This window comes from Triturus cristatus, chromosome 11 (genome assembly GCF_964204655.1).
Source record: "Triturus cristatus chromosome 11, aTriCri1.1, whole genome shotgun sequence".
Lineage (NCBI taxonomy): Eukaryota > Metazoa > Chordata > Amphibia > Caudata > Salamandridae > Triturus > Triturus cristatus.
The window spans coordinates 348,628,693-348,700,781 of NC_140594.1; the positions used below are offsets into that span (position 1 = coordinate 348,628,693).

Below are 72,089 nucleotides of genomic sequence, written 5' to 3' on the forward strand. Positions count from 1 at the left end.
ATTGTCAGCATTCAGAATTTGTTTAGCCATGTAGTCTCTCATCACCTTACGTTTTAGTGCGTGGAATTTTTTTAGGGCTGCCTTATATGCCTCTTTAGCAGTGGGTTCATATTCCTTTCTCCAGACTCGCTCGAGTCTCTTACATCGGCTCTTTTCGCTACGGAGCTCCGTATTGAACCAAGGTGCTGATGGTTTGTTCCTAAACACCTTGCATGACCTGATCGGAGCCGATTTGTCTAAGGCTGCAATGATCCATGTATTAACGCGGGAGGTATCCAAATTAGGATTCCCAGACAATGTGGGGGAGGTATTATGCAGTTCATCTTTCATGGATTGAAGCGTAACTTTCTTCCAATTTCTCCTGTTCTCTGTCACAGGTCTGCTGTGATACTCTCACGCTTCCGACTTAACCTAAACAAGACCTCATATGGTCAGACCATATTACGGGTAACAACTCTTCCACCTTAAGAAGGGGGTCATTAGTGAAGAGAAGGTCTAAGATATGGCCGGCTGCGTGGGTGGGGGATAGTATTTTTTGCGCCAAATTCAAACTCTTTAGGGAGTCTTCTAATTGGTTAGCTAGAGGGCAGCTTGCATTGTCCATATGGACGTTAAAATCACCAAGAACGGTGAAATTAGAGTAACGTATGGACAGGTTAGCAATGCAATCGAATAGAGCTGGCCAGTGGGTGGCCAATGTGCTGGGGGGGTCTGTAAACCAGTAGTCCCGCCATCGAGGATCTGTTGGAGAATTTTATGTGAAAGGCCATGGCCTCAATAGGTCCCAGGCCTTCAATTTTCATATGAGTCATTTCCCAGTCTTCCCTTAGAATTATTGCAAGCCCTCCTCCTAACCTATTGTCCGCCCTGTTTACGTTGATCAATCTATAGCCCATAGGGACCGCTAAGCAGATATCAGGGTTAGAACATTCTTTCAGCCATGTTTCTGTCAAGAACAGTAAGTCCCAATCATGAGTCTCGAATAGTAGCCAAATGTCTGCAGCGTGTTTAGGGAGGGATCTGCAATTAATCAAACCGGCCCTAATCTGTTGACCGTGAATAGGGTTGTGGGGAGAACCATCACGAGGCTGTTCCGCATCCATTTCATTAATCATATCCTCCATCCTGACGCATCTATTTAACTCAAAATTGCAGGACCCACAATGAAACTTAGCATGTCCTCTGCCTCTGAATGATATAGTGTCCGGTGCAAAACACAAGGCGTAACGCAGTGTGGCTGTGATAAAGCAAGCAATTGGTCTCTAGTCCAGGACCTAATCAGTTGGGGGGGGGGGTTCGGGCAGCATGGCTGGCACTGAGCACGGTCCGAGCGCGGACGGGAGCAGACAGGATTGCCTTGGGCGCGCCATCAGCGCGCCAGCGGCGCACCCGCTGCGCGACCGCGCCAGTGCTGCTAAAATAGGCTTCTAGCGCAAACTAGTCCGCCAACCCGACTTCCCACCAAGATGGCCGCCGCGACCCAGAGGAGCCCGATCCACAGGAAAAACGCCTGTTCGGGACTGGGACGGCTTCGGGTGAGTGACAGAAGTATCAGTTAGTTACTAATGGCCTAATACATAACATACAGACAGTCTTAAGACGAATGTGCAAATAGGCAAAGTGTGCGTTTTAAAGTTAAAAACATAGGCAGTGAATGCAGTCACCTCGTACCAAGCGTAGCTGTTCACAAGAGTATAGCGCTTTCCCTGCTCTCGGCTCAAGCCTTAAGAGCGAGTGAACGCTGCGCGACCGCGCCAGTGCTGCTAAAATAGGCTTCTGCGCAAACTAGTCCGCCAACCCGACTTCCCACCAAGATGGCCGCCGCGACCCAGAGGAGCCCGATCCACAGGAAAAACGCCTGTTCGGGACTGGGACGGCTTCGGGTGAGTGACAGAAGTATCAGTTAGTTACTAATGGCCTAAGACATAAAATACAGACAGTCTTAAGACTAATGTGAAACTAGGCAAAGTGTGCGTTTTAAAGTTAAAAACATAGGCAGTGAATGCAGTCACCTCGTACCAAGCGTAGCTGTTCACAAGAGTATAGCGCTTTCCCTGCTCTCGGCTCAAGCCTCACGCGGTACGCGGAAATGTTTCATTCTTGAAGAAAAAATTGGTCCCCACAAAAAAAAAAAGAAAGAAAGAAAATCATATGTTTTCTCACAATTACAACACTTTCAGTCCCTTCATAATAAAAACGATAACATTTGTTCCTCTGTAGCTATACTAATTGTGACGGGTTGCATTCTCACTTGCACCGCCACATTTTTCAACTATAAAGGTATTGAAGGAAGCAAAGAAAAATATCAGCCATGTCCCGTTTTCAACTGTCCCAATTCTCAACGTTTAACAAAGTGGCCACAAGACATGTCACAATGATTTGAAGGGTAAACAGACCAGCAAAATGAAACAGACTTCATAGCGCAAAGACCTACATGTACTGTACTTCGCAGTCAGGCTCTATCTGCTATAATTGTACACACGTTTAATGTGAAGAAATTCTCACTCGAGTGTTGGTGCACGTGCCTCCTTTGTAGTGCTCTAGGCATTCTTTTCTTTTTGCAGTTTTTATATGACGAACTCAGCTTAAGGACAAAGTAGCGCTTTGCAGAAGCACTATTTTTATCACACAAGGTCACATTCATTTTTAGACACAAGAAGATTGTGATCTGTCCCGAATCACAGGAAGTTGAGCCGACGCCGACTCTGCAGCTGGAAGCAAGCCTGGTTCCCCAGTGTCAAAGCAAGCAGCCCTGAAGGGAAGGTCCTCTCTCTTTGATTATCACGTACTATTGTAAAGAACAACAGGAGAGAGAGGGAAAGTGAGTCACTCTGAATCCCCCTTGACAATGTATTCAGAATCAACAAAAGAGCAACTATGAGAACTTGAAAAGTTAGGGTAGCACAGAGGAAAAAAGTGTTTCTTTTAAAAGAACCCTCACTCACCAACCTGGTTGGTGACATGCTTCATCATCGGGTTCCCACCAAGGAGGCCGAGTGCCTCCCTGGTGTGCTACGACGCCTGGTTTACAGCAGAGCTGGTCTTTTTGGGGCAGGTACAGGGATGTGAGTGTTTGGGAGTGAAGTACAGTTTAAAAGGTGACGGGTTCTATCCAAAAATGAATTTTAATGGTGGAGAAACCAGTGACCGTTAAAAGAGAGTGACGGATGTTAGCTGGCTGGTTAGGTTCACCAGGACCATCCGGTTTGATAAAGTGAATATAAACAAATGGTCGACATGTTTCAGCTTATTTTTGCATGTTCGCTAAGCTTTCTTCAGGACCGAAAAAAGTTCCATGGCGGTATGCGCTCGCTAAGGCGCATCCTAACCTATGGAACTAAGTGAATGGTAAAACTCACGGTTCTACCACAGTGCACTTCCTGGGTTTTCCTAGGCCACTAAACTATAGAAAGGAGACTTGCTTGGCGTCATGGGGGATCAGTATGCTGCTAGAATTTCTATGCTCACATACTCCCGCAATGTACCTAAAGCTGTCCTCCTAGGACACTTTTTTCCTCTGTGCTACCCTAACTTTTTAAGTTCTCATAGTTGCTCTTTTGTTGATTCTGAATATCACGTACTATTGACATGACGCCTATAACTGTGCAGAGCACAACATTGGGGTTCACACTTGTTTGCCTTAGAGTCTAAAAACGAATGCCCTGGAATTACACTTAAGTGAGGATAAAGTTTTAGCTCCCTGCCTGCCTCAGGACTGACTGTATACAAGTCTCAAATTGCAAGACTGATTTTTACCTAAAAATCAGACCTAGAGCAGCTGCTAGAAGCAGTTGCGCCTCCTCCGCAAAGACGGAGGAGCGTCGCCCCACTGCTCTCTGAGTAGTGAAACGAGGAAAAAAAAAGATAACAAAGTAATATTATTTTCTTCTTCCTACTGCAGTGGCTCAGTTGTTTCCTGGGGGCGGGGCTGGGCCCTGTGACTCCATAGCACTGCAGGGGGAGGAGGGGTGGCACTCCAAGTGTGCATGACAATTTGACTGGCCCTCTCGGGCCGCCCAACACAGTCATGCGCACTTGCCATATTCTCCAACCAGGCTGCATTACAGCCGGGGTGGAGAACATGCCCAAGGCTTCCATGCTTGGTCTGAGCACCGAACTACAGTGCTCAGACCAGTCACAACGTTGCATTTCAGCATTGTGATTGGTCAGGGGAGCTTGGGGGCCGGGTGCTTCCTGCTGCCGGACTCTAGACAGGAGGAAGCCAAGAAGATGAAGAGGATCGGAGGAGAGTCAGCGACAACACCGGCCGTAGCTAGGTAAGTGTGTTTTTTTTATTTTATCTTTTTCATTTTCCCCACCTAACCCTTCGCCCTCCCGCTGCTCACTACCCGAGTCCGCTAGCAGCCGCTACTGAGAAAGTGAATACGAATCAGACGAGGCCATGAGTAGCATTTAGTGAACCCAAACGGACGCTGGCTTGCTGCTTGTTTGGAAGCTAGCGTGCAGCGCGGGCGGGTTATCTCCAGACAAATGCAGGGCCTCCTAAGCGAACATTGAAGAACCAAGACCTTAGGGGCCTGGCGGCGCAGGGTACGCCTTAATCTCCTGAGTTCACCTGCTTTGTCGAACAGAGACATGAGACACTCCGTTAGGCGTAGAAGATAAGGTTTATTAGCTGCAGCTAAGTACAGTTGTCCCAGAAGTACACTCGGTATGTTCTTAGGAGACTGCCACTTTACTTCGTGGCGCACAATCTTTTATAACATACATATTCACAAAGAACACTCCCAATGCATACAGGGTCAACCAATGAGAAGAATGTGAAAACAAGATATTGAGTAACTCAAATAAGCCCCTCTCCCAACAGTGTTTGTCACCCTTCCCCACAAGTTAATCAGTGGTAGTGTTTATAAGTCGACTTGCAGGTGGCAGTACACATTTGTATGGCCTAGAGGACAGTTGTGAAATGAGAGAATACGAGTAAAGAATAGCGAAGGCCAGAGGATAAGATAAAGTCAGGAAAGAATGGTGCGAGCCAACGGATAGTTGAAACAGGGATCAGTCAGACCAGATGAGGATTAGTGGAGTCGGCCGGACCCTGACACCAGCTATAAACAGAGGCAGGAGGTTATTTGACATGTTGCAGTAGGATGAGGAAAAACAACTCTTCGTTCACCGTGCCGCCTGAGTGAGGGCAGCACAAAATGGCAGAAAGACACAAAATGGTGGCTAAATACGAACGAGATCGGAAACTGAATTACCTCAGAACACACAAGACATGCAAATGCAAAGAACAGTAATTCAGAGCCATGTTTTGCAGGTGTTTCTCTTTGTTTTTGTAACGTAATTTTTAATATATTGTAAAAGAGTTAAAGTAGTTATAACCAGTACAACAGATATAAGCATTCATCCGGCCATTCGGCTTCGGATTAATACATAGATCGGTTAATCCAATTAAGATGGTGTAGGGGCACATGTCCTACTACATGCCTAAATACAGCTACAAATGTACCTTATGTAATAAAAAGCAAAACAAATCATAATTGAGAAAGAAAGTAATTGGGAACTAAGGGCCTGTGGGATGGAATACTTAGGCTCTTAGTGCTGCCTGCTACAGTGTCTAGCACTGTATGGAAAATATTATTAGTAAGGGGATCGGGACACATGGGGTCTCTGCCTGGTCAGTAAATATGCCCCATGGTGAGGGTATCTGGTGACTGGGACCATGGCGGACGGAGGAGGAAATAACTTCCATCCAGTGGAGGAGTGTGGCTCAATGGTTAGAGCGGCAGACCCTGAAGCAGAGTTCTGGCCAGGGACCAGGGTTCGATTCCCGCCTCGGCGGGGCTCGGGCTCAATTTCCTCGGACCTGTCTATTCTCGCCTCGGTGCCTCTTCTAATCATGGGCCCCACGCTGCAACTCTGGGCAATAGCTTGCTTAGCCTCCACACCGGCCCCAACAGCGCTAAGGATGCCTGGCTTCACCCTGGGGGTGCCCAGGAGTGGACACTTCACAGGGAAAGCCAGGAGGGGTTCCACAGTGGTATGAGTATCAGCGCCAGGAAACCGCAAAAGGCGACACCGCAAGGTGGCCGTCTGGTGACAGTGCGCTCTATAAGTACCTTGACATTTACATTTTACATTTACATATGAGATCCTAATCTGTCTTTGCAATCCCCTTCAGACTCCTGAGGGGGAGACATTCTATGGTAGGACAGTTACGCAATTTCAATCCCCATGCCTGTTCATGTTCCAAGGGCCTGAGGTTGCTTAAAGCTTCCCTCCTCACAGTCCACCCACTTCAAAACCTCAGCACACCCCAGCTGAAGGAGCAGGCCATTGTGGTCTTTCCAGGTGATCCCAACTAGGCAACGGGCAAGTATTAATGCAAGGTACAAAAATATATTGGTTTAACTTTGGGCCTAGGGAAAAGGCTCAACAAACAATAGTAAGGTGTTTAAAGGATATGACCGACCATTGCCATCACAATACATCTAACAATCATATCCCAGTATTTGAAAAGGGCAGGGCACTCCCAAACCATGTGATAAAAATCTACTGCTTCACATCTTGGGCACTCTGCCTATGCCTCTGGGAACACCACATTAATTCTCATAGGCGTAAGGTTTTCTCTATGTAAGATATAGTATTGGATGAGCTTGAACCTAATGTCCCTTTATCTGGAGGTGGTGTGTTCCAATATATTGTTCCAATCCCTGTCCGAAACTGGAATCTGCACATCAGTCACCCACCTGTCTTTGAGAGCTCCCATGTTCTCCTTGGCTTACTGAAGAAGTGCTTTATATAAAAAAGTAATGGCTGTGATTGTACCCAATGTGGTGACATATAACCAGCAGGGCATACTGGGTCAGTGGCTCGTCTGCCCCCATATGGTAACACTCCAGCCCTTATAGTCCCATAGATTAAGAAATGGTGGGGGAGGGGAGTTCAAATGCATATAATAGAGTCTGGAATGGTCTGAGTGTGCTGTTCTCAAAGGGATTGCCAAGAATCCAAGAGATCAGCCCGACCTTATCCTACAGTCCCCTACAACCATGCCCAGGGCTCAAGACGGAGACCACTGCCAATGGGAGCTCCTTAGCGTAGGGAAACTTACAAGTGCTCTCTGTAGTACCCTTGACCAGGCATACTTAAGTGTGTTGGTCAGGACTTTAGGTGTGGCACCCTGTGTTTTGTGTCATGGATTAAGGATTATCTGCCACTATATGGCGCATTTGGGGACACCTACATTGTCCTCAAACTTGCTACTCTCCATTTTGTCCCCAGTATCAGTTGTGCTGCAAAATAAAATAGCTCAAAATCAGGGACCACCGGCCACTCTCCCTAATAGGAAGCCGAAGTTTGGACGAGGAAATTATACACAGTTGTTGGTGCCTCAGAGCAGGAACAATAGTAAGTTGTCCTGTTCCTAAAATTTGTGATGAGGCACCCGAACCAGGAGCGTAGAGAACAAATATAGTAATCGGGGCAGCATCAACATTTTGGCCAGCCCAGCACGACCCATAACTTAAAGTGCTAGTGAATGGCAAAAGGCCACAGTATGACGAATAGAAGCTATCGTCGCTCGTATGTTACCTTCTACCTATTGAGTTTCTGTACTGTTGGAAATGGTCCCTTCTTCAGGGTCATCCCCAACATTTTTACCTCCCTCCTCCCTTTTTTGCTGAATTAGTTTTTGTTGACCTAAGGAGTCGTGCACTTTATTCTTCTAACCAATGGTAAAGAACCTGAGTTCTCTCCTTAAAACATGGTAGAATTGGCTAATACTCAATGGCATAGTTAATTACTTATATGTCCCTAGTAAAGTGCATTACATGTGCCCAGGGCCTGTAAATTAATTGCTACTAGTGGGTCTGCAGCACTGATTGTGCCTCCCACCCCCACTCAAGTAGCCCTTTTGAACATGTCTCTGGCCTGCCACTGCAGAGCCTGTGTGCAGTTTTAAACTGCCATTTCAATGTAGCAAAATGAACCTTTCGTCAGGCTCAAAGCTTCATGTCACCCCTAAGGGAGGCCCTGGATGGCCCATAGGGCAGGGTGCACTGTTTTAAAAAAGTTGGGCATGTACTTTTACGTTTTACACATCCTGGTAGCGAAAAGCTCTTAAATTCATTGTTCACTACTGCAAGGCCTATCTCTCCCATAGGATAACATTGGAGTTAACATATTACATTTTCTAAGTGTAATTTCCAAATGGGAAGAGATTACTGGTTGATGTTTGCTGTCTCTGAAATCCTAACAAAAAATCTGAATTTATGGTAAAGTCAGACTTTAAATTGTGACACCGAAAATGCCACTCTCAGAAAGTTGGCACACACATTTCCTCAAAGTTAAGCCTGACTGCTCTGTGCCAAGCTCCCACGGGGTTGAGCACAGGTTAATTTGGGGTTTACTTGGGCCTTACCCCGACTAGGAATGTGGTTTCTACTTGACCAGAGCTTACCCCCAGTCAACCAGAAACCCAATTTCTAACACTGGTGATCAATGGTGAGGATAGAAATTATGTTTGTGCTGCACCATACAGTGATTTGGTGTACACTGCCATCCCACATTTGGGACCAATTCAAGTTTTAATTCTCCCTGATTGGCTTTTTTGCTTTTTGTAAATTTTCTCTCTGACTGTTGTGCCAGAACCCACCTCTACAAGCATGGAGTCTGAGCTGGATAACCTGGAGTCATACACTGTGGCTGAGCTCAAGAAGTTTTGCCAGGAGAGGGACTGCCCGGCAAAAGGAGCACCAGGAAGGCAGAGCTCCAGGAGGCCTTGAGGGCATGGGCAGAGGTCCACCAGTCACCAGCAGATGAGGAGGAGGGAGAGCAGGATGAGGAAGGATCAGAGCAGGACCAACAGGAGGATTTCGGAATGCAGTGTGTTGAGGAGAAGGGTAACCTACTCCCAGGACTGGAGATCCCTCTAGCGTGTCTTCAAGGGGCCTGACCCCAGAAGAATAGGAGGACAGGAGGTAAGAAAGGACGCTCAAGTTAAAGCTGTCCAAATTGAGACTAGACAAAGAGAAGGCTGAGGCTGAGAGAGCCTTGGAGGAGGAGAGACTAGCCATGGAGGAAAGGATAATAAGCTGGACATCAGTGATAAGCAGATGGAGCCCCACAATAATGGTGGCATTATACCTGTAGCACTCTGTGGAGACAAAAGGGTCCATATTCCTCAAGGTCTGGTGCCTGACTTTGTTGTGGGCAACAATAGTGACAAGTGGATTGAGGCTATTGAGATCATCTTGCAGATGCACAAGATCCCTGAAGAAGACTAGGGGGCTAGTCTGTGGAGGCATATCCCTAGGAAGGGGAGGGACACCCTACTGGCCCTAGAGAAGGGAGACAGGATGAGGTATCTCCTTGTGAAGGAAGCCCTTGTCAGGAACTATGGTCTGACCCCAAAGAAGTACAGGCAGAAGTTTAAGGACAGTCAGACACCGGCCCTACAGACCTCGTAAAGTGTATGGATTCCTTTTGAAAGTCACTGGATGGGTGGGGAAGGACAGTGATGTAAAGGATTATCGGGGCTGGTCAATTTGGCCACAAGGGAGCAACTGTTCAGTACTCCAACAGCTAATGGATAGTAAGCTCATTGATCCCACGGAACTTACTAAGGAGGCAGAGCACTGGATCAGCACCAGAATCCAAAAGAAGGTACCTAGGAGTAACCCCAAGAAGGGTGGTTCAGGTTCCCCATAGTATAGTGAGGGGTTGTCAAGGAAGACACAGACATGTTCTAAAGTAAGGGTGGGCAAGAGTTCCCTTGCCCCTTCTGAGGTACAGGGAGGAGGTTCTGGTGGGTGGTGGCCAGGGTGCCCCACTTCCAGCTCCCTGCTTTAATTGTTCCTAGCTAGGACACAAGAAGGGGGGGCTCTGTCTGTCCTAAGAAACCCCCCACTGGTGGGACTTCTACAGGGGTGGCCAATATGACCTTAGTGGTAAGTAGTTCCCAGGGGCAGTTCATAGACCATGCCTTGCTCTTCCTTAGCTGGGAGATAGGCCCAGAGGGTGAGCTGGTGATCCCTGAGGGTGGGGGTCATCACTTACACCAGGTGAAAGTGAATGGGGTACATGACACTGCTTTGAGGGACACAGGGGCTAGCCAGGCCATGGTAGTGGAAAGGCTAGTTTCTCCAGAGCAGTTCACTGGCCAAGTGTGTAGGGTAATTCAGACCCATGGGTAGGACTTCTTCCGCCCTATGACCCTGATAGCCCTGTAATGGGGTGGGGAGGAGACCCAGAAGAGGGTCATAGTTAGTCCCCAGATGCCCAAAGACTGCATTCTGAGGAAAGAGTTGCCCATGGTGACAGCAGAACTGGGACGATGCCCTGACAGTTTGCCCTCTGTTTTCTGGGGATACCACTCCCAAGCAGAGGGTATGGGAGCCCAGATGGAGGGGCAAGCTGATGGAGGACTGACCCCATCTCCTGTTCAGCCTCAGGGTACTCAGCCCTAGGCTGAGTGACCAGTCTCAGGATACCACTTCTGAGCTGGTGGGAGGTAGAGTGGAAAAGGGTGCAAGACACCTGGGGCTCCTGCCCCCGCTCTGATACACCTCAGAGAAGCCTAGATGCCCTAGGCCCTCCCTTTTGACACTGACAGCTGTCAGTGGCCTCTGTTGGCTGCAGTCCTTATGGGCATAGTTGTCATTGGTTGGGGATGGACATCTGATTCAAGAGGTGGAATGTACCACATGCACTTTGTTTGGCCATTGTGTTACTACTCTCTTCCTACTGGGATGCATCTGCGAGCAAGTTGAGGTTAGGGGCAGCACAGATAAGGTCCACTAATCAGGAGAAGGGTTCCCCATGGCTCAGGAAACTATAGACCGGAGGGTCCAGCTGGGTTCAGAGAGGTGTAGAACTCGCAAGCGCCCCGCAGTAGAGGACCATTGCCCACATTCTATTGCAGAAGAAGGAAATCCCATCAAGGTTTTCAATGGTCTACCCTGGCTTTAGGCTGGAGTTGGTTGTGTTAGAACTGGCCCCTTCAGCAGGGCCTTCCCCAAAATGTTTTGCCTTCTTCCTCCCCTTTTTGTGGAATTACTTTTTGTTGGCAGGACTATGTGCACATTACCACTGCTAGTCAATGCTAAAGTACTTGTGCTTTCTCCTTAAAACATGTCAGAATTGGCCTATACCCAAGTGGCATATTTAATTAACTTTAACTTATAAGTCTCTAGTAAAGTAACCTATCTGTGTCCAAGGCCTGTAAATTAAATGTTACTAGTGGGTCAGCAGCACGAATTGCGACCCCCCCCCCACACTCAAGTAGTCCTTTAAACACATCTCAGGCCTCTCACTGCAGGACCTGTGTGCAGTTTTAAAATGCTATTTTGACCTGGCAAAATAAACCTTTTGTTAGGTCCAAACCTTGCATTTTAATACATATTTGTCACCCCTATGGTAGGCCCCAGAAAGCTTAGAGAGCAGGTTGCAGTGTATTTAAAAAGTATATCTACTTTTAAGTTTTACTTGTCCTGGTAGTGAAAAACTTCTAAATTAGTTTTTCACCACTGTAAGACCTATGTCTCCCGTAGGATAACATTGGGATTACCTTATCACATTTTAGAAGTGTAATTTACAAATGTGAAGACATAATTGGTTCATGTTTGGTGTCTCTGGAATCCTAATACAAAATCTTAATATATGGTAAAGTCAAATTTTACTTTACAATTCTGAAAATGCCACTTTCAGAAAGTTGTCATTTTCTTGTCTCAGCCATTTCGTGCCTGTAGCTTCTCCGGTCACATGACTGGGTGTAGCTGGCAGTTAGGTTTTGTGTATTCCTCAAAGATACCCACAAACAATGGAAGCTTAGGTGTGACTGAGTTTGCCATCACTGGCAGGATAGGAGGTAGGAGCTGGGCCAAGCCTCATTTAGGCCTGAATAGGCTGTGTCCTGTCTCCATACAAAGGGCTGCATACCCCCTGGAACCAGGGCAGGGAAGGCAGGGCATCTGTGCACCTCAGAAGGCATGCTTCTGGAAGCTTCTCCCCACTTCAAAGGCCCAACTGTGTATAAAAGGCGAACCTGAGACATTTCCAGTTCAGTACACTTCTGATAAATCCAAACTGCCAAATAGCGGAAAGTATGGGGTATTCAATGTAAATTGGGGGCTATGTCTAGTGGAGGTGTTTCACTTCCTTGCTCACAAAGTGGGTAAACATGCGATTTAGACCAATTTACCACCAGCTCTGACAAGGCATCAAACTCTGTGAGCGCTTCTATCGTACTCTCCAAGTCCGATAGCTCTCCATGAAGATAAAGCGAAAGGATGCCCGCTTACAAGGATATATAAAGTGTTCTAGTATCTATCTGAAGACCCCGGTATCTGTGGCCATGCAGGAACAAGAGGGCCAGGGGTTCAAACATCATGGCAAAAAGTGCTGGGGTTAAAGCGCAGCCCTGTCTGGTGCCTCTTTCAATATGGGAGGTGTTCGAGATAAGGCCTCTCATCTTCACCCGGGTGGTGGGATCAAGTTTGGTGAGGTAACCTCTGCCCAGATCCATGCAAATCATGACAATCTATAAATATTCCCAACTCAGGGAATTAAAGGCTTTCTTGATATCCACAACCATTATTGATGCCCTAGGGCTCGTCAAGGTGGGAGAGTGCAGTATATGTATTAATTGTCTGATATTCAATGTGGTACAATGGGTCAGGACAAATCCGGATTGATCTGGGTGCATGGTATCCTGCAGGTGGGGCTGTGGTCTAGTGATCAATATTTTGCTGAGGATTTGATAATCCACATTCAGGATGGAGAGAGGCTGAAAAGAGGATACCAAACCCCCCACGCTCCCACGGCATCCCACATTGTTGGAGTGAGAATTCCCCCATCCCACACAGCTTTCAAGATATCACTGAACTTAGGATATAATTCAGTTGCAAACCATAATTTCCAGGGATTTTACAGAGAGTCAGGGATTTAATAGTACTGCGTACCTCCTGTACCTCAATCTCCCCCCTCCCAGGGCTGCTGCTATCTCATGCCCAACTCTCGCGATCCTAGCATTCATAACGTATGTAGTATGCAATACATTGAGCCCAGGACCTGCAGCGGCTCTATTTTGTCGGGCATAGTAGTCTCAAAATTCTGCATCAATGTCTGCCTGGGTATATACCCGAGTCCCATCGGCTCTAACAAGAGACAATATTTGCTGGCAGCTGTGGGAGGGGCCAGCAAGCCAAGCTAATAAACGGCTTGACTTGTCCCGTTTGCTGTCTGCTTTTGTAATTTATTGTCAATAGTCAAACCCCCTCAGCCTTTTCAGGACATTCAAAAGTTTCGCCTTCACCTCCAATATCTGATGATGGGCAGCGAGGTCACGGCGGCTCTCCCTCACCAATTGATCAAGTATGAGTTTGTGACTAGTAATTTCAGTCAGTAATTGGGCTCAAATCACCTTTGCTGCTGTCAGGCAATGGCCTCTGACCATCACCTTAAATGCCTTGCTTCCACTCAGAAAGAAGAGGAGGTTCCCTCGTTCTCTGAAAAAAGTTTCGGATAACAAATTCCAATGACTAGCAAAACACAAGATCTTGAAGAATTTCTGTAGACAATCACCAGTTGGGATTGGTGGCCTAAGGGAATACCATCAGAAATTGAGGAGGAACAGGCTATGATATGCGTGTGTTTTGGCGAGGTATTCCATGTGCTGGAATTTCTGACTCAGTGAATCCCTACAAAGAAGTATATCTAGCCACACAAAGAAGTTGTGTGTCCCTTAGTAATTGGAATATTCTCAGCGTTGTGGATTTTGCTCTCTACACATCAACCAGGTCCCACTTTCTGCTACAGTCCCGAACGACCCTTGCCCTCATGTATGTTGTTGAGGTGGGAAGGGTGTGGATGTGACCTGTCTAAGGACTGGTCAGCTATGCAGTTTAAGTTTCCTCCCACCACCAAGGGATAAGGAAGAAGGGTGGGGAGATGTGGCGTCAGTGACTTTAGAAAGGTAGGCTGATCCAAGTTAGGAGCATACAAGTTGATGAACGCCACATCCATCCCTCCAAATTCCAGTACAATATAGCCCTTATCAGGATCAAAGATCTCAAGTTGTGGAAGAAAGAGCCCCCCTGGTAGGATCCATATGATCACTCCATGAACAAAGGCAGAATAAGTAGTAAAGAACACCCTCCCAACCACCTTGTCAGTAAGGCCAGACCCTCCGATTTATTAAAATGCATTTCCTGCACCTTAGCAACCTGCACTTTGCACCGCTTACTGTAGACCTGCACTTCCTACCGCTTACAAGGGGAGTAAGACCCCACATATTCTAGGTTAGTAGCCTATATTAGAACAGGTGTCAGCCATCATATACAGTTATGATCCTCTACATCAGGGGCCACCCGCGACCCCGGCAACCACTGATAAGTCCCCCATGCAGAAACCAGGAATAACCAAAGGCAACAATTCAAAAGCATATGAACACTCTCCAACTGTGCCCTCCCCAGGAACATTGCGCAACCTCACACTGTCCAACTCACAAGATAACATGGTGTGGCAGCAGAGGCCCCACACTGCCAAGCCCCTGCAACACTGTGAGGGGGTTATCCCATGGATCCTCACTCATGGAGTTCCTAGGCCCTGGGCAGTATAATAAGATATGGAAGCCCCATCTGCTTCCAAATTTTGACACATACAAAAATTAAATCTCAATCTGAAACAAGAAGAAAGCATATGAAAGAAAATAAACTGTAATTTATATAATGTCATCTGCAGTGCCAGGTGTGATCTGATGCAATATAATACTGGTATCTGTCCAAGAAGGGCTGCTCGCAGCTGAGCGAGTCATCATCTGAGCTCAAATGTTCCCTGGAGCCACTGCCATCTCACACCAATGTTGCCACTGCCGCCACTATTCCCCTCTTCCCCTCCTAAGCCTGCTGGTGCGTGGCCCACATTTGCCTTTCCTTACCCGGCATGAGTTCCTGCACCGCCAAACCCTCCCAGTCGATCAGTTTGGGTGAGAGCGACCTCCATTGTCGTACATATCCTGCCATTGCCTAGTCTTTTCTGGCATATTGTAGAAGACCATTTTCCCATCAAGTTGGGTGCGTAGCTTGGAAGGAAACAGTAAGGCATAGTGGATTCCCAGTTCTCTAAGCCTCCTACTCAAGGCCATAAAAGAAGCCCTCTGTCTTTGCACAGCCACAGTAAATCAGGGAAAATTGAGCCTCTGGCATTGTCCACAGTAAGGGGCCCCACATTGCAAGCTTGTTGAAGTATAAAGTCTTGATCCCGATAGAACATCAGCCAGAAAACGACAGGGCATGGATGTGCCCCTGGGTCAGGGGGTTTTCAGGCACCCTGTGTGTCCTCTCAAGAGCAAAATGCATAGACAGTCCCTCTGTTGCAACGACCTCCTGTAGCCAGTCCTCAATGGAAGTGAGCACTGACAAGCCCTCCACATGCTCTGGCAGGCTAATCACCCTTATATTATTCCTCCGAGCCCTGCCCTCCTGGTCTTCAAAGCATATTTCCAGGACCTTGATCCTGCCTGTCAATGCATCTAGGCCGGTTGCATGTCCCCTAGACATGGGTCCTAGTGTCTCAAGCTCTGCTTTGACCTGTTTAAGATGGGTCACCATTTTGCGGTGATCATCCCACAAAAGGCCCATGTCCACTTTTAAAGTGTCAATTTTGCACTCTTAGGCATCTTGTGTGGAGCCAATGGTGACCAGTATAATGTTGTGTTTGTCCTCTTGTGTAGAGTCCATGTTCTTCACAGTGGTGGCACAGCTCAGCTCACCTGCTCTGTGGTGTTGGGTTCTCCCCATCGCTAGGCCTGTGATCGGTGAGCTGGGCTTAGAAGTGCAGTGGACAGAGAAAGATTAAGGGCAACTGCTGCTGGGTAGAAGAAGCACTACTAGTCCCGGACGTGGGCACAGGAGAGGGCCAGCAGTCTTCCAAGGGAGCACCCAGAACTTAACTGAGTTGTTTGTCACCAGGGCACCAGGGGTTTTGTGTATGCACCAGAGAAGGGGGCAGGCACTTGGAAGTTAGGGCACAAGATGCGGGGCACAGCAACAACCCTAGGTGGGTCTCGACACTCACCTCAGTCCTCAGGGCCCCTCCATGGTCAATGCCAATATCCAGGGCATCCACCAAGTAACAGCATTGGCTGCCATGCCATGCAGAGCAAGTCTGGCTGGGTGGCCTTCAGAGCTCCAACAGCTGAGCCCTATCATCTAACAGACCCAGTCTCAGCAGGCCTCCAGCCACCAGGGTGCCCACTGCTCAGCAGCCAGCTCGGATGCCAAGTTGCCCATACAGCAGCCAAAGTCTCCCGACTACGCAGAAGTAAGCTGTACGATGGGTCCTAGGTGGAGTCACCATCCAGCGAGACATGGCCCCAGTACCAGGTAGTGGCTCCTCAAAGCAAGTGGGTGAACCACTGCACAGCCATTCCCCAGTCTCCGCTCCACTGTGGCGGTGTTGCTAGCAGAGGCATTGGTCTCAGCAGGCCATCTTAAGCCGTGTCAGCACCCTCCACCATCCTTGCCTCGTGCACTCGTCTGCTCTGCAACTTCCCTCACACCAGAAGTTAGGGGGGTTCAATCGGGTAAAGCAGCACTTCTGGGGCATCAGGTTGAGGGGAAACTCCTGAGACCTCAGAGAGTACCTCACTAGATGCAGCTATCCTGCATGGCCCCGCTCTCCCCTTACAGGTATTCCCCTTGAACTGAAATGTACCCCTTATCCCGGTAAAATAGCAGCCAAGTGACAACATTGATATGGCAGTGACAGACAAGAGAGAAACTAGTGCCTATCAATAGGTCAGTGCTTGAAGTGCGTTGCCTCTAAAGAGGAGGAAAGAGGGGGAAGGGTCCCTTCCCTACTCCAACTGCAGTTGATATAAGTGAAAACACTGCCATTTCTTCAAAAAAGTAATTAATTCCACTGCCATATACATCCCACCAAATTCTTCTTTGTATGAAGCTCAATAAAACGTCATGGCTTCCTATTCATAGAAATATGAAGAAATCATTGATTAAGCCAAAAGGTATTACTGCCAAAACCTATTGGCTTTGCCAATGCTTGTTCTCTTTTGTTTGAGAGCGATTTACTTTGTAGCTGGCTCTCTAGTCCAGGCAGACATTTCCCTTTTAACATGAAGCAGAAACATGAGCAGCACGTTCAGGCTGATACCAACAAAAGCATCACATTTGTAGGTCATTACAAGTGATTTTCTCGCCTCGCTGAATAACAAAAGAGCCTCAATTTCAGGGATTGTTCGTTAATAGCAAAAGTTTGCTATTCATCTTGACAAAATGTTCCAGCATTGCTGGGAACAGCTGTAAGTGTCTCATGATTGGATTTAGCCCATGGCAGCACCTTTTAGTTCTGTATATCAAAGTTCTATTTTTTTATCCAAAGATTGACCGTTCGAGGGGAAGTTCCTGTGGACGAATTATCAGACCGTTCTACAGGACCACTTATGTCAGATGGCTTTTCAAAACTATTTGTGAATTGCACTTCAGTAGCCCTGAGCAGAGGTGGAGAGGCTTGGTGTGCCAATACATTGGTTAAGGTAGTTGGCCTGGTAGAGAACAGATGACTGATCCCTCTAACCTCCCATGATTGGGTTCCTCCTTGAGTATGGCTGGCCTAGTCAGGCGATCTCAAACCGCATTGCTCTTGCTGTATGAGTGCATCTAGGCCCCTTCAAAGGGATTTTTGGTAACTTAGGGTCCTCACCCTACCGTAAATAAAGGCCGAATTGTAAGTAAGTGGGCAGGAGCGGTAGACAGGGCCCTGCAATGTGGAATTATGAGGAAAGTAGAGGTGGAAGGGGATAGCGCACCAGCCCCTCCCTTCACCATGACAAGACAAGAACACTGCGTTCGCCCTTCTTTTCTAGGACACTTGGAGACAGATTTTTAAAACATGCATGCAACGCAGCGCAGCCCCCCAAAGAGGCTTTCTTGCTTTGTACTACAGGGAGAGAGCAGGGGAGTGCCATATCTGCAGAGATATGGCTCTCTCAATCCCTTTACCTAGCGTCAGCGCAGATTTCATCATCCGTGTGTCACACACACACTTTAGCGTCATATCGCTAGGCTGCCTGCCTGAGTCTAGCATAGGAGTCTAGCATAGGGCACCCTTCCAGTCCTAAATATTTTATATAGATAAGTTCAAACACTTTCCCACTTTGCAGAGTGCTGCAAGCATAAAACACGCATGCAGAGTAGGAAAACAAAGGACGAATTAGAACATTTCTCCTTTTAACGCCTCCTTTCAGATGGCGTTAACTTTTGGTGCTAAACCTAGTCTACAATTGTTTGTAGATAGTGTTTTGCGTCAAAAGGCATGGGTGGTTGCATGGGAATGCTCATTTACCACCCATGCAACACCCCCTTGTCGCTAAGTAATGCAAAGCAGTCCTTTATGCTGCTTTGTGTTATATGTAGTGACTTTTCAGTGCAAAACCTGTTTAAATTGGTAAAAAAATAATTTTGTGCTTGTTAGTGTCACTTTTGTAATGCTAACCCAGCGCAAAATGTTTGAAAATCTACCCCTTGGTATTTCCCTTGTTTTGTCTTCATAGGCGCCCCCCCCCCCCTCCCCCACCTTACACACACACACACACACACGGCAGCACGAACTTGGTCTTCTGAACTGAAAGGGAATGGTGCTGAGGTCAGAGCAGTAAAACTTAATTTTACCACAGGGGGCGCTGGCATGCAGCGCCCAGGCTTACAAGTAAATATGTCCCTCTCCCAGCCTGTAGAGAGCACTATCCTCCGCGCTCGGCGCATGAATACAATTATCTGCAGCCTTTTAATTCTTGAAGCAGGGATTTAGTGAGGTACTTATCAGTCCTTTTGCTAGGATCAGCGTCGGTGCATGTGGATAGTCACAAACATGGTGTGAGGGTGCTTTTAAATAGATAAGTAGGAAGATTCTCTGTATGTCCTGTTGTTGCATGACTTGTCTTAGTCCCTTCAGTCAATGAACCAATACTAGGCAGCGGGCAGGGTAAGATGCCTGGACTGCGCGAACTGCAAAAAACATTTTCGCTGGCTCTCTATTAGCATTCCCTTCCTTGAGTTCCCAGATAAAAGTCTTTCGATTTTACTCAGATTTTACTTCTGATTAATAGCGCATAAAATGGTTCTCAGCAAACATTTCCAGAAGAGGAAGGAATCAAGGCTTGGAATCTATGTCGCAACAGAGTTAATGGTAAATGAGCCCAGGTCTCTGGGAATTCCATGCTGCTTAACACATTTATGGTGAAGAACAGTGCAATTTAAATTAAAAGCAAAGTTGTGTCAGTGGCAGGCTCTAATTAAGATCCAGATTTTAAAAAAGTGCATACAATCTGAAAACAACATTTACAAAACTATATATTCAAGTACAGAGATGCCAAATGAAAAACAAGAATTGCCGAAGCCAATAGGTGTTGCTTTTGGGACCTTTCGGCTTAGCCAATAGGTTTTAACCGCTAAAGAATAAAAAAGAAGCTTCTTTTGACGCAAATGCGTCATTTTGTATGCATGCTCGCAACGCATGTGTGGCACGCGCCTACAAAATCACACATGCATTTTTTAATTTTTATTTTTAATTACCAATCAAAGTTGGATCAACAACAAAAAAAAAACACTGGGGAGGGGCATGGGTGGGCAACACAGGGAATTAAAATTACATGAAGGGCAGAGAAGCACACAGTGATAAAAAGCATAAACTGGGCAGCACACCAACACAGAGACCAGGGGAGGGTACTGACAAACGCACAACAAGAGAGAGCAACATGGAGAAAGGGAGTGAAGAGACAGAGCAACACAGAGATGAAGGTGGGTGAAGAACAAGGCATACGGAAACAATCTAGAAGGGGCAGAGAAGCACATGGTGGGACCGAACTGCATAGAAACGGGGGGAGGGGGGACATGGAAAGCACAGAAGCACACGGAAAAACAGAGCAACATAGAGCCTGGAGGTGGGGGCCTGAGTAACTTGGAGATGTGGGCGCATATAGGTACAGAGTGAAACAGTAACACTGAGACGGGAAGCAGAGAAGCACATGTTTAGACAGAGCAACACAGAAACAGAGGGCAAAGAAGCACATGAAGGAGACTACTGGGAAACACACATGCTCTCGTACTGAAAATAAAAAAGTATCACCAAATAACCCGAGCAATGTAAGGACACAGTAATGTGTGTATGCTCCACAAATTGAACAAATTCATGGCTCAGAAATAAAGCCCACGCAAGCCATCATAAGAGAGGCTGGCAAATGAGAGTGACATGAAGGCCAACTAGTCGCAAAAAATGCCCACTCTCTATCCCCGCTGTAAGCTAACAAAATGTCTAACAACAGAGAGGGCAAAGACCATCTTAGGCAAGACCTAACCAATACCAACTAATGTTTTCAAATCAAGTACTGACAATGCTCATAAACTTACATTTCTTTAGCACAAAGTATTGCTATTCTGCATATGGTGGTGGTTGGCATTTACTTATGAGATTTTCCATGCCAAACTGGCCTTTATTTAATTACCAGACTACTCATGCAAGCTACGTAAAACATGGGTATTCTAGTTGCAATCAGGGCCCATGGTGAGATGTACCTTGCCAACTTCAGCTTCAGTAATCTATGAATTCTGCAGACAGAATGTTCTTTTCAACACAGCAAGAGATTTTTTTATACAAATCCTCTACATTACACCAGTCCTCATTACAAGTTACCCTGTAATCTTGATGGACATCAGTAACATGAGTTATGCGTCTACCCCAATTACAAGAACGGCTGTAACTCTGTGGGTCTGGAGTTCTTCACTCAAATACTTCACCTGCTCAAAGAAGGTGACATCTACAGGAAAAGTACAGGCAATACCGTGCGGGAATCAGCACAGAAATTCAGTTTCATAGAAGTTATTCCCCAAATACTCATCATTAGGAATAATTCAATATCCCATGACTTTTCGATACTGGCAGTATCAGTAATTCTATGGGAAAGGGTGGAAAATCACCAGGCCATTTTCTGGCTCACTTGTAATGAGCCTTATAATTAAAAACTTTTCTCGTCCTTTAACTTAGACAATAAAACAATTTAGTCCAATTTTCCTGACTGTTTTAGGAAACATTTCCCTTTTCGAAACAAGCAATGTTTTCATCATAGCTTCACCAAGTTGAACTTGTAATATTAATAAAACATATTGAGCAACAAGGATAGTATGTTCCAATATTATTGTCTTCAGATTCTAGTGATATTTAAAAAACACACATTGGCTTTTGACCTGTGGGTTATGATGTGCCAAAAATCTCTCACTGGCAATATAGAACATAGGCCATTGGGGATACCTGTTATGCATCCTATGTAATCGTATTACGAGAGCAGAGACTTGGTTCATGCAGGGCCGGATTAAGATCTTTAGAGGCCCTAAGCACCTAAAAGATTTTGGTGCCCCTATATATATCTAATTCAAAATATAAACAATAATGAACCGAAACAAAACTTACCGTAAGATGAACATTGGGTTTATTTTTGTATACTTCTACTTTATTTATATTTGAAAAGTTTTCTCCTACTTTTTGTAATTGCACCATTTGCAGTTTTGCCTCATATGGTTCATGGTAAATCCAGCAATTGAACATTTCTGTGGTGCCCCGTCCCTTGATACCCTAAGCACGTGCTTATGTTGCTTAATGGTGAATCCAGGCCTGGGCTAATGACATATGGCTGCTGCACAGGCAATAGCCAACCATTTTAACTGCATACAATGGTGTGCTAGTAGTGGTCTTACATGTCTTGACTGGTGGTCGGATTATGCTAGGCTTTAAATAAAAGACAACTTTGGCAATAGAAAAAAAAAAGAAGAAAAATCCATTGTCAAAAAGCAATTTATCTACCTAGAAAAAATTTGAAATTCCATCTGTCTGATGTTGACTGGCAGTTAAGCTTGCCAGGCTGGTGGCTGTTGGGCAACCTGCATTAATAGCTTGGTATTTGAGGGAAATTACAGTGCTATTTCCTGCTGATGTAGTCATTAACTCTGAATTCGTTGGTGCGCTGAAAAGGGTGCAGCACTGAAGAATAGATTTCTGGTTCAAACTGCTACTCTGGTTTCTCCTCAGGTGGCCACAGACCTTTAAAGGGAGCCCTGAAGGCCTCTGTGAGGACAAGTGCACTAAAGTGCCAGCAGGCCAGTCTGCCCGTAGTTTAACCAGCCATCCTTCTCCAGTAGGGGATCCACTGATGGCCCCTTCACAGCAGGTGCACTTTGTGACTACACATCCCTTTAGGACTGCCTTTTGAATCCTCCATTCCACCTCCAGTGAAGTTTTGTTATCACATCTCCTCGTCAGTGCATGTAATTGGTGACAGGCATAACATCTCACAACATCAGGACTGTAGTAAGAGTAACGATTAAAGCATCCACAGTGCCTTCATTAATTATGTAAACTGTTTGGACTGTCTTTACAAACAGTGCGATTTTCATTATAAATTCTGGTTCCACTAAATATTGATTACATTGTGTTTATTTTCTTATTGCATTAGTAAATGTACAGCCCAAACATACATTTAACCTAATTTCACCCGTAGCCTAGCTTTCTGCGCCTAGAGAATCAGCAATCAGAAAGCAGGAGTGAAAACATTATTTCTTGAATTGTATTTCAGCTATAGATGAAGAAAACGCACCTGCAGGAAAAAAGGAGAGATGTATTACTCCATTCTTTGCGGCCAGAATGTTGGAGAATTCATAATCATTTCGGAAAAAAGTGTGATGCCCGGATAAAGCAGATGTCTTAAAAATGCTTCATGTGACATTTACTATCTTCCCACGGTGTGCATTGTGATTGATCGTTGCAAATTCCTCCAAAGGAAGCAAAAAGACAAAAAATCTATTGATGACTTTGTTTCCTCACTTAAAAAACTTGCCATCAGTTGTGGTTTGGAAATCTCCATGACAAGTTTATAAGAGACCAAGCCAATTAGCACATTAACAATTCTGTAACACTTGAAATATAGTGGGCAGTTGGAGACTCAGCTCTCAATGATGTAGTTGTTTTAGTTCTACAATCTAAATTTGAAGTGGAGTAAGGCAGCCTCGAAAGGTTCTACAATAAATAGACGTGTGTGTAAAGTTTCTTACAGTAGTAATCAAAAGAAAGGTAAATTGAATATGGGATGTGGTCAAGAAACACAAGAAATCGAAAAAGATGATTCTTTCCACAAACTGGGGATAGAGCTGAAATATCTTTCATTTCACACATTTCATACATTGCTTAGATGCAAACATTTACAATGTCAACAAACAGCAGGTAAACATTTTGATCATGAATCCTCTCACTTTCCCTTTGAACGACTAATAAGTGCCTTCATTTAAGACTCTCTAAGATTCCATTTGAACTAAACAGCATAGTAAATTACATTGCTTAAGGTGCACGTGCCAATATAAATACCCGATTAATTCTGAAATATCTTATACTCCTGCAATGCGCTGCACTGCGGCCGTTCAATTGCAGTTATAGGACTATGATGCAATGACAATAATTCCCACGGCTGATAAGTAACTCAATACTTACTGACAAAGTGACAATGCAAATAAGGTGCTTATTGCTATGAGCTCCAGCAATATACAAAATAAATTGAGTGAGGTTTTCATCACTGAGATATTAAAACAGTTCTTTCCTACCTATGGAACTGCTTCCATCGCAGAGACCCCCCATATTTCCCTATAGCAACGTGTTTGTTTAATTTTGGCATAGTACCAATACTCTATCTGACTAATCTTTTTCATCTTACCAAACCAATCCCCTAAGGTGGGTTTGCAGATGATTTCCAATGTTGTGTGATAATGGAGCGAGACAACATTGTAGAAATATATATAAATTGTGCGTACCTCTTCTCAAACGCAGTAGAATGGCCAGGCCTAACAATGCTATAGATAGTGTAGGCTGAACTGCAAATCCCACTCTAAGCGAGATTTGCCCAAAAACCTGTGCCCAAAACTCAGAAACTGCCCTGCAAGAGCAAAACATATGCTCCCAATCTGTCGCATCTGGGGCATTTTTTGTTGGAACCTCCAAACATTTTGTTCAACCTCTCTGAAGCATACTAAAGCATCCAGCCATTAAAAAAATGTCAGTCCATGAAAAGTTCTGGGTTCTGAGTTATGAGTTCCGATAAAAAATGCTACAGATGTGGTAGTTTCAATCATGTGTTGAATTGAAAAAAAGGTCCTGCACAGTACAGATGTGTTTGAAACGCAGTAATGTAGGGCACTGCATCAGAACTTGTAAAATGGGCTCTGATAGTAATTGAGTCAAATGTGTAACCAAAGCTAACAATCCTTCAGGTAGTGATTACTCCTCTAAGAGAAAGTGTGTTTTAAGTATTGACAACTGTATTTTAAATGTAAAACCTTCATACTCCAAGTCTGTGGTATGAAAATTGAAGACAAGAAGGATAGTATTGATCAGTGCTCAGGTTCTCAATTGCAATTGTTGATAAGCATATTTGTTGCGAGAAATTTGTGAATGTTTTGGGAGAGTTATCTAAAATGTCTGATATAAATACAGATAGTTTTACAGAGAGCCTATTCCACTGCTGGAGTTTATTACTGCTAAAATGGAATTCACAGAAAGAGAGGCTACAGGAAAATTATACTTTGTGGAAAGTGGACCATTTGTCCTTGTATGGACTGATCAAGGCTCCTTGGACATCATGTTACATCCAAGCTGTCTGGCTCAAGTATAAATAGTGGGAGCTAGGAGTATGAGAAAGAGAAAAGTAGAGTTAAAGCTACTTACTGGTAGATGGAAATGGATATTGAAATTGAATGTGTTGTCAGGAGGTTTCACAAGTGTTGTTATTCTGAAAAACTGGCACCACTTTTCGCCCTCTGCTATAAACCACAAAATGCCCACATGCCTTGGAATACTGGTGGTATGGATATTATAGGTTCCATCTTAGAGGAAAATGGAAAAGCTAGGTTAATTGTTGCTTTGTGCCACAGTTTTTCAAAATGGGCTGAAGTTAAGGTTCTAAAAATGTTAGATGCACCTTCAATCTTGAAATTCTTGGATGAAGTTTTGATTAACGACGGATTATCAAAAAAAGATTTCTGGTAATGGTGTTCGACTTAAAATTAATATAGTGCAATTTTATTTCAGTATTGGCATTTCTCACCAAAGTACATCACAATGCCACCTAGTTGGAAATCGCATGGTGCAAAGATTTAACTCGTTAATTAGGTGAAATTTAGTTAGCTACAAGTAAAAAAAAAGAAATAGGCTAAGCCAATTGATCTGGCATTGGCCACCAACCTTTTGGTTTTAGCAATTTTTGTTTTGTTCTGTCATGGTTTGTGCAAAGACTTATTGTTGTGGAAGTCACCGAGCCATCATCAATCTAAAACAATCATTGACTAAACGCAAAAATATTTCTTTGGTTTCAAAAAAGCACACATTATCATAGTAGCCCATAAAGAGGACTACAGTGGGTGTGGATGTGCTCCTTCTTAAAGGGCAGCATGCTGTAACTCAAAGTGAAGTCAACCAGTGGCTGAAGTGTGCTAACCAACTGCCTTGTGATGCATGCTGCAGTGGCTGAAATTAAAATATCAATGACAGCAACAGACTAATGGATGTGTCTGGCTGAAAACCTTGATAAGTAAGTATGCTTTAGACATAATTGTAGTAAAATCAAAAGGTCTTGGCTGATACCGTCTTAAACCCCCAATTGGTCATGACTGGGGGCAAGCTTCTTGCCTTTGCTAATCCTATGATGTAATATTTTTATAAAACTTTCTTACAAATAGATAGAGAGGCTTGCAAAGATAGATAGAGATGCTTGCAAAGACAGGTGAGATAATGAGGGGTTGGCATGCTGTGAAATAGCAGCAGTGAGATTAAGGCCACTCCAAAAGGAATTTACAACACCACTAGCACGTAGCAGGAACTGATGAAGCTAGAATGTACCCTGTACTCACCATGGAGGAGCTGGTTGAAAGCCTCCTGCTATCAGAACTCTAAATGTATAGACAACATCAAATAATAAAGTAAAAACTAAAATACTGGCACAAAAGAGAGCTACCTTATGTGCTTGTTGTGAAAGAGCAAAATGCCGTCTCTCAAAGAGACGTTTTCCAGTGGCTGAAGTAGGCTGGCCCCCTGACCCATGCTGTATGCTGTGGTGGGCAGAAACAAAATGTGAATGACACAACAGATCAACGGATGAAGACAGCTGACTGGAAGACCCTTTAAATAAGTATATTATACATATATTTTGTTTTAAATTCATAAGGTCTTGGCTAACACCACACCTAAAAAGGAAGCGAAGATCAAGAAAATGGTCTATAGCTAAAGACTTACCCCCCAGTGTGACAGTATTTTAGTAATAATGAGAGGAACAGAACATTTAGAAAAGTACAAAGTAAATTGGAAATCTTAGAGCAAAATAGTGAATTGGTCTCCTGGTATATTGCCTGGTAGACAGAGTACTCCCTTGCACGCGTGATAGAGTACCCAATTTGCCAAACCCTTATTCCGTCCAACTCATTTAGGGATGCGTGGACCTTAAGTATTCTTTCAACGTAGCCCCCATTGGCTCCATTGGGGGAATACTTCCTCTGACGAAGAAAAGACATACGCTGCCCGCCCTATTTAGGAAGGATGCTGAAATGCTATTTTTTCTCTGTACGTCACCACCAGAAAAAAACAGGCAATGACGAACAGAAAATAACATAATGACCCACACATCTTGGGAGAAAGCTCCCAGGGTGTGCGGGTCGTTTAGATTTTGTTTTTCAGTAACAAACTCCTGCTGTGGGAGTTTGTTTCTGGAAAACAAAAATAATTTAAAAGTTTGGTGAACGGCCTTCAAAACTGATGGCAGCCCTCCACCAAACATTTTGTACATTGATGGCAGTTCCTTTCTATGTACAGAGATTAGCACTGGGTTGTTCGTCATCTATAAATTTGATGGACGTTAGTCCATCAGGATGGCAGAGGTAATTTCCTCTGCCATCCTGATAAACTGAGTTCTTCCTGCCAAATTCTAAATTAGACCCATAGTCTGTCAGAAGATTAAGAAGGTTCAAAGGAAATATGACGAGTACTATGATAAAAGGTATGGAGCGAAGGAGCCTAGTATAATGGTTGGCCAAAATCTTTGGGTAAAAAAATGGAAAGGTATCTAAGCTGAAAAAAGCTATTTTTCAGGATTGCACAATGGTATTAATGTTTTAAAGTACGCTTCTAAATAAATTGATGGAAAGTTGTGGATTATGAATAGATGATTGCGTTAGGGAGTTTGATTTGAGTGTGATGATATGCATTGTGATGTGAATGGTGAGAATGGGAAGGAGGACAATATTGATGGGATTGAATAATTAATTTCATGTATGCTCAGTGACTCCTTCAGTAGTGAAATGCAGCAGGTTGCCGAAAAGCGGCAGAAGAGTGTGATGGTGATGGCATTTACCTTCCTATTAATCTTCCAAGCAATGTCCACTCAGATAGTAAGGAAACACGTGCTATGTGAATGTTAGTCAGCAATGCCATGGAAGGACCAACAGGGCAAGCCTTAGAATTGTTCTCCAGTGTAAACTCTAGGATTATGTTACTGACTTTCTCCTTACATTAGCCTCCTACTCCATAGTAGGCCCATCTGTTTTTTGTTATGTTAAGTAGCAATTGGTATTTCCAAGTGAGTGTGAAACTGAGCTTGATTTAAAGTGTGTCAATGTTTACTGGGATACATATAAAAAGGCAGGAGGGATGAATTTGACACAGATTGTATTTTTTGTCTAATGTAAAAGAAAAAGATGGTGTATTGTCTTCTTTGGCTTACAAGCCGCAGTGACATCATAGTTCCATTTAGAATCTGCTGGGGTATCTTCTGATGATTTGGACCAGAGCCCTCAGGCTCTGAGAAACTCGGCCAGGGTTGCTGGACTGAACAAGAATGAATCCTACTTTAACAGGTTTACAGTTCCTGTTCTGTGTGTTCTTAACAACATGCACTGACCTCTACACTGTACAGCCATTTAGATTTACACTTCCTGGCAAAGAAACAGGGTTAGGCAAGTATATATACCAGTACACATGACTTTCCATCAGTGGTATTTAGCCACTTTATGTTGAGCTCTTTTACAAAATATTTTGATCGCTGCCCCGTCACAGATTTGGAATATTTTGTCAAATTCTCAAAACAATAGAGAAGAGGAGAGGAGAATAGAGGAGAGGGGAGGAGAGGGGAGGAAAGGAAAGGGAATGTAGAAGCTGAGGTAAAACTGGATTAAGACGCTTGGAGTATATCTGCCTACAATGTATAACATATTGTGAGTAAGCCAAATACATTTTGAGGTGAAAGGAGATAGATATTAAATTACACATCAAGAAATGTAGTTAAAATACGTTTATAAGTACTTATTTGCTCACAATATTTGAGTGGAATATAATCTTTTGCAGATGACATGCAAAGCAAAAGGCACTGTTATTTATTATATACGTTTTTAATTATTGCAATATTGTATCACTGTGCACTTTAAAATGAGATTTTAACTGCAATATAGTTCGTTTTTTTAAATACATCCTCAGGCAGTCTCTGACCTTTGTCTTCCAGTTACTCAAGACCACTGTACATGGGTTTGGTCTATCTCTGTCGCCTTTACTACTGTTTGAAGAACCCTATTTTGCCTGATAGCAAGACAAAAGGTAGCACCAGTGCTTAATTTGTAAAAATATAAAAGTGAAGTGGCCCAAAGAGTTTCATATAAACCTCTAGCCGAGGCTGACAAATGCTGCGATTGCTGTTGATTGAGGCTGCCTACTTTTGACTCCACGTCTTTCCTTTTTTCTTCCCCCACCTTACACTTCCTTCCTGTCTATTTATATAATTCTTGCAAATTTGTGACTGCTTTAAACTTTTGTCATTGTTTTCTTTCTTTTTCTCCTCCTTTCCCCTTCTCTGACATTCTCACTCTTATTCTGTGTGAATGTTTGATACTGAAAAATAGGTCCAAGTCCCCAGAAATGAGTGCTGATGCCCACCATATGCAACCACTGGTACAAATTACTCACTGGGTTAAATACGCCCCAGCGAATAGTTCTCCATTCCAACTCCAATAATGCTTCCAAAGCAAGTAGGGGTACGGAGCTTGGATGCACACTTGATGGTACTATCTGGGAAGGTTCCTCTGGTGTATGGTGTAGTAATCACTGTCTGCCATATCTGAGAGTCTTGTGTGGAGGCAGAGCTTAGGCTGGGGATGAACATGATGGAAGTTGTTGCGCAACTGCGGTAGGGAACAAGTCTGGTATCAAATAATGTGGCAAGAGCAGCAATATAAATGCACAGGCAGATGGAATTGCTGTAGCTTAAAACAGCTCTCAGTAGAGTTCAGTGCCTAAGCCAATGATGGGGAATGCGACTGAAAGGGGACTCAAAGAATGGCCAGAAGGGTGGGGAAGCAGAACACAGGAGATAAAACCATCAGAGGCACTTAGGGATATTTGGGGTCATGTTCAGTATACACTATGTTGCAAGTCGTACATGGCAGTATAAAAACACTTGAGAACAAAATCCAAAATAGGCCAAAATCACATTTGGAAATATAGATTGCCATTTTGAAAGTTAGAAATGTGATTATTTACATACACCTCTTAGTTAGAAAATGGGTAAGCCTCAAAGTACACTCTAAGTTGATATTACTTTATATTATAAAAGCAACTCACACCAAATAACATTATTCCAAATATTAAAAATCATATGTAATTGCGGCCTGGCTGTGCCTGGGGACCCCGCTTCTACGCACCTGCTCGACGCGTGTGGGGTGGGGGTTGGTCGGCGATGCCCCGAAGATCGTGTGGGTTTCTTGGGCCCCCCCCCCTTCCCCTGACGTGTAAGTGGCGATCCTACTAGGCCCGGTGGAAGGGGCCAGGCGCACAGGAGGAGATCCTGGCTGGCGAAGAGCTTGCGCTGGCCCCCCCCTTTGGTTAGGCCGAGAGATACTTTCCCCTCCTTCTTTCAGTCCCCCCCCTCGCCCGTCCTTGGACTGATCCGGAGATATCCCGGGGGAGGCGGAGCAGCGGTGGGGCGCCGGGGCGATCCACGGTCTGCAGAGATCCACTAGCGGTTGTGTGCAATTAGAGCGGTGGGGCCAGGAAGTATCGGAGGCCCAGACGGAGACCAAATCCGGAGGTGCGCGGCAGTCGCTGGCCTGTGGGGAGCCGCTAGAGGATCGCACCATGAGGCCAAAGGGAGCGGCAGCGGCCCAATCAAAAAAATTGGACAAGTACGCGGTCCCGAGACAGGCCCCCAGACCGAGGGAGCGTTGGGGGAGGGGGAGGTGTCGGCTGAGCCCTCTCTGGCAGCCATCCTGTCCGCCATTCAGACCATGGGGACCACACTTGAGACTAAAATTGATAAAATGTCCATTGAAATTAACCTTTTGCGCACGGACCTCAATAAAACATCGGAGAAAGCCAGGGCCAACGAGACGGAGATTGCGGAGCTCAAAGCCTCCTCCAGGAAACTTGAGCAAAGGGTAAACGACCTTGTCCACCAACACCGCCAGGTGGCCCTGAGGCTGGAGGATCAGGAGGGGAGGGCCCGAAGAAACAACGTCCGGGTGGTGGGTGTCCCGGAGGGTTCGGAGGGGCCGAGCATAGACCTGTTTCTCGAGGACCTCATCCCTAACAGTCTGAAGCCGACGCGACTCTCCGCCATGTTCTCCATGGAGAGGGCACACCACGCGCCGGTCCCGAGACCTAGGCCGGGGGCCCCACCGCGAACCATTATAGCGCGGATCCTTAACTACAGAGATCGGGACGCCATTCTGCAGGCGGCTAGACAAAAAGGGGACCTAAATTACGAAAACGCAACGGTCAGGTTCTTTCCAGACTTCACACTCAAGGTACAACTGGAGCGCCGCTCGTTTGAGGGGGTGAAAGCAGCACTACGGGAGAGGGGCATCAAGTACATGATGTTTTTTCCAGCGAAGCTCAAAGTCATCGATGGCGGCAGATCCCTCTTCTTCACTACACCTTCAGAGGTCCAAGACTGGCTAGACAGGGGAACGTCGCAACAGTCGGATGGCGCGGCGAGGGACGAGGGAGGCGTTGCTCGTACCGGCTCGCTGGCCCCCCGGGTCGACGGGCTGGAACTGGATAAGACAAGTCAGTGCTCGTGGCGTTCACGATCCCGCAGTCCGGACCTGGTTGGCATATGAAGACCGCAGGGATGTAGGTGACACGGAGTGGAAGGTTTCCCCTGAGGATTGGCTGCTAAACTGTAATGTATAACTTTACTCTGAGACATTGCGGGGGGATATGCCCAGGATGGTTCCACAGAGGTGAGGGCCTCTCTGCCGGGGTGTGTGGGGGGTGCCTTGGATGGGGGGGAGCTGGAAACCACCTAGCATGCTGAACAATGGGGTTGTGCCTCACTGGCGGTGGACATTGACTATCCCACTCAAAGGAGGAACGGGGCAGTACAGCGGGGGACATTGTAACCGTCGTGGTGACAGCCTCGCATGGACTGTAGAACACTGTAAACATTGGCAAAGGGGGGGGCGCCCACCGGCTGGAGCTGGCGCCAGCGCACGCCTCACCAATAAGTTTGTAGAGGGGAGGGGCTCTCTCTCCTTCTTGTTTATGGCGAAAGGCGCTCTGCTAGTTGGGGGATGTGGGTAGTTGTAAGCCTACACAGCAGGGTAGCAGGGAGGGGTGGGAGGCAGGGGGAACGGGAAGTTTTTGGGGCTGTTAGCAAGGTTATGAGGGGAGGTGGGAGTGTTATCTGGTCACGTGAATACAATCCCAATAAGAGAGGTCAGTGGGCCGCGAAGTCAGGACGTCAGCTTTGCATCATCTGTGGAAATGGCTATGAAGTGGGATAAAAGTATCAAAGTGCTTATTTGGAATGTGAATGTGTTGGGGGACAAGCTCAAGAGGAGTATAGTACTCCAATTCCTCAAAAGGCACCTCCCTGATGTTGTCCTACTGCAGGAGACGCACCTTATTCGCAATACATGTCAGGCGCTTAACAGGTGGGGATACACATTAGCCACACATGCCGGCTTCACGTCGGGATCACGAGGGGTGGGCATTCTTATACGCCGTAGCTTCCCGATGGTAATTCAGCATAAACAAACTGACCCGTTGGGCCGATACGCAGTACTCACGGGTAGCTGGGAGGGCCGCACTCTCAATCTGGTGACAGTGTTCATTCCGCCTGGTCTCCAGAACCAATCCTATCAAGATCTGGGGGCGCTCCTCCTCTCCCTCCCTGAGGGGCAGCTCTTAGTTGGGGGGATTTTAATGCAGTAGCATCCGGAGACCTGGATAGACAGCCACCACGAAACATTGCCCCAGGGCAACTGTGGATCGCCAATTTACTGGAAGCATATGGGCTGGTCGATCTGTGGCGCCTGCGCCACCCCACTCAGCTGCAATACACGTTCTTCTCAGGACCACACCACACATTCTCCAGAATAGACTACCTCCTAACTCTCCTGCAGCATGACACTGTGGTTCAAGACGTCAAGCATTTGGGCAGGGGTATATCAGACCATTCTCCGCTATGGGCGCATCTCGCGTTCGGAGAGAAGAGGGTGGGATGTGTCGTGCCCATAAATCCCTGGTGGCTGCGTAATCCTGAGCTTACGAAGACACTCGCGCGTGCCATTGATCGCTACTTTACCGAAAATGTCGGGACGTGGAGGGCCCAACCACCCTCTGGGAGGCATTTAAAACGGTGGTGAGGGGGAAGGCCCTCTCAAAAATTGCCGGACAACGAAAGGAGAGGGAGGCGCAGATGCTAGAGGTGGAACAGGACCTTCTCACACTAGAAAGAGAGGCACAGGTGCGCGGGACCTCAAAAGCCCAGCATCAAATGCAGTTGAAGGCAGCTGAGTATAAGGCCCGAGCCACAGAGGCTGCAAAGACGCTAGCCAGACACACAGGAGGTCGGCTATATGATCAAGGGGACAAGGCGGGTAAACTTATCGCTTGGCTCGATAAAAAACAAATGGCACAGAGGGTGATGGCTGAAGTCCGCTCTGCGGGAGATCTCCCCCTTACCGAACCGCAGGCGATAATAGACGAATTTGCTGCACATTTCAAGGGCGTGTACAGTAGAGGCACGGACCGGTCAGAGGAGGACTCAGCCAAGCTCCTGAAGGATATTAGGCTGCCGGTGCTCTCAGAGGTGGATCTCGAGGCGTTTGACGGCGACCTTACAGTCGCCGAACTGGCCAAAGCTATTGGAGACCTGCGGACTGGGAAGGCCTTGGGTCTGAACGGCCTACCTATTGAGCTGTACAAGCTACGGCCCAACTGCCTGGGTACACATCTCAAATGTATGTTCGAAGATATTAGGGCACAGGGGAAATTACCCAGAGACCAACGCATTGCTACCTTGGTGGCTATCCCCAAGGAAGGGAAACCCAGGGACCGCTGCTCCTCATATAGGCCAATATCACTGCTGAATGTGGAGCCTAAGATACTGGCTAAGCTCCTGGCGAACCGGCTCAAACCACTAATCACTAAGTTGGTTCATCCCGACCAATCAGGCTTCATGCCGCATTGGAACACGGCTCTTAATCTGCGGCGGCTTCATGGGGTGATGGGACGCTGCCACACGATCCAGGAAGATGCGGTGGTGGTATCATTGGATGCTGCTATGGCTTTCGATACCCTGGAATGGCCCTATATGATGGCGGTCCTCACAAAGTTGGGATTCGGGCCTGCCTTTGTCGGATGGGTGCGCCTCCTCTACACCGAACCATTGGCACAAGTAGTAGTTAACAACAGGAGTTCTGAGGTCTTCACCCTTGAGAGGGGGACGAGACAGGGTTGCCCCCTCTCACCCTTACTGTTTGCACTCTGCCTAGAGCCTCTTGCCACCTGGATAAGACAGGATCCCTCGATACGAGGGATGAAATGGGCAGGGGGATGGGAAGACAGGATCTCGCTGTATGCTGATGATGTCCTGCTTTATCTTGCCTCCCAGTGAGGTCACTCCGGGTGGCATTGGACATCCTGACAAGCTTTGGGAAGAACTCCAGCTACAGTATCAACTGGGGAAAATCTTTGCTCTATGTGTTGCATGGGGCCCCACTGCTGGTTCCACGTGACTGCCCGATCCAGATAGCCACGGAAGGGTTCCGGTATCTTGGAATCTACATCTCCAAGGATGCAAAAACACGCTTCGATGCCAACCTTAGGCCACCTCTGCAAAGGTTCCAGAGGAATGTGTAGGTGTGGAAAAGGCTCCCACTAACGCTGCTGGGGCGTGCGGCCCTGTTCAAAATGATGGCCCTGCCGCGGTTTCTATATGCACTCCAAAACTACCCAGATCTAGTACTGCACAAATATTTTTCAGAGATTGAAGCTACTCAGAGGGACCTGCTGTGGAGTGGCGCGCCGCGCATGTCTCACCAGAAACTTACCCTGGGGTGGTACGATGGGGACATTGCCCTGCCGGACATCCGTAAATATTACTGGGCAGTGCATCTCGCGGCCATCAACCAGGGCACGTACGGCAGTGGGGACGACCCGGCATATGGGATGGATAGGTGGCTCCTCCCCGGAGGGAATTTTGAGGCGGCACTCTATTCGCGACCCAAAAAGTTTCACCTCACGGGACCCACACAACACTCGGTCCAACTGTGGCATATTGTCAACCGAAAGCTGGGGTGGGCTGGCAAACTGACAAAGGCAACCCCGCTCTGGGTGTCGGAGCAGCTCGGGTCACTGGGACGCACTAAGGGATTTCGAAACTGGGACTTTATTGGTATATCCCGCATAGGAGACCTATGGGGGGCTGGGGATGTGGTGCCCTTTGCCTTACTACAGCAATCGCATGAGTTGGCGCCCTCGGAACTCTTCCGATATATGCAGATCCGCCACTCGCTTCAATCCAACATTCCACCGGGTATGTCGCTCTCAGATTCCTCCCCTCTAGAGGATAGACTACTAGACGGTCACTTGCCTGAAAGGGCGATATCCCTAACCTACAAAAAACTCATATCACTCCCCGGACCCGCTGGGGCCCCTCAAAGGGAGGTGGGAGGCGGATGGCCTTGAAATTGATGAGGAGGAGTGGAGAGAGGTGCTATCATCCCCTAAGGAAGTGGCGATATCGGCAAAACTGCGGCTCGTGCAACTCAAGGTATTGCACCGGGTGTATATCTCGGTCACTAGACTGGTGTCGATGGGGAGGAGTAAGGACGGGCTCTGCTGGAGGTGGTGTGGGGACAGGGGGACATTTCTTCACGTGTTATGGGAGTGCCCGCAGATTCAAACATACTGGGCAAAGATACACGACTGTATAGGCGAGGTGTGGGGGGTGAGGTCGCGGCCTGAGGCCAAACGATGCCTTTTAAACATCTGGGAGCCCACGGACCTACCGGTTAAAGGCAGAATATGGGCAACACTAGGACTGGCGGTTGCAAAGCGTGATATAGCGCGCCTCTGGGGGGGCAGAAGCGCCGCTATTGCTTGGAGCATGGAAAAAAGACATGGATTGGTGCATGCTGCAGGAAAAGATAGTATATGTCTCGAGAGGGTGCCCCAGGAAGTGGGTGGCGATCTGGTCTCCCTGGAATGCATACCGGGGCAACATCTGCGAGCCCCCAGTCCCTTCTCCCCGAGAGGAAATCGTATCCCCATAAGATGGTGAAAATGTAATATCCTGTTATGCTGTACCCTATTGTGCTGGAGCAGGGTTTTTAATATAAAACCAAATACCTGTTTCATTTTCGTATGTCATTATTAAAAATACTACTGATTAATTAGTCATTACTAAAGATTTGTCGAGTCTTGTCTAACCAACCTTATTAACAGAAGAATTACACGTGGGAATGCAATTGCATGGCTAAAATAATAAGTGAACTAAGTTGGTGAGCGAATTGACAGTATAGATGTTGCTTATGTGATGTTATTGTGTTTTGCGCTTATAATAAATATGCATTAATGGCTTTTGATGTCGCAAATGACTAGATAAATACATACACATAAGGGTATTAGCAGGGGAATAACACTGTATAATCATTTCCATGTAGTAATTATTTTTTTTTGTGTTTTCTTCGCTTAAGTTGACCATTGTGGCCTGCTGTAAAATGGCCACCACCCGCAGCCTGCGTTCGAGTAGATGAAAATATGAAAAGAGGCTTTGCGCTGACTACGACCCTGTCCTCTGATTGAACTGAAAAGCCATGTACATGACGACAAATTTGGGAGCGATGCCAGATGCCCCTGAAAGTGAAGAAAATGTTGCAACTTTAAAATCCGACCTGATGAACTTATAATGGTCCCATGGATGAGATACATTTTATCCTAAGGAGACATCCGTAGAAGTAACGAATTAGCTATGGACTTCTAATTTCTATTCAGAATTTGAAACTATCAATACATGGGAAAATTTAATGGTGTAGCTTAATGTACCAAGACGACATATTTTCCACCAAACAAATGTTTTGAAAGTTATATTTGCAACATTTGGAATGTAAATTTTGGTATAAATATTAGTAGACTAGAGAGGTCTAGCGCCACTTCTTCTCGAACCAATGATCAGAGGTCCCGACGCTGACGGAGAGGACGGTGACTCTACATGACGGCTAGAAATCTTTAACTATTTGCTGAGGACCAGTTCTGACTTAGAAAACGACTTTTAGCCAGAATAGGTAAATATGGAGAAAAATGATCTTGCATTTAATTGGCTTTTCTTACAAATTGATTTAGATAAACAATATTCTGTTTGAATTACTGTGTCGGGTGGTTATTTTATTGTTATGTTTATTGAATATTTAGAGTGTTTAGTTGTATCACCAAATCTATAGCAACTAGTTGATCTCATTGACCTCAGGGTACATGCAGATTGGTTAGGTATAGAAAAGTGTTTCCCTTATACATGGCACGGATAGAGGGGTAGGATGAGTGTTGGTGTTATGGGCCCCACCAGCGTATGATATGATGTGTGTGCGTGTGACTGTGAAATCACTCCGTCCGTGGAAGTAGAGGGGATTCGGAAGCTCCTATCTGCACTGAAGGACTGTCCAGGGGTTTGCGGCTGAACACTGTAACTCTAATGACTTGAAACTGTGAAGTGACCAAAATGTTGAATTTTGTTAATAAAAAAGAATTTACAAAAAAAAAAATCATATGTAAATGAAAACGTTAACAAAAATCTAGATCTTAAGCTCTTTTGAAGTTCATAACAATCCATCGTGGTCATACATTGCACTCTAATATGTAGTAGAATAAAAGTCAATATAATATTACAATACAGCCCAGGATGGCGGGGGCTTCCAAGACCTCCATATCTGATTGTTTTTCAAGCCAAAGGATATGTACTCACAAGCACGTATATTTAAAACTGAGACATAGATTTCAGATCTCAGTACCAAAGATCATCGTTCATATCTTCTATTGATTAACAGTTGCATATTTGTTTTATTTTCGCTGGGCTTTACACACCATTGACCCAGTCAGGTACAGATCTAAATTGTTGAGTGCAGAAAAGTGCATTTAGTCAAAGTACTTGAAGCACAACTCTACCTGAAAGAGGAAAAACACATTATGCACAGAAGTCCAAACCCCAATCTTCCTCACTTGGCAGTCTCAGTCAATAAAAAATCCAAGGTCTTATCTATTTTACTTACCAAGCCCATTCTGATAAATTTTCATAATTCCCATGTAGTAATAACTTTCATTTCCGCTTTCCCTTCTTCAATCTCAGGGGCATTACTGTCCTTCCATCTTTAGCAATAGTTCTCTGGGGATTGAAAGCCTAAATCCCATTTCATAATTGTATCTTGTAGAAGGAGGGCCGGCTTATGAAGTGCAGTGAAAGGGGGCAGGAGCACACTATCGAAAGAATATCCCTCAAGAGTCACACTTACACAAGGTTTGACTGAATGTTCTAATCTAATCATCTCTTTATCAGAATCACTCCAGTGTCCTTTCCCAACATTAGGAGTCGATCTGGGTAAGTTTCTAAAGTAACATTGACCCTAATATTGCAGACAATGTAGCAAAACAAAAAATGTCAGTTCAACAGGCATTTTGTCTACCTTTATAAGCTATTAATTATGTAAGAAATTCTTCCTTCCATCTTTTCCAGGTTATGGGGTGAGTAACAATGACACTGGAAAAATGCTTGCGGGTGCTCAAATTGCATGAAGACTCAATAATTAATTACCAGAACATACACTAAAGTGAGAATATACTACAAGGCAAAGTTCAAATAAATAAAGAATGCCATCTGCTATGAATAAATAATGAGGACTCTAAGCAGGGAAAGAAAAATATATACACATCAGATGACGAGTAAAACTAATTGGTGTAAAAGTTTGAGATGTGTCCGCCACAGTATTTTAGGTTAAAGTTTGTGCTCTATGTGGACTTTGAAGAAGTAAGCACATAAAGTAAGACATTGCTTGAAATAACACTGACAAGATGGCTCCTGATCCAAAATGAGACTTAGCCAGCCCTTCACTGAAGATTGTGAGGGCAGCAGCCATGCTTTGCTGATGCTTCTGAATGGACGGTTTCAGCAAGAGTCTAAAGATTGTTCGCCAGCCATCCAAAGGAAATCTGGCATTCAGGATGAACGCGCAAAGAAATGAACTCAGTGAGGGTAGTGTTGTATCATGCAGCAGTAACGGTACGTGGTAAGTGTATCAGCAGGTTGAATATGTGGCTTGGAGAAGGTACCATTGTAAGGTAAGCTGACCAGTAATACTTCATTCATTGGTCATGCAGCCCAGTCAGAGTGCAATATGAGGTTAGATGCTTGTTGGGGATAGTGCAATCAAATTAATTCCACTATAAAGCAATTCTCCACTGGGCAATCTTACTTGCCACTGTTGAAAACAAACTTACACAAAATAAGATAAATGTATTAGCCTTTAGCTACAGGATTAATGCAAGCATACCTCAGTAAATGCCTTTCCAACCGACAGTTGGAACAGTGGCATAACAATAACCCCAGCAGCCCCCACAGTGCAGGGGGGGGGGAGCTCCAGGGGGCCCACGCCAGCACTGTGAACGGAAGGGCCTGAGAGCTCTTTACTGCGCGGGCACCCCACTCCAAGCTCTTTGCATTGTGGGCCCCTCAAGCTCTGTTACATGACTGACTTGGAATGTTGAATTCGAAGAGGAGGACCTACAAGAATATTCCAATATTAAGGGAGAGAGACAAGCTTGTCATGTTTTAGGGACAACAGGTGGAAGGAAAGTGCCCGCTTTTGCCTTCTGCTCCCTTCGTCGCCCCTCACCGCTCCCGCTCCAGCCGCTGCGTACCCTGCGGCCCTGCCCCCCTGACCGCCCATTCGTTGCCCCTGCCCTGCCTCCCACCTCCCAGCTGCTCCTCCCTCCCACCTCCCCATATATGGCGGCCGAAGGTGCACCTAAGGCAAGCCCGTCTGCACCCGTCCGTACTTGGACCGCGCCCAGCGCCAGTACCCCTGGTCCCCGCGCCCACCACGACGACCGCCACCACTACGATGCCAGCACACTCCACGCTCTCAACTCCGGACGGACCCACACCTGCTTCAAAGCAACCCCGAAACGCACACAGGGTCCCTTCACCTGCCAGAACTGCAGCTACACCAACCTCAGAGCCGCTGAACCTCCCACCAAGAAAGGCCACAATCACCTCTGATGCATTCTACTGAACACCCACTCCACACGCAAACATGCAGTCGAGCTCTGGGACCTGCTCGACACTTCATCCCCGGACGTCGCCTTCCTGACAGAGACCTGGATGAACAACTCCTCCGCACCCGACATCGCCATTGCCATCCCAGACGGCTACAAGATCACCCGCAGAGACCGCCCCAACGGAGTCGGAGGAGGAATCGCCATCGTCCACAAGAACAGCATCAGGGTCTCGACCAATACCGAAGACACTCTCAGCACTGCCGAACACATGCATTTCCAGATCCACACAGACCCCAACTCCACCCTCAGAGGCACCCTCGTCTACAGACCCCCCGGACCCTGACTCCAGTTCAGCGACTCCATCGCCGACTTCATCAGCATGCACGCCCTGACCTCCACCAACTACATCCTCCTCGGAGACCTGAACTTTCACCTTGAGAACAACGACAGCAACTCCACCACCCAGATCGATAACCTCGCCAACCTCAGACTGAAACAACTTGTCACAACGCCTACCCACTCCGCCGGCCACACGCCCAACCCTGTCTTCTCCTCAAGCTCCCACATCTCCTTCAGCCACACCACTGAACTCCCCTGGACCGATCACAGCTGCATCTACTTCACCTTCCAGAAACCCACCACACACCACCGCACCCAACAGATCCCCCGCCACTGCTGGAGCAAAATCACCAAAGACCAACTACACGCAAACCTCGCTCTCAGCCCACCCACCGAACCCTACAACACCGACGACGCTGCCAACAGCCTCAGACGCTGGATCGATGACTGCGCCAACACCCTCGCACCCACTGAAGAAACCCTCCTACAGAGACACCAGCAAGAGGACCAGCTGGTTCATCCCAGAAGTCCTAGCCTCCAAGCGAGCCTGCCGGAAACTAAAGAAGAAATGGCACAGTGAGCAGACTCTGGACAGCCACGCAGCCCACAAGGACACCACCCGCAACCACCATCACCTCATCAGGACTGCCAAGAGGACCTCCTTCAAAGACCGCCTCGACAACAACGCACACAATAGCAAGAAGCTCTTCAACATCGTGAAGGAACTTTCCAGTTCCAACACCAACGACATCCCGCCGTCGCAAGCCCTGTGCGACTCCCTCGCCGCTTTTTTCCACCGCAAGATAGCAGACATTCACGACAGCTTCAACACCCAGACAGCCCTAACAGACATCAACTCAACAGACTCTCCGCACACCATCGACCACGACCCCCTGCTAGCCTGGGCCAACGTGAGCCTTGATGACACCATCAGGACCATGAGCACAATCCACTCTGGCTCCCCATCAGACCCTTTCCCGCACCACATCTTCAACAAAGCCAGCAGCTCCATCGCACCCCATCTGCGCAACATCATCAATCTCTCCCTCAAGACCGCGACCTTCCCAGAGAGCAGGAAACATACCGAGATCAACGCCCTACTCAAAAAACCCAAGGCGGACCCAAGAGACCTCAAGAACTTCCGGCCCATCTCTCTGCTTCCTTTCCCGGCCAAGGTCATCGAGAAGATCGTCAACAGACAGCTAACCCGATACCTTGAAGAAAACAGAATCCTGGACCCTTCCCAGTTAGGGTTCCGCAGCAACCACAGCACCGAGACTGCCCTCATCTCCGCCACGACAACATTAGGACCCTGCTGGACAATGGTGCGACCGCGGCCCTCATCCTCCTGGACCTCTCCGCCGCCTTCGACACCGTCTGCCATCACACACTACGCGCACGCCTCCACGTCATAGGGATCCGAGACAGGGCTCTGGAATAGATCACCTCCTTCCTGTCCGGCAGAACCCAGAGTGTCCGCCTCCCACATTCCGATCCGAGGCCTCCGAGATCATCTGCGGCGTACCCCAGGGCTCTTCCCTCAGCCCGACACTGTTCAACATCTACATGGCCCCGCTCGCACATGTCGCCCAACAGCACGACCTCAACATAATCTCCTATGCCGACGACACTCAACTGATCCTCTCCCTCACCAAGGACGACCCATTATCACCTGGAACGACATGCTCCCACCTCATTCCAATGGGTTGTCTTAGAATCCCACCCCCATATGTCGAAAAAAGCCCTCTTTAGACTCGAACAACGTTGGGTCCTAAGATTGGCTGCAGACGCTACTGGCCTCAACGAGGATATTCCGTGGAGCATGCTTACTTAAATCAAGTTTTCTGCCTCCTACAACTCTAGCTGAATCAAGTATGCTTGCACCCCACATTAATAAGCCGATTAGTAGAATTTGATTTAGTGCTCCTTTTAATGATTCTCGGTTCTCGGTAACATTTAACATTCTCATTTCACCATGGGAGTCTACTGCAGAGCCGGTTGCCGGAATGCTAACAGATTGCCGGTATTTCTACCATCACTCGAGCGACAGGGTTATCTTCCCCGCGCACGAGTTACCATAACAACCACGTACGCGTCCCTTCCGACTCACACCCAGCGAGGTTAGCGGCCTAGTTATTATTGTGGGGGTACGCCTCTCTCTACCGGCTGTCCCCGCCCTTCACGCACTCGCGCTGCACGCCGACCTGCTCTCATAACCAGGAGCGAGTCGGACGTACGAACACCAGACTGCAGTGGCTGGTGAGGTTCTAGGTACACGGTAGTTCCCTCCAATACGGAACCGTGAGTACTGAGATTTATATCTTTCCTACCATCAGGATGCGCCCGTATAACTGAATTGTAATCTATAGAACTCTGGCCAATAGAGGTTGTTCGTATATGTGTATCGTATGCGTTAGGGCTGTGTGATACCTTAATGCCTCCATCATCAATGGCAAGATCTATCGCTCACATTTTATTCTTTGTCGTATGAGTGTGCTGACGTAGAGCATGACTGGTTTTACGCTTATATGCGTCAATTGCTGTATTGACAACATTGCAAGTCTTTTCACACCACTATCTCTTGGCTAATTTAATGCGTGTTGAAGACACAAACGTGCTACAGCATTATTACTCTCTTGTCGATCGCTGTCAGGTACTTGAGCGACTCAACCCAGCCCCTCATGTACCCCTTGGCCCACGGGCAATCGACACAGTCAAGTGCATTTTAACCCTTTGTGACGTTGCATTTTTTTACCACTCGAGTTACTTATGCCCTAGTGGGGTCTCAGCTGCAGACTGTTTTCCTCTGTACCCCAATATATCAAGAGGTCTAATGCAACATAGGTTTCAATACTTTACAATGTTTGTTCTTCTTTTTCCTCACCTGTCTGTTGTTTTATCTGCCTTCCTTATTCCAGGACACTAAAATTTAGTGCTCTCCCACCCTGGCCTCGTATTCATCACAGCCTATGAGGGTGAGTTTTGCGACACTACTCTTGATAATTTGACGCAGCCTTTTCCGGGCTGGTCTTGGAGGTGGTCTATAATTAATTTGGTGCTGATAGCCCATAGTAAGTCCTACTAACAATTGCTCACAATCGACGCATGTCACGGTTTCATTTCTGACATCACCTATTGTCTAAAGTTAACCTGATGTCTCGGATTGGTTTTTATTATAATGCTTTTACTTGTAATTTTCCTTTTTCTTCCGCAGGTTGTGTTTTTCTTTACTCACGGTACCACACATTTTTAGGGTGCTGTACGTGTGTCCACCATTGATACCTCTTAGAGGTTGTGGTCACCACCAAACAGGTGCAGGTAGCCGTATCTTTTTCCATTGGTCCTGAAGAATTGCCATTTAATATAATACAAGGCAAGAAACATGTTGACCTTTTGATCCTTTTAGCACGTTTACTCACACACCTAAAGGTGAGAGATGTGCGGATTATTTTGATTTTAATCAGGATGGTGACCATGCTTTATTAAAATTGTTTGAAGTGGATCACCTACCCCTGTTTTAGTACACTCACCGTTCACCTCACATGCACCTACACCAACTATTATAATTAACTCCCCCCCACACACCTCACTCACCGGCATTGGAAATAAAGATCTCCGATAGGAAGGCCCCATTGGGTGCCTGATCGGGCATTGCACCGCCGGCCCGATAAGGAGCAAAGACCCGGTGATGAAGCAAGACACCCGCTTGTTGGGTGCGTGAGGGTCTTCTTTTCCAGAAGGAGTAACCTTTACTCCTGCCCATTTCATCATTTTCACAGTATCACCCTGGTATCTTGTAGTGATTCTAATACACCTTGCGCTAACTTTAGGAACTGCATACCTCTTTGTTTTCATAGAAAAGTGTTTCCCTTATACATGGCACGGGTAGAGGGGTAGGATGAGTGTTGGTGTTATGGGCCCCACCAGCGTATGATATGATGTGTGTGCGTGTGACTGTGAAATCACTCCATCCGTGGAAGTAGAGGGGATTCGGAAGCTCCTATCTGCACCAGTTTCTTGGTAGCAGAATGATGGTTAACTATTGTCTTGATCTGGTGAATTTGCGTGTATATAAGCTTATTGATTATTGATTGATATTGATATATGTACTAACACTATATGTTGAAGTCGTATTGAGTTTTATGTAGTGTGTACAGCTTCTGGGACGGGCAGAGGGAAGCGCTGCTCTCGGAAGAGGCGGGATTGTTGGCCCTGTATGTAGACAGGGGAAAACGGGTGACAATTTAAGTTGCGCGTCGCATTGTCTCGGTTCGATGAGGTAGCATCGTTGTGTGTTGCCATTAGATACGTATTTTCTGTGTGAGAGAAGTGTATATGATAGCGAAGGTTACCTGTGAAGTTCTGGTCTTAGGTATCAGGGATCCTTATGGCATTCCAATAACGCTTATCACTAGAAGGGTCACAGGTATTCTCTGAGCTTGTTAGAAGGACAGAGCAGAGGTAAGCGCTGCTTTGTTAACGTGTGATATAATTCTGTAGTAGGACAGACTGTTCGCTGATCTCGGGAAAGACAGGATTCTGTGTGAATGTACTACATTTTCTGGTGTGAAAGTGCGTGAATGAGAAGGCATTCTGGTTAATTGTGAAACTCTTAGGAGCATTCCGGAGAAAACAGTTAATTGGTGCTTGCTAGAAGGATGGAGTAGAGGGATGTGCTACTTTATCAGCGGAAGTAACGATTCCGTAGTAGGGCAGAGGTAAGCGCTGCTCTTGGGAAAGGCGGAATTCTCGTGGGAAAGGTCTTTTACTGTTCTGTGGTTAGCGAAGCAGACAATGGAGATGTTTGTATGTTGTAACTAACAGACTCGTAGAAGTTGAAACAAAGTCTACCGAGTAGTTTTGTAAAGGAGGGGTAGACGAGAGACAGGAGACAGGAGCAGGAGCTGCTGCAGCGACTGCTGACGTCAGGAAGACCGCGCTGTGATTGGACAGTGGGTTAGAACGGTGGAAGCACGGTGATTGGTGTGCTAGTGTACGCCGCGTAAGGATTGGGAGACATACAGGGTGACGTAGACGCTCCAGGATTGGTGCGTTAGTGTGAGTCGCGCTGAGATTCGTGGACTGAATCAGTGACGTAAACGCTCCAGATAGGTGCGTTAGTGTGAGTCGCGCTGCAATTGGACAGGAGATCGTACAGTTGTAGAAAAGACTAAAGGGTTGCGGAAAACAAGAAAATGTATTACCACGCTGAGGAAAAGAAAAAGAAATCCTTGTTTAGTAAGGTGAAGACCTGGTTTGACAAGGATAAGGATATTGTGACTAGGGAAGGACAGTTACTTCCTCCGATAAGAACCCCCGCATCCTTCATGGTTGCAAAATATGGGTATCATACCTGTATTTGGTTAGACAATTGGGCAAAGTACACCAAAGAAGATGGAGTTTTAGCTTTCCCGGAACATGGCTCATTTAATCTGGCCATATTGAGAAAGTTACGGGAGAGGATGATGAATCTAGAGCCTCGGCCTAGGCCGACGCAGTTTGAGGCATTGACTGAATGGGAAGATGAAATGCATGAGCGAGAAAAGCAGAGGAGTGGAGGAAACTACCGGTACATGTTCGGGCGAAAGTATGATCGTGAAACTCATCATGATCGGATGAGAAGATGGCGAGATGCCAGTATGACTGAGGGATTATATCCTGTAAGAACTACAGGGGAAACAGAAGGGAAAAAGTGTACAGAGAAAGAACATAATGTAGAAACAAGGAGGTATGGGGCGAATGAGTCTGAAGATGATGTCTTAGATGACATGTTCTACAAAAGACCACCCCCGTATAGACGAGAACCAGAAGTAGGAACACCAGTTACCCCAATGTGAGACACCCTGCGGATTATAAAGACAGAAGTTACGAGCCCTGAGCTGAAAAGCAGTAGTTCTCTTACGGAGAGAGAGAGAGAAAGGGAAAATGAAATTGAGGATGAAAAGACAAGAGAACTAGCAAGAACCACATTTGAATTGACAGAGAAAATCAGAGAACTGACTAAAAATCTTGAAGCAGTTACGGTGCCTGTAACAATAGGTCCGGTTATGCCTATTTTTGAGAAGCAGAGGACTGGTGAAGGTGGTTTAACCCCTTCTGTGCCACGCCCTTTCCCCCTCCTGTGCCGGGCGCTACATTAGTGGGCGGGTTTCATGACGAGATAGTCTCGTCATGGGCACAGCGCGACCGTGCTCCATGACGAGACTATCTCGTCATGGGCACTGAAGAGGTTAACAGTTCCATATGTAGGTAACAGACTGGTTGTTCCTCCAGAACAGACAGAAATGAGATCGGGAGAAAATCAGTGGAGATCAGGAGAAAATCAGTGGAGACATACCATATGTGAAGGAGAGTTGAATGTGCAGACTAACTCGGTTTTGAATTCCGGTTGTGTGGAAGGGAACAGAATGACTGGAGGATCGATCTTATAACCACAAAGAGTGATAGAACCAGTGGGTGCAGAAAAATCTATGGGGATAACTGCTGAAGATTTGAATGATTGGCTGAAAGTTTTGCAGGGGAAAGAAAAGGAATCCCAGGCAATTGATGTAGCAAGACTACGTATAGAATTGGAGGAGCTAATAGTAGGAACAATTCCAACAGAAATGCTGAAAAACCATCAGGATGGAGAATTACTATTTATGTGCAAGAGCATCACATGGAGAGCAAAGAACACACATGACAGGTTGAAAGGAATAGCCAGTGAAATGGGAATTGACATGGACAAGGTAAAAGCTTTACAAAAGCCTTACCGAGTGGATTTTACAGATAAGGACATCGAGAATCTGAATAATGCAGGCCGAGCAGGGCAGATTAAGGAGATGATTGCTTTGCTGCGAAAATGGGGAGATGTGGAGAAATGGAAAGATAGATGGTATAAAAAACGAGAAGATGCAGCAGATAGAGCTTACTCAACATTCCCTATGAGAGAAAAAGAGAAAACAGTGGCAGCTTATCCCATGAGGGAGATTCCAGGAGGAGGGTATGTACATGTCCCATGGACCAGACAAGATATTTTGTCATTTACAAATGATTTCCTTCGACTGAGAGAGAAGCCCGTCGAGTGGTATAGACAGGTTGACAGATTTGTGAAATTGTCAAAAGTGCTGTGGATTGACCTGAATAGTCTGTTTGATATAATTGTACCAGCAGACTTGTGGGCAGAATGTAAGATAGTCATAGACTGGCCCACTAAAGAATACCCGAGAGATCCCAAGACAGGAGCTCCAGACCCGGAGGTAATGAAAAAGTATGAGCAGGTTATGGCTTTCCTGAAAAATAAGGTACCTCCCAAAGAAACAGACTGGGTTAAGATAGATCGAACACATCAAGAAGTGAAAGAATCGGTCCATGCTTACTATGAAAGACTAATGCTAGCTTTCAAACAGTTCAGTGGAGATGAACATCTGGGTGACAAGGATCTGAGCCATTTTGTATATAGATTTGTGTATGGCTTGCGACCTGAAATCAGTGAAATGATAAGGCAGCATACCGTAGACTGGCAGAGCAAAAAGATTGATGAGATCCTGAGACATGCAAAATACTTCAGTGATGAGATTGAGGCAAAGCAAAGAAAACTGAAAGAAAAGGCAATGTGGGCACAGGTGAAAGTTGCAGAAAGACAGGAAGCACAGTTGGTTGAACAAGCAAATAACCCAGGAAATAAACCTAGATTTGGCCCAGGAAAAGGGAAAGGCAATATTGAGGAAGCAAAGAAAAGGTTTCCCTGCCACAACTGCGGAAAATTAGGGCACTGGAAATCCGAGTGTAAGAATCCACCGTCTGCTAACGATGACAATCCATCATTGAATTCACAGGTGCAGAGTAAGGGGTGTGGTCAGCAGCAGCAACAGCAGAAGGCTGTTAAGCATCAGAATCAGGTGCCAAAACCGCCCTTGCCACAAAACAGAGGATCCCAGAGGTACAGCCAGGATTCGGGGTTCTACAATGAAGAACAGGTAAACAAGCCAAAACGCGCAAGCACTGTGTCACAATATTGGCTAAGGAATGAGGGAAGTGATTCTGAGGGAGACTTCTGACGGTGCCGGAGAGAGGGGGAAGAGTGCGTACTTGGCGCAACTCTAGAAATAGACCAGGCAGGACCTTTTGTAGATGGAAAAATCAATGGTGAAATTGTTACTTTTCTAGTTGACACAGGAGCTACGAGATCGACTGTCAGGTCAGCTGATATAAAGAATCTTCCTCTCTTGGATGAAGCAATCCAAGTGGTTGGTATGTCCAACACACAGATAAAAACTCATCTTACTGAACCAGTGAGGGTTAGAATAGGAAAATTCTCAGACATGCACCGGTTCGTGGTGTGTGACACCAGTCCTGTGAACTTGTTAGGCAGGGATTTGCTGTGCAAGATGAATTGCACTATTTTTTGTACCCCAGATGGAATAGCCTTTGAGACACCAGATGAGGATGTCCTATACAGAATGACCCTAGATAACAGGGAAAGTGAGGCTATTGGAACATATGCTGTGTTCAATCCGGATGGATTACCCCCAGAATTAAAACAGACAGTAAAAGCAGCAGTTTGGGATTTTACTGGAGAAGATGTGGGCCTGATGAGAAATGTAGATCCAGTAAAAATTACTGTAAAGGATGGAATAGTTTACCCAAACATCCCACAATACAGACTGACACCTGAAATAATTGAAGGAATAACACCTATAATTGAGAAAATTATCCAGCAGGGGGTGTTAAGAGAAATATTGAGCAGCCCATGTAATTCACCTATAATGGGCCTGAAGAAACCCAATGGGAAGTTCAGAATAGTGCAGGATTTGAGAAAAATCAACAAGATTGTTGTGTCATGCTGTCCCATTGTGCCAAATCCATCAGTGATTTTGTATCAGATTCCCCATGATGCAGAATGGTACACAGTAATTGATTTGTGCCATGCTTTCTTTTTAATCCCGTTGCATCATGACAGCCAGCCGATTTTTGCATTTCGGTTTAGAGAGCGAATTTTGGCATGGTGCCGAATTCCACAGGGGTATACAGAGAGCCCTTCGATATTTAATCAATTGCTGAAGAAATCTCTGGAGAGTTTAACAATGCCTGAAAATTCAGTTTTGGTCCAGTACATTGATGATCTGCTTGTGGCATCAAAAACACGTGAAGCTTGTGAAGTAGACACCATTGCTTTACTGAATCAATTGGCAGATGGAGGATTAAAAGTATCTCCAGCCAAATTGCAATTCTGCAAGAGAGAAGTCCAGTATCTGGGACATAATATTGAGAAAGGCCTGAGGAAAGTGACCATTGACAGGATCAAAATCATCAGAGGGATGAGAGCCCCAATGACACAAAGAGAAGTAAGAATGTTTCTGGGAATGGTTGGTTATTTTCGTCAGTGGATGAGTAACTTCTCCTTAATTGCCAAGCCACTGATTAAATTGACTAAAAGTGAGGTGAAAGACCCATTGGAATTAAACCCAGAAGAAATGGCAGAATTCAAAGAATTAAAGAACAGGCTATGTGAAGCTCCTGCCCTAGGGATGCCAGATTACGAAAAAGAATTTGAGCTGTACTGTAGTGAGAGGAATGGATGTGCACTTTCAGTGTTAATCCAGAAACATGGACATCTGAGGAGGCCAATTGTGTACTTCTCATCAACACTTGACCCAGTAGCTGTGGGTTTACCAGGTTGCCTGAAAGCAGTAGCTGCTACATGCAGAAGTCTGGAACAAAGTGAGGGCATTATAATGGGATATCCTGTACGGGTGTTCGTACCTCATGATGTGGCAATCCTTTTAACAAGGAGCCGGACACAGTTTATGTCTCATAGTCGGCTGACTAAATATGAGAAAGTCATTCTTGGTGCATCAAATGTGAGTCTTGAGAGATGCGTGAATGTGAATTCAGCAACACTGTTGTCAGATGCTGAAAATGTGGGTGTAAGAGATGATGTTGATCATGATTGCCTGGATGTGCTTGATTACTGTACAACACCAAGACCAGACATAAGAGATCTGCCACTGCCTGAGAGTGATCATGTGTTGTTTGTGGATGGATCTTGTCTGAGAACTGATGAAGGAATGCTGAGTGCTGCATATGCTGTGTGTACAGTTTCAGGAGTTGTGGAAGCATCACCTTTGAAAGGAGTTAAATCCGCTCAGGTGGCAGAATTGGTAGCACTAACGAAGGCTTGCAAGATTGGAGGGAATGTGAGAGTGACTGTAATGACTGACAGCCAGTATGGCTTCGGAGTTGTCCATGATTTTGGCCAGTTATGGCTACAAAGAGGTTTCCTGACCTCAAGTGGAACTCCCATAAGGAATGCTGAAGTGGTTGGAAAATTGCTTGAGGCGATACAGCTGCCTAAAGAACTAGCAGTTGTAAAATGTGCTGCTCACAGTCAAGGTGATGATTTCGTCACCCTTGGGAACAAATTTGCCAATGACATAGCACAGTATTGTGCAAGGAATAATCACTCCATTAACCGGAGTAAGGAAAGGGAAATGTCTTCTTGTTCCTTAATGTTTACTAATGTGGTGGCAACATGGAAGGAAGTGAAGCAGTTGCAGGATGAGGCAGGAGATGAGGAAATGAAAGATTGGGTGAAAGCAGGTTGTGCACCAAGGGAAAAAGACCACGTGTGGGTCTATAGGGATGGAAGACCAGTCATGCCCAATAGCATGTTGTCAACAATGGCACGGATGTATCATGGCCAGGGACACCTGGGGAGGGATGCTATGATAAGGGCCTTTAAGCAGACCAGGTACAATACAAAATTCAGGCTGCTAGCAGAGAGTCTTTGTCAGAGATGCCTAATATGTCAGCAATTCAATCCTGGAAAGAAAACAGTGGTGAGCCTAGGTACAATAGGCAGAGAGGGAGGACCCTTCACCAGAATGCAGGTAGACTTCATCGAAATGCCCCAAGTCAATAGATTAAGGTATGTCCTGGTGGTAGTTTGTTTGTTCTCTAGGTGGGTGGAGGCCTTTCCAACAAGAAGAAATGATGGGATAACAGTGGCCAAGCTACTGTTAAGAGAATTCATCCCAAGGTATGGGTTCCCAGTGACAATTGAATCAGACAGAGGAGGACACTTTTATAATGAAATCATGGGTTTAATCTGTGAAGCATTAAGTGTACAGCAGAAGCTACATTGTGCTTACCGACCAGAGGCTTCTGGTGTGGTTGAACAAATGAATGGTACCCTCAAAAACAGAATTGGCAAAATGTGCCTGGCCACAGGAATGAAATGGCCTGATGTCTTGCCTCTAGTCCTGATGACAATTAGGTCTACTCCAGACAGAACAACAGGTTTGAGTCCACATGAAATCATCATGGGACGTGCTATGAAACATGCGTTTGTACCAGTCAACAAGCTGATGACTATAACTGATGACATGATTTTGGATTACTGTAAAGGCCTGGCTGACGCAGTCCATTCTGTGTTTCACCAGGTTGGAGAAGACGCCACCACACTTGAAAGGAAACCAGCCCATGATCTGAGCCCAGGGGACTGGGTAAGAATAAAAGTCCACAGAAGAAGAAATTGCCTGGTTCCAAGGTGGGGAAGGCCAAGGCAAGTCGTTCTGACCACAACGACTGCTGTGAAGTGTGCTGGAGTGAAAAATTGGATACATGCAAGTCACACTCTGAGAGTTCCAAATCCAAGTGACGGCACTGGAAAAGAATACTTTGAGGAATCAGATTCCAGTGATGATGCAGACAGTGAGGCAGTAAAAAGAAAAAATAATCCTGAAAGGGGGGAAAGTGAGTCAAGGGAAACTTTTGTCCCACCAGAAGGAATTCTGAAAAGAACATTGCAAACTTCAGAGACGAGTCCAGATTCTGAAGAAGTGCCTGAAGTCCCAACTAACAGTGACGAACACAAAAAGAAAGAAAGAAAAGAAAAGAACATTCCCACAGAGGTAACACCTGAATCAAATGAGAAAATTGGAAAAGTTCCACCTGAGATAATTCTTGAAGAGGAAGGGACAGAAAAAGAAAGAGAGGGACAGATTGCGGAAGAACCCCGAGGAGGTGTAGGGAACATCGACAACAAGCTAGGTGAAGGGACAAGTAGACAGCAAGAAGATTGCGTGATGAAGACCCGAGGAGGGACAGAAGTAGGGAAATCTCAATCGGTGGAAAAAGAGACTGTTGGAGAAAAGAAAATTGTTGAAGAAGGGAAAATTGTTGATGAACAAGAGGCAACTGAGACAGAATCTGATGAAAGTGAGAATGAGATACATGAAGGTCGAGTTCTGAGAAAGAGAACTTGGATTGGAGAGAGAAACAGTAAAGAGGGAAAACAAAAAAGAAATGGTAAAGGAGATCTTTGGCCCAATAAGATAAAGAGACTGAGATATCGACTGACACGAGTTAACTCTTCGAAAGCTGAACAGGTGAACGAAGTGTCAAGTCAAAACCAAACGAAAGGAGAGGAAACAAAGAGATCTGAAGAAACTAAAAGAATCAGAAAACCAAACCAGAAGTATAAGTCACCAGAATGGACGTATGTGGCACTGCCTGAACAAGGAGAAGAGGCAGATAGTCAAGGAAATCCAGAGGAGGCTTTACTGAAAGTGGTTGAAGTAGAAGAAGCAGTTGGAATCTTGAGAGTTATCTTGTCCGACATTGGAGAAGAAACGGATGTTCAGGACCTAATACAGTTTGATGATGATGAGGAAAGAGTGAACAATGATGAAAACCCAAGTTGAGTAAATCCAAAGAAGTCACTTGAAGAAGAAAGTGAAGAAGTAAATTAAGAACTAATAGATTGTAATAATCTGGTGGGTACTTGCTGCCCTGAAAGTTCGGTAGTGGAGTAGAAGAGGCTAAGTCAAAAGACACGGTCAAAGTAACAAGATGGCTAGCACTGAGAATAATCAAAGTAGATGTACCTTCATGAAAAGATGGTGCAAGATGTGCTGCTGCTGTACAGGATTATTAATGCTACTTTGGAGCGTGCTTGCTCTACTGATCTCTTTTAGAGTTACAATAGACACTTTAGAAGGACATACTGAGAACATGACTAACATAGGGAAGAGTTCACAGAAGATAGTTCCAACTAGAACGAGCAATGTATATGTACATAAGGATAGGTCTATTAATGATTTTTCTAGTAATGTGTTTTCAAAATTATTGTACGAATATGTAAGGACAATGGATGTAAGGGATTGCTACGTCTGTATGCAATTACCTGCCTCTGTTTCAGAAGGAGTGACGTATCATCACCTTCCGGCTAAGTATGGAATTTCATGTAGTGTGTTGATTAGTATAATTTATCAATTAGGGAAATTAGATTATAACATGTCTAATGTAGATAATATTCTTGGGCAACTGCCTATGAATAAAGAACTGAATCCTGCTAAAGAAGCTAACACTTTAGGTGAGATTTTTATTGAAACTAGAGAATTGACATTAGAATATATTTTTAGAAACAATTTAACCTGTAGTTTAAATATAAAACCAAATACCTGTTTCATTTTCGTATGTCATTATTAAAAATACTACTGATTAATTAGTAATTACTAAAGATTTGTCGAGTCTTGTCTAACCAACCTTATTAACAGAAGAACTACACGTGGGAATGCAATTGCATGGCTAAAATAATAAGTGAACTAAGTTGGTGAGCGAATTGACAGTCTAGATGTTGCTTATGTGATGTTATTGTGTTTTGTGCTTATAATAAATATGCATTAATGTCTTTTGATGTCGCAAATGGCTAGATAAATACATACACATAAGGGTATTAGCAGGGGAATAACACTGTATAATCATTTCCATGTAGTAATTTTTTTTTTTTTGTGTTTTCTTCGCTTAAGTTGACCATTGTGGCCTGCTGTAAAATGGCCACCACCCGCAGCCTGCATTCGAGTAGATGAAAATATGAAAAGAGGCTTTGCGCTGACTACGACCCTGTCCTCTGATTGAACTGAAAAGCCATGTACATGACGACAAATCTGGGAGTGATGCCAGATGCCCCTGAAAGTGAAGAAAATGTTGCAAATTTAAAATCCGACCTGATGAACTTATAATGGTCCCATGGATGAGATACATTTTATCCTGAGGAGACATCCGTAGAAGTAACGAATTAGCTATGGACTTCTAATTTCTATTCAGAATTTGAAACTATCAATTCATGGGAAAATTTAATGGTGTAGCTTAATGTACCAAGACAACATATTTTCCACCAAACGAATGTTTTGAAAGTTATATTTGCAACATTTGGAATGTAAATTTTGGTATAAATATTAGTAGACTAGAGAGGTCTAGCGCCACTTCTTCTCGAACCAATGATCAGAGGTCCCGACGCTGACGGAGAGGACGGTGACTCTACATGACGGCTAGAAATCTTTAACTATTTGCTGAGGACCAGTTCTGACTTAGAAAACGACTTTTAGCCAGAATAGGTAAATATGGAGAAAAATGATCTTGCATTTAATTTGCTTTTCTTACAAATTGATTTAGATAAACAATATTCTGTTTGAATTACTGTGTCGGGTGGTTATTTTATTGTTATGTTTATTGAATATTTAGAGTGTTTAGTTGTATCACCAAATCTATAGCAACTAGTTGATCTCATTGACCTCAGGGTACATGCAGATTGGTTAGGTATAGAAAAGTGTTTCCCTTATACATGGCATGGAGAGAGGGGTAGGATGAGTGTTGGTGTTATGGGCCCCACCAGCGTATGATATGATGTGTGTGCGTGTGACTGTGAAATCACTCCGTCCGTGGAAGTAGAGGGGATTCGGAAGCTCCTATCTGCACTGAAGGACTGTCCAGGGGTTTGCGGCTGAACACTGTAACTCTAATGACTTGAAACTGTGAAGTGACCAAAATGTTGAATTTTGTTAATAAAAAGAATTTACAACAAAACAAAATCATATGTAATTGAAAACGTTAACAAAAATCTAGATCTTAAGCTCTTTTGAAGTTCATAACAATTCATCGTGGTGATACATTGCACTCTAATATGTAGTAGAATAAAAGTCAATCTAATATTACAATACAGCCCAGGATGGCGGGGGCTTCCACGACCTCCATATCTGATTGTTTTTCAAGCCAAAGGATATGTACTCACAAGCAGGTATATTTAAAACTGAGACATAGATTTGAGATCTCAGTACCAAAGATCATCGTTCATATCTTCTATTGATTAACAGTTGCATATTTGTTTTATTTTCGCTGGGCTTTACACACCATTGACCCAGTCAGGTACAGATCTAAATTGTTGAGTGCAGAAAAGTGCAGTTTAGTCAAAGTACTTGAAGCACAACTCTACCTGAAAGAGGAAAAACACATTATGCACAGAAGTCCAAACCCCAATCTTCCTCACTTGGCAGTCTCGGTCAATAAAGAATCCAAGGTCTTATCTATTTTACTTACCAAGCCCATTCTGATAAATTTTCATAATTCCCATGTAGTAATAACTTTCATTTCCGCTTTCCCTTCTTCAATCTCAGGGGCATTACTGTCCTTCCATCTTTAGCAATAGTTCTCTGGGAATTGAAAGCCTAAATCCCATTTTCTAATTGTATTTTGTAGAAGGAGGGCCGGCTTATGAAGTGTAGTGAAAGGGGGTAGGAGCACACTATCGAAAGAATATCCCTCAAGAGTCACACTTACACAAGGTTTGACTGAATGTTCTAATCTAATCATCTCTTTATCAGAATCACTCCAGTGTCCTTTCCCAACATTAGGAGTCGATCTGGGTAAGTTTCTAAAGTAACATTGACCCTAATATTGCAGACAATGTAGCAAAACAAAAAATGTCAGTTCAACAGGCATTTTGTCTACCTTTATAAGCTATTAATTATGTAAGAAATTCTTCCTTCCATCTTTTCCAGGTTATGGGGTGAGTAACAATGACACTGGAAAAATGCTTGCGGGTGCTCAAATTGCATGAAGACACAATAATTAATTACCAGAACATACACTAAAGTGAGAATATACTACAAGGCAAAGTTAAAAAAAATAAAGAATGCCATCTGCTATGAATAAATAATGAGGACTCTAAGCAGGGAAAGAAAAATATATACACATCAGATGACGAGTAAAACTAATTGGTGTAAAAGTTTGAGATGGGTCCGCCACAGTATTTTAGGTTAAAGTTTGTGCTCTATGTGGACTTTGAAGAAGTAAGCACATAAAGTAAGACATTGCTTGAAATAACACTGACAAGATGGCTCCTGATCCAAAATGAGACTTAGCCAGCCCTTCACTGAAGATTGTGAGGGCAGCGGCCTCGCTTTGCTGATGCTGCTGAATGGACGGTTTCAGCAAGAGTCTAAAGATTGTTCGCCAGCCATCCAAAGGAAATCTGGCATTCAGGATGAACGCGCAAAGAAATGAACTCAGTGAGGGTAGTGTTGTATCATGCAGCAGTAACGGTACATGGTAAGTGTATCAGCAGGTTGAATATGAGGCTTGGAGAAGGTACTTCATTCATTGGTCATGCAGCCCAGTCAGAGTGCAATATGAGGTTAGATGCTTGTTGGGGATAGTGCAATCAAAATAATTCCACTATAAAGCAATTCTCCACCGGGCCATCTTGCTTGCCACTGTTGAAAACAAACTTACACAAAATAAGATAAATGTATTAGCCTTTAGCTACAGGATTAATGCAAGCACACCTCAGTAAATGCCTTTCCAACCGACAGTTGGAACAGTGGCGTAACAATAACCCCAGCAGCCCCCACAGTGCAGGGGGGGAGCTCCAGGGGGCCCACGCCAGCACTGTGAACGGAAGGGCCTGAGAGCTCTTTACTGCGCGGGCGCCCCACTCCAAGCACTTTGCATTGTGGGCCCCTCAAGCTCTGTTACATGACTGACTTGGAATGTTGAATTCGAAGAGGAGGACCTACAAGAATACTCCAATATTAAGGGAGAGAGACAAGCTTGTCATGTTTTAGGGACAACAGGTGGAAGGAAAGTGCCCGGTTTTGCCTTCTGCTCCCTTCGTCGCCCCTCACCGCTCCCGCTCCAGCCGCTGCGTACCCTGCGGCCCTGCCCCCCTGACCGCCCATTCGCTGCCCCTGCCCTGCCTCCCACCTCCCAGCTGCTCCTCCATCCCACCTCCCCATATATGGCGGCCGAAGGTGCACCTAAGGCAAGCCCGTCTGCGCCCGTCCGTGCTTGGACCGCGCCCAGCGCCAGAACCCCTGGTCCCCGCGCCCACCACGACGACTGCCACCACTACGATGCCAGCACACTCCACGCTCTCAACTCCGGACGGACCCACACCTGCTTCAAAACCGCCCCGAAACGCACACAGGGTCCCTTCACCTGCCGGAACTGCAGCTACACCAGCCTCAGAGCTGCTGAACCTCCCACCAAGAAAGGCCACAATCACCTCCGATGCATTCTACTGAACACCCACTCCGCACGCAAACATGCAGTCGAGCTCTGGGACCTGCTCGACACTTCATCCCCGGACGTAGCCTTCCTGACAGAGACCTGGATGAACAACTCCTCCGCACCCGACATCGCCATTGCCATCCCAGACGGCTACAAGATCACCCGCAGAGACCGCCCCAACGGAGTCGGAGGAGGAATCGCCATCGTCCACAAGAACAGCATCAGGGTCTCGACCAATACCGAAGACACTCTCAGCACTGCCGAACACATGCATTTCCAGATCCACACAGACCCCAACTCCACCCTCAGAGGCACCCTCGTCTACAGACCCCCCGGACCCTGACTCCAGTTCAGCGACTCCATCGCCGACTTCATCAGCATGCACGCCCTGACCTCCACCAACTACATCCTCCTCGGAGACCTGAACTTTCACCTTGAGAACAACGACAGCAACTCCACCACCCAGATCGATAACCTCGCCAACCTCAGACTGAAAAAACTTGTCACAACGCCTACCCACTCCGCCGGCCACACGCCCGACCCTGTCTTCTCCTCAAGCTCCACAACAAACAAATGATGGACGGAATGCTGACAATGCATACATTCTCCCCCAGTCAAGAGATCTGGGTTAAATCCATCGTTCTTTTGCCCACTACACCACCCCAGTTTAGACATGGCCATATGCAAATCAGTCTTGACCCTGTGCCTCATGGGAACAGTCCAGCCCGAACTGCCAAGCCATGTCTTCCCTGGACCGGAATCAAGCATCCTAGGACCGGTTTCTGGCTATCAGCCGTCATCAGCCAGGATAGCTTGACTCCAGTGGCGTAGTGAGCACGGGTCCCACGTCTGGGAATACCCATCCCACTTAGGGCGAAAAGCGTTACAACAAACAAATGATGGACGGAATGCTGACAATGCATACATTCTCCCCCAGTCAAGAGATCTGGGTTAAATCCATCGTTCTTTTGCCCACTACACCACCCCAGTTTAGACATGGCCATATGCAAATCAGTCTTGACCCTGTGCCTCATGGGAACAGTACAGCCCGAACTGCCAAGCCATGTCTTCCCTGGACCGGAATCAAGCATCCTAGGACCGGTTTCCGGCTATCAGCCGTCATCAGCCAGGATAGCTTGACTCCAGTGGTGTAGTGAGCACGGGTCCCACGTCTGGGAATACCCATCCCACTTAGGGCGAAAAGCGTTACAACAAACAAATGATGGACGGAATGCTGACAATGCATACATTCTCCCCCAGTCAAGAGATCTGGGTTAAATCCATCGTTCTTTTGCCCACTACACCACCACAGTTTAGACATGGCCATATGCAAATCAGTCTTGACCCTGTGCCTCATGGGAACAGTCCAGCCCGAACTGCCAAGCCATGTCTTCCCTGGACCGGAATCAAGCATCCTAGGACCGGTTTCTGGCTATCAGCCGTCATCAGCCAGGATAGCTTGACTCCAGTGGCGTAGTGAGCACGGTTCCCACGTCTGGGAATACCCATCCCACTTAGGGCGAAAAGCGTTACAACAAACAAATGATGGACGGAATGCTGACAATGCATACATTCTCCCCCAGTCAAGAGATCTGGGTTAAATCCATCGTTCTTTTGCCCACTACACCACCCCAGTTTAGACATGGCCATATGCAAATCAGTCTTGACCCTGTGCCTCATGGGAACAGTCCAGCCCGAACTGCCAAGCCATGTCTTCCCTGGACCGGAATCAAGCATCCTAGGACCGGTTTCTGGCTATCAGCCGTCATCAGCCAGGATAGCTTGACTCCAGTGGCGTAGTGAGCACGGGTCCCACGTCTGGGAATACCCATCCCACTTAGGGCGAAAAGCGTTACAACAAACAAATGATGGACGGAATGCTGACAATGCATACATTCTCCCCCAGTCAAGAGATCTGGGTTAAATCCATCGTTCTTTTGCCCACTACACCACCCCAGTTTAGACATGGCCATATGCAAATCAGTCTTGACCCTGTGCCTCATGGGAACAGTCCAGCCCGAACTGCCAAGCCATGTCTTCCCTGGACCGGAATCAAGCATCCTAGGACCGGTTTCTGGCTATCAGCCGTCATCAGCCAGGATAGCTTGACTCCAGTGGCGTAGTGAGCACGGGTCCCACGTCTGGGAATACCCATCCCACTTAGGGCGAAAAGCGTTACAACAAACAAATGAATGATGGACGGAATGCTGACAATGCATACATTCTCCCCCAGTCAAGAGATCTGGGTTAAATCCATCGTTCTTTTGTCCACTACACCACCCCAGTTTAGACATGGCCATATGCAAATCAGTCTTGACCCTGTGCCTCATGGGAACAGTCCAGCCCGAACTGCCAAGCCATGTCTTCCCTGGACCGGAATCAAGCATCCTAGGACCGGTTTCTGGCTATCAGCCGTCATCAGCCAGGATAGCTTGACTCCAGTGGCGTAGTGAGCACGGGTCCCACGTCTGGGAATACCCATCCCACTTAGGTCGAAAAGCGTTACAACAAACAAATGATGGACGGAATGCTGACAATGCATACATTCTCCCCCAGTCAAGAGATCTGGGTTAAATCCATCGTTCTTTTGCCCACTACACCACGCCAGTTTAGACATGGCCATATGCAAATCAGTCTTGACCCTGTGCCTCATGGGAACAGTCCAGCCCGAACTGCCAAGCCATGTCTTCCCTGGACCGGAATCAAGCATCCTAGGACCGGTTTCTGGCTATCAGCCGTCATCAGCCAGGATAGCTTGACTCCAGTGGCGTAGTGAGCACGGGTCCCACGTCTGGGAATACCCATCCCACTTAGGGCGAAAAGCGTTACAACAAACAAATGATGGACGGAATGCTGACAATGCATACATTCTCCCCCAGTCAAGAGATCTGGGTTAAATCCATCGTTCTTTTGCCCACTACACCACCACAGTTTAGACATGGCCATATGCAAATCAGTCTTGACCCTGTGCCTCATGGGAACAGTCCAGCCCGAACTGCCAAGCCATGTCTTCCCTGGACCGGAATCAAGCATCCTAGGACCGGTTTCTGGCTATCAGCCGTCATCAGCCAGGATAGCTTGACTCCAGTGGCGTAGTGAGCACGGTTCCCACGTCTGGGAATACCCATCCCACTTAGGGCGAAAAGCGTTACAACAAACAAATGATGGACGGAATGCTGACAATGCATACATTCTCCCCCAGTCAAGAGATCTGGGTTAAATCCATCGTTCTTTTGCCCACTACACCACCCCAGTTTAGACATGGCCATATGCAAATCAGTCTTGACCCTGTGCCTCATGGGAACAGTCCAGCCCGAACTGCCAAGCCATGTCTTCCCTGGACCGGAATCAAGCATCCTAGGACCGGTTTCTGGCTATCAGCCGTCTTCAGCCAGGATAGCTTGACTCCAGTGGCGTAGTGAGCACGGGTCCCACGTCTGGGAATACCCATCCCACTTAGGGCGAAAAGCGTTACAACAAACAAATGATGGACGGAATGCTGACAATGCATACATTCTCCCCCAGTCAAGAGATCTGGGTTAAATCCATCGTTCTTTTGCCCACTACACCACCCCAGTTTAGACATGGCCATATGCAAATCAGTCTTGACCCTGTGCCTCATGGGAACAGTCCAGCCCGAACTGCCAAGCCATGTCTTCCCTGGACCGGAATCAAGCATCCTAGGACCGGTTTCTGGCTATCAGCCGTCATCAGCCAGGATAGCTTGACTCCAGTGGCGTAGTGAGCACGGGTCCCACGTCTGGGAATACCCATCCCACTTAGGGCGAAAAGCGTTACAACAAACAAATGAATGATGGACGGAATGCTGACAATGCATACATTCTCCCCCAGTCAAGAGATCTGGGTTAAATCCATCGTTCTTTTGCCCACTACACCACCCCAGTTTAGACATGGCCATATGCAAATCAGTCTTGACCCTGTGCCTCATGGGAACAGTCCAGCCCGAACTGCCAAGCCATGTCTTCCCTGGTCCGGAATCAAGCATCCTAGGACCGGTTTCTGGCTATCAGCCGTCATCAGCCAGGATAGCTTGACTCCAGTGGCGTAGTGAGCACGGGTCCCACGTCTGGGAATACCCATCCCACTTAGGGCGAAAAGCGTTACAACAAACAAATGATGGACGGAATGCTGACAATGCATACATTCTCCCCCAGTCAAGAGATCTGGGTTAAATCCATCGTTCTTTTGCCCACTACACCACCCCAGTTTAGACATGGCCATATGCAAATCAGTCTTGACCCTGTGCCTCATGGGAACAGTCCAGCCCGAACTGCCAAGCCATGTCTTCCCTGGACCGGAATCAAGCATCCTAGGACCGGTTTCTGGCTATCAGCCGTCATCAGCCAGGATAGCTTGACTCCAGTGGCGTAGTGAGCACGGGTCCCACGTCTGGGAATACCCATCCCACTTAGGGCGAAAAGCGTTACAACAAACAAATGATGGACGGAATGCTGACAATGCATACATTCTCCCCCAGTCAAGAGATCTGGGTTAAATCCATCGTTCTTTTGCCCACTACACCACCCCAGTTTGGAGATGGCCATATGCAAATCAGTCTTGACCCTGTGCCTCATGGGAACAGTCCAGCCCGAACTGCCAAGCCATGTCTTCCCTGGACCGGAATCAAGCATCCTAGGACCGGTTTCTGGCTATCAGCCGTCATCAGCCAGGATAGCTTGACTCCAGTGGCGTAGTGAGCACGGGTCCCACGTCTGGGAATACCCATCCCACTTAGGGCGAAAAGCGTTACAACAAACAAATGATGGACGGAATGCTGACAATGCATACATTCTCCCCCAGTCAAGAGATCTGGGTTAAATGCATCGTTCTTTTGCCCACTACACCACCCCAGTTTAGACATGGCCATATGCAAATCAGTCTTGACCCTGTGCCTCATGGGAACAGTCCAGCCCGAACTGCCAAGCCATGTCTTCCCTGGACCGGAATCAAGCATCCTAGGACCGGTTTCTGGCTATCAGCCATCATCAGCCAGGATAGCTTGACTCCAGTGGCGTAGTGAGCACGGGTCCCACGTCTGGGAATACCCATCCCACTTAGGGGGAAAAGCGTTACAACAAACAAATGATGGACGGAATGCTGACAATGCATACATTCTCCCCCAGTCAAGAGATCTGGGTTAAATCCATCGTTCTTTTGCCCACTACACCACCCCAGTTTAGACATGGCCATATGCAAATCAGTCTTGACCCTGTGCCTCATGGGAACAGTCCAGCCCGAACTGCCAAGCCATGTCTTCCCTGGACCGGAATCAAGCATCCTAGGACCGGTTTCTGGCTCCCACATCTCCTTCAGCCACACCACTGAACTCCCCTGGACCGACCACAGCTGCATCTACTTCACCTTCCAGAAACCCACCACACACCACCGCACCCAACAGATCCCCCGCCACTGCTGGAACAAAATCACCAAAGACCAACTACACGCAAACCTCGCTCTCAGCCCACCCACCGAACCCTACAACACCGACGACGCTGCCAACAGCCTCAGACGCTGGATCGATGACTGCGCCAACACCCTCGCACCCACTGAAGAAACCCTCCTACAGAGACACCAGCAAGAGGGCCAGCTGGTTCATCCCAGAAGTCGTAGCCTCCAAGCGAGCCTGCCGGAAACTAAAGAAGAAATGGCACAGTGAGCAGACACTGGACAGCCACGCAGCCCACAAGGACACCACCCGCAACCACCATCACCTCATCAGGACTGCCAAGAGGACCTCCTTCAAAGACCGCCTCGACAACAACGCACACAATAGCAAGGAGCTCTTCAACATCGTGAAGGAACTGTCCAGTTCCAACACCAACGACATCCCGCCGTCGCAAGCCCTGTGCGACTCCCTCGCCGCTTTTTTCCACCGCAAGATAGCAGAAATCCACGACAGCTTCAACACCCAGACAGCCCCAACAGACATCAACTCAACAGACTCTCCGCACACCATCGACCACGACCCCCTGCTAGCCTGGGCCAACGTGAGCCTTGATGACACCATCAGGACCATGAGCACAATCCACTCTGGCTCCCCATCAGACCCTTTCCCGCACCACATCTTCAACAAAGCCAGCAGCTCCATCGCACCCCATCTGCGCAACATCATCAATCTCTCCCTCGAGACCGCGACCTTCCCAGAGAGCAGGAAACATACCGAGATCAACGCCCTACTCAAAAAACCCAAGGTGGACCCAAGAGACCTCAAGTACTTCCGGCCCATCTCTCTGCTTCCTTTGCCGGCCAAGGTCATCGAGAAGATCGTCAACAGACAGCTAACCCGATACCTTGAAGAAAACAGAATCCTGGACCCTTCCCAGTCAGGGTTCCTCAGCAACCACAGCACCGAGACTGCCCTCATCTCCGCCACCGACAACATTAGGACCCTGCTGGACAATGGTGCGATCGCGGCCCTCATCCTCCTGGACCTCTCCGCCGCCTTCAACACCGTCTGCCACCACACACTACGCGCACGCCTCCACGTCATAGGGATCCGAGACAGGGCTCTGGAATAGATCACCTCCTTCCTGTCCGGCAGAACCCAGAGTGTCCGCCTCCCACATTCCGATCCGAAGCCTCCGAGATCATCTGCGGCGTACCCCAGGGCTCTTCCCTCAGCCCGACACTGTTCAACATCTACATGGCCCCGCTCGCACATGTCGCCCAACAGCACGACCTCAACATAATCTCCTATGCCGACGACACTCAACTGATCCTCTCCCTCACCAAGGACCCCATCACCGCCAAATCCAACCTTCACGAAGGAAAGAAGGCCATCGCCGACTGGATGAAGATCAGCCGACTGAAGCTGAACGCGGATATGACAGTGGTCCTCATCCTCAGCTCCAACCCTTCAGCCTGGGACGACTCCTGGTGGCCGACGGCACTGGAGGCAGCCCCGACATCCCACCGACCACGCACGTAACCTGGGAATCATCCTCAACTCAATGCTCTCCATGACCAAGCAAATCAACGCCGTCTCCTCCTCCTGCTTCAACACCCTCCGCATGCTCCGCAAGATCTACAGGTGGATCCCGACAGACACAAGAAGAACAGTCACCCAGACCCTCATCAGCAGCAGACTCGACTACGGAAACGCCCTCTATGCGGGAGCCCCGACCAAGCTCATCAAACGACTGCAACGCATCCAAAACGCCTCTGCATGACTGATCCTCGATGTACCACGCCACAGCCACATCACTCCCCTCCTGAGAAACCTGCACTGGCTCCCCGTCAACAAGAGGATATCCTTCAAGCTCCTCATCCACGCACACAAGCCACTCCACAAGACCGGCCCAGCCTACCGCAACAGACGACTTTCCTTCTACATCCCCAACCGCCAGCTCCGCTCCGCCGACCTCGCACTCGCCACCATCCCTCGCATCCGGAGAACAACCACCGGCGGAAGATCCTTCTCCCACCTCGCCACCAAGACCTGGAACACCCTCCCACTGAGCCTACGACAGACCCAAGACCTGTTGACCTTCAGGAGGCTACTCAAGACCTGGCTGTTTGACCAGTAGCGCCCCCCATCACAGCGCCTTGAGACCCTCGTGGGTATGTAGTGCGCTCTACAAATGATTGATTGATTGATTGATTGATTGAACGTTGGAATGACCACAGAGATTACATTTGCAATCAATCTTTTCTACATAGCTCTTCTAGCAGTACTCGAGTGTAGTTTGGTGATCAATCCAGTGAACTGAAAAGGTACCCCCATTTTGTTCAAGGTAGCTCACAAAAATTCCCTGTTCTCCAGATTAGCATACAAAACAAGCATTGGCATAGCCAATAGGTCTCGCCTTTTGGACCTTTTAATTGGGTAGCCATGCAGCACATTATTCTGTGTGCTGTGTCGCCAGGGATTGAAGAGCTATACAATTATTACACACAGTTTCTATTGTGTGTGTGCCAGTGGAAGACAACATGGTTTGGTTTTTAAGATGATATTACGGATGTGACTCATGGGTATGGATTGTCTATGAGTAATCACAGGTCTCGCACATCTCCTTAGCACAATTAACCATGCTAGGGGAAACGGAGGAAAGAAAGACTGAAGATAACGAAAGAAACCAGTACCCAGTCTGACATTAGAAATCATAAATAGAGTTTCCCTTTTCCTACCCTATGCAGGTATGGAATGTGAGAAAAACATTTAATTACTTTTCAAATACCATTTATGTATGTGTAGTTGTATAAGTATTTATCAGTGATCAAGACAATTAAACATGGCCTGTTACAAGATGCACAGCTGCAAGACACAAATTACAAGCTAAGCCAGTCAAAAAAAGGCGAGGAGCATGTAAAGGCCTATATGAGTGAAATAGTGGCCAAGGAGGAACAACAGTAGAAAACAGAGAAGGGCCCACAGTTATATAAAATATGCAGACAAAGCGGTAAGCATCAGATTAAAGGAAGCGGTGAACACGACCAAATAAAACCACTGTTCAGGTGAGATCAGCTCCTTGCAGTTTCTAGGTTGCAGATTAAATCATATAGTGTGAGTCGAACAGCAAATATTTGATGGTGCTTTCAAAAACAGCCAAACAGTGGGATGCGAACTCTGCTCTTTGTAAAGTTGGTAAAAAAAAGTAGGACCTGCAAAGCAGAGATAAGAATGGACACCGGGAGCAGAGTCTGAGGCTGGACACACCACGCCCGAGAGAACAGGCGTATTGTGCACTTACCCTGGAGATGGTGAGAGGCTAGTTAAAGTGCTTCCACTTACGACCCTGAAGCTACAGGGTCTGAGGCCCTTGATAACGATACAGATTAGACCGGACATGCTATCGGGGTGAACAATGAAGTCCCTCATTACTGATCGTGTACCCAAACCAGCCTACACTAGGGCTGTGACTGACACGCTTCTGCACACAGCCTCAAGGAAGCAGGCTCTGCTGCTGCAGCTCGCTTCAAGGGAAAAATAAATCTTGGTGTCAGTTCTTCCTACGCCTTAATAAAACACTCACAGTAAAAAGAAACCCATTTTCAAACATCGTGTTGGATGAATGCATAACACATATACAAGATTTACAGGCAACAGCAAACACTGGTAGGAATCAAAGAAAGGCCTCTAAGTGAACAGATAATCACTGAAGCATAAACATACCAGTAATTGGGCGGTGCTGCATGGGAGTAAACAAAACACAAAAATGAGGGACAAAGAGGAAGGATTAACCAATAGCAAGCAAGCCTTTTTGAAGGTCAATCGAAAAGACAAAAAAGGCAATGGGCGGGCTGTAAGCCCACAGAGGGAATACTGCATGTCTCGAAGAGACAGTGCATGCACTGCCTAGGATCAACCTAAAAATAGCTGTTTCTTTCCTATTGTCAATGAGATTAGAAATTGCAACAGTGAGAAGTGTGTCTGAGCTGTTAGTTATTGTCCATGTTTGAAAGCAATCTGTTCCAGACCATGACACTCCTGACCATGGATTCCAATCGATTGGCCATCATTTTCGTAAAGATAAAGTGGCCATGTTTAGGAGCATGATGGGCCTGTATGAACCACACTTCTTAGATCCTAGCAATCCTTCAAAAAATTAAAAGGATTTCCTTCCTGAAAGGTTTCTGAACATTGGCCTTGATACCAAATATGATTAAAGAGTGCAATCATGTGACGAATGAGTAGCTAACGAAAGTTTTCATAAACTTCATTCATTACTCACAGGTAGATCCTTAATCAGTTGACCCATCTTTGCACTCTCCAAATGAGGTTGGACTAGCAAATTCTGGAAAAAAGATACATTAATGTGTAAGCGTTATCTTCTGAATGGGTAATTCTAATAGAGGCTATGTGCCTTTGAACCTGCAATTGACTCCTGATGACCTTGACATCACTATTGCAGTATTGTCCGGAACAGATACTACTGATGCTACACTGAACCAAGATAATAATGATGTGATTGATTCAGTTGAGTTGGAGGTTACAAACAAGTCTACTTTTTCCCAGGATACCGACAGCATTATGAATAGGTCTCGCACATCTCCTTAGCACAATTAACCATGCTACCAACCATGAAAGAGGCGGGAGAAGATGTGGTGAAATGGCCAGTGCTGCTGACTTTGGAGATGGGGAACCAGGTTCAACATCCTGTGATTCTGAGCAAATCACTTAATCTCCTACTATAAATAAATGTGAATGTGTCCTTAAATGGTGCTCATGAAGAACGCCTGTGTTGATGATTAAGTGCCAGTGCTGAGCACCGGGGACCACCTGCTCAAATTAAGCACCGGATTGAGGGATCCTCAGCTAACCAGCTTGGCAATTCTCTTGTAGTATATGACCCACCTACACACCCCACTAATCCTCCTGGAGATGGTCAGACTCATTTGCTACACTCATGTGCTTGACATGAATATATTTTCCAGGGAGGCTTTTAGCTCCCAGTCCACCAGTGGCTGAGTTATGGAAGAGAAGCAAGCAGCAACAGGACCTCACCTTGCAGAAGTACCAGCTGAACATGTTTTCTTTTAATGAAAAGAAGAGTCCAGGTTGATATGGAATGTGCCACCCTCCCGAATTAATAACACAGACAACTTTATGACGAAAAGCCTGTTTGCCTGAGTATGAAAACGTGTGTTGCATGTAGTTTTACAATATTGTGTGTATGCGAAGAGCATATAAATTTGGAAAGCTGTAAAGTGTATTACTTTAAATCCAGACCACCAGTAGTCCAGATGAAGTAATTTTACATTCTACGCCTGGATTTTTACATCTACAGAAACTGGTAACACCTAGAGACAGGCTAGTATGCAGAATTGGTTAAATGGCTTTGCATTCTCATTTGGATTACTTGGTGGTGATCTCAGTACAGACTGGTCACGTCCTCTATCTTTACGTGCCTAAATGCTTAATTTTGGGTAGTAATGAAACTTATCAATGGGGTTGCTATAATTTCAAAAAACACAGCTGCAGGTAGTTAAATCAGTGCTGTAATATGCTTTTGAAGGAACAATAACTGAATATACCAAAAGTGCCTCTGAGGGCCTAGTGGTAATCCACTAGCATTTCTCACCAAAACTTGTCATTTTAGTGGCCTGGCAGCTTTTGCTGTCTACCAGGCTCTAACTAATATTAATTCATATGCATATTCAGAGGGGCTTAAACATAGGGCAATAGACAGTCCAGTATTGCCCTGTGAGCAACTGCATTTTGCCTAATCACATCTGCATTTTGCCTAATCACATCTGCATGTGCCTGAAAAAGAGAGTGCTTTACCACCGGGCCCAGTGGGTTACTCCTTTACTTATCATATGGCGCGGCAGGGGCACTGCCTTGTGTTTCATTTACACAGATCAAGGCAGCACCCTTTCCATTGCTTCTGGGTTTCGCCTTATTTTAGAGTACCGGGTAGCTCCCCCGGGAGGGAAAAGTGGGCTTCTTGCTTTTTTGTGAGGAAGGGCTACCGGGCTGCTTATGTCCTATGCAGTATAGTACAGCCCACATGCCCAGTAGTTCTAATCTTGGCAGCCATAATGGAATCATACTTAACACAGTATAGCATTGTTTACTGCTCCAAAACGGTTATCATGGTTAAAATCATCCTGGCAACCATCTGGAAATGGTAAACAATTATACACATTGTACAATACCATTCCAAGAAGGCTGAATATTAAGGGGCCTATTAGGATGGCGGGCGGCGGCAGCGGCGAGGCGCTGCAGAAAAATGCATTTTACCGCCCGCGAGCAGCCATCAAAGTGCGCCCGCCACCGCGGCTGTGTGAGCCAATGGACACTCACCGCCATGCGGAATAACATCCGCCCCGCTCTACAAATCAGGATGTCCCAAACAAGCAGTCGCACCGCAGCGGAGAAACCGCCCAAACAGGGACGGCGAAAGCTCGACAGCGGAGCAAGAAACCAGAGTCCCGATCCCTTCCACCCGGTCGCGAGCGCATTGGATCCAGCTCTACACGTCTTCCCGGTGCTGTACCTGATACATCACCAGCAACTCATGGACCGCCGCGGACACCGCCGCATGTACGCAATAACAGAACCACAGCACACAACTCATGTGCTGATACAGGGTCCAAATCCACATCAGACACCCTGGTGGGGACAGGAACACATCCACAAGTGTACCCACACATGACCCACCTGCCACCAAGTCACTCCTCCGCATCCAGGACACACATTTTCGACGATCATGCAGCAATGTCCCGGTCATGTCACCGCAGCGGTGAAGACAAGGAATACATGAGCACAATGCAGAAGGCAGGGCCAGCGCCAGGCATGGGCAGGGCACAGAGCACAGGGCCACACCTCCACCCTCCACACACTAACCCCCCCTGAAGGCACATGCCAGGTGCCCCTCCTGTGCACCCCCATGCACAAAAACAAGCCAGGTCAATCCACACCCTGCACCACACACCAAACAACCAGGGAGACAGCCACAGCAGAAGTCTCTGCACGGGAACACACAGCACCGAAGCACAGGCCCAGGGCAACACACACACCACAACAACACCACACTCATGGCAAAAAAATGAGGACAAGCACAAATGAACACACACCCATACAAGGAACACACATCCTACTGGACACACAGCCTGCCAAGTCACACAGACATACCCCATACAGGCACACAGACACATACACACACCCCATGCCACCAGCAATGGAGCACAACAAACAGGAAACCCAAAGTGAGGTGCACACAAATGGAAGGCCGTGGTGATGCACAGGCAGAAAAATCACATAGCAAACACAGCAGGACATCAGGGGATGCACACCAGGCAATGACAAGGCAACATACACCCACAGCACTGCATGAACAACAAGCAGTGTGTGCACACCAAGCACACCAGCCCCACACAGATATGAGTGACATAACATTAACCCACACAACACCAATTAGCACAAAGACAACATCACACCCAGGAAGTGAAGCAGTACCACAGCTAACACACATACATTCAACACAACACCAACAGATGCACAAGTCAGGGACAGAAAGGTGGAAACAACTTGACCAGAGGACTGGGCAGCACACACAGTGGAAGTGCATATGAGCAACCATGACTGCCAAACAGCACAAGAACATCACACATAACCTATTGGGGAAATGTCATGAGTGACACATTGCTCCTGGCCTAAGAACTGCACCACAAAGCACAGTATCACAAATGAAGTGATGGGGAGGCACACACATGTAAACCAAGGGGACAGCTGACATCAAAGTGAAGTGTTCTGCATGTCAGTAGGGGACATGGCAGGAGTGTACCATACACAAATAGAGGGAGTGCAGATTCACAATGAGTAGGCATCTGAAGAACAGATAGGGGATGACACCACACACAACATGCCATACTGGAGGCAAAAAGGCACCATGTGACAGCAATGCATGATAAAACACAACCACAATGGCAGTGTGGAGCAGCAGGTCTGCACAGTCTCCATAAACAGTATCAAGACACATGGATGAACAACAAAACACAACACTAACTAACTTGCCAGTCACACACTCTGCATACTCACAATTGACAAAAACAACAAGTAGGAGTCAGCCAGAACTGCAAGGACACACCAACATACTGCACAGGGCACAACATACAACTCACACATGTGCATACAACCACATCCACAGGGCTGAACAATCAAAACAACAGGCAAACAACTCCTGGGTGACACGTCTGTAGTTGACAATGCAGGGGCACACACACATCAACACTCCAGACAAAGTTACCCCTTCACACTGCACACTTCTTGACCACTCAAGAGCACATATTGAAAGTAAGCCATGGGACTAGGATGACTGGCCATCACACGATGACCACACACATACACTGGCACACATAAAGTAAGAATACACATACATGATGACCCTGGCCAGCCTGCCTGCACTCCTGTGGATAAAATCCCACTCAGTGCTGGCAGTGCCCCCAAACCTGACGTGTACAACATAGCCAACATCAACAAAATAAGAAAATGACAACTGCTTTCTATTTAAAATTGACATCATTGCCCCCACAAGTATCAGGGTCAGGAAGAACTGAAATCCCTGTTACCCCTGTAAAAAATGAAGTGAGTGAGCCAAGACATTGGCTATGTTGAAGTGGCACACAGTAACTATATACACACAGCAAAATAACTTTACTCAGTAAGGACACTGACAAAACAGACAACAGGAGCAACTGTCTTTATTCACATATTGCACAGATAGGCACCAATATCCGACAAGGGCAAGGCCAGTGGCCATCACCAAGTGCAGAGTAGTTACATGAGAAGCTGCACAGGCAAGTGGCAAACAGCAGTGAAGAACAAGGCCAGTGGGCAAGGCCAGTGGCCAGTTCAGGGTGCAGAGTATGTCCACGAGAAGCTGCACAGGCAAGGGGCAAACAGCAGTGAACAACAAGGCCAGTGGGCAGGGCAAAGTGCAGAGTATGTCCGTGAGAAGCTGCACAGGCAAGGGCAAAACAGCAGTGAACAACAAGGCCAGTGGGCAGGGCAAAGTGCAGAGTATGTCCATGAGAAGCTGCACAGGTAGGGGCAAAACAGCAAGGCCAGTGGCCAGTTCAGGGTGCAGAGTATGTCCATGAGAAGCTGCACAGGCAAGGGCAAAGCAGCAAGACCAGTGGCCAGTTCAGGGTGCAGAGTATATCCATGAGAAGTTGCACAGGGAATAGTTGAACACAGCAAAGAGCAACAAGGCCAGTGGCCAAAACGAAGTGCAGAGTATGTCCATGAGAAGCTGCACAGGGAATGTGTGCAACTGTACCTTTCCATGTTCAGCAACACAGTCAGGGTGTAACAATGTGCAGTACAGGCCCACCTGTGTGAGAGACAGGTGTGT

At 46.5% G+C, this 72,089-nt stretch overlaps 1 long non-coding RNA gene across 1 annotated transcript; it reads left to right on the forward strand.

The window, feature by feature from the left end:
* Positions 1-1,799: 1,799 nt before the first annotated feature.
* Positions 1,800-36,626, forward strand: LOC146784158 (uncharacterized). The gene is made up of 3 exons (XR_014970788.1): positions 1,800-1,883; positions 28,559-28,650; positions 36,033-36,626. It is a non-coding gene; the product is annotated as an uncharacterized LOC146784158 (long non-coding RNA).
* Positions 36,627-72,089: the final 35,463 nt, after the last annotated feature.